Source organism: Bacillus rossius, chromosome 8, assembly GCF_032445375.1.
Source record: "Bacillus rossius redtenbacheri isolate Brsri chromosome 8, Brsri_v3, whole genome shotgun sequence".
NCBI lineage: Eukaryota > Metazoa > Arthropoda > Insecta > Phasmatodea > Bacillidae > Bacillus > Bacillus rossius.
This window is the reverse complement of record NC_086336.1, coordinates 32917845-32989933: the sequence shown is the minus strand read 5'-3', so window position 1 is coordinate 32989933 and position 72089 is coordinate 32917845. Positions and strand designations below refer to the sequence as shown.

Below are 72089 nucleotides of genomic sequence, written 5' to 3'. Positions count from 1 at the left end.
AGGTTACAGTTTTTGTGTATGGTATCTGTAAGTACTATGTGGATTTTGTATGTTTCTTATGTGTGATTAAATAATCCAAAGAGCCCAAGTCGTCTGTTTAGACGAGAAGAGTATCAAAGGGCATGTACAAGTAGAACTACACATTAATTTTAGCATTGTAAAATGTACCTAGTTTTGTTTCAATATGTTGATACAAAAGCTCCAGTTCTGCCCTCCCCAAGGACATCTCTTGGTGTCCTGCTGATCTATGTTTTAGTAAATTTAATCTTTATGCAAAGCTGAATTAATTTCGAAAATTCATGTGAATTTGTCTGTTTTTGTAACAGATATCACTTCCTGGAGACAGCAGTGAGTTTCTGAAACGGCAGTTGGATGGAACAACAGTGAAGTACCCCCCTGAGTTGAGGACATTTGCACTCACACTGCACTTCTACTCACCAAAAGCCTACATGTATGTTCGGAAAACATTCAACACCACACTACCACATCCAAAGACCTTGAAAAAATGGTGTCGCATTGTTGATGGATCACCTGGGTTCACATCTCATTCATTGTCCGTGTTGAAAACTAAAGTTGAAGAAAGTCAAAAGCAGGGAAAGAAAGTGGTTTGTGCTCTGTTAGTGGATGAAATGAGTATACGCAAGCATGTCGAGTGGGATGGAAGTAAGTTTAGGGGATATGTTGATTTTGGAACTGGTCTCGATAATGATGAATTGCCTGTAGCCAAAGATGCTCTTACTTTCATACTTGTTGCAATTAATGGAAGTTGGAAGCTTCCAATTGGCTACTTTTTGACCAATGGTCTTGAAGCAGGACAACGTGCAAATTTAATTAAAACATCCCTAGAACATGTTCATGACACAGGTGTGGAAGTTGTATCATTAACTTTTGATGACACAGCAACAAACATTTCATCAGGAAACATTTTGGGTGCAAATTTAAATCATGTAAATCTTGAAACTTGCTTCAAACATCCGGTGACAAACTCTGATGTGTTCATTTTCCTCGATGCCTGTCACATGTTAAAACTTGTGCGAAACAGCCTTGCTTCCAAAAATGTTTTATGTGATGGAAATGGGGATTTTATAAAGTGGGAATACATTGTCAAACTTGAAGAGTTTCAGAAAAATCAAGGCTTACATGCAGCAACGAAGCTGAGAAAAAGGCACATAGAGTGGCAAAGAGAAAAAATGAAAGTAAAGGTGGCAGTGCAAACACTAAGCAAGAGTGTTGCTGATGCACTTTTTTACCTTGATGAGGGTTTGAAAATTCCTGAATTTAAAGGGAGCAGAGCAACCTTGAATTCATTAGAATAATTAACAATCTTTTCTATGTGCTAAACAGTAGAAATTTGTTGAGTAAAGGTTACAAAGCTCCTATTAAACCTCAAAATAAAGACATCATTTTTTCTCGACTTGCTGAGGCAAAAAATTACATTTTGCAGCTCAAAACTGTTGATGGTCAATCAGTTTTAAGTACTAACAGGAGGACTGGGTTTTTAGGTTTTTTGGTTTGCATAGAGAGTGTTTGTCGATTGTACACTGAACTCACCGAGTTGTGAGATACAGGAATGAAATTCCTTCTAACCTACAAACTAAGTAAAGACCACCTTGAAACATTTTTCAGTAGTATTAGGAGTAAGGGTGGTTTCAACAACAACCCTACAGCACAACAGTTTGAGTCAGCATACAAAGATTTGTTAATACATCATCAAGTCACTGCACCAAATTCATCCAACTGTTTTCCACAAGACGAAACATCTGTGCTTACTGTTTCTAGCAGCAGGAACTACAACTTCATAGCTGACATTAATCATGAGGTGGCTAGAACTGCAGGAGACAGTGTTATTGGCTGTGTTAATGATTTCATTAATGTCAGTAGTGATCATTCATATAGTTCTTTGATTCCGGTTAATGCACTTAACCCTTATATTTCAAGCATTGTTGAGTACATTTCTGGATTTGTACAAAGGAAACTGGTAAATGTTATTAAATGTGAAAGTTGTTTGGCAGCAATTAATAACACTGTTGTTGATGATAACAAGTTTATCAAGACAAAGAATATGGGAGGTTTAACTTCACCTTCATCCAATATTGTTAAACTTTGTAAAATTGCAGAACAAACATTCAGAATTGTCCAAGCTATGGGGAAACTTAATCACAAACAGGTAATGAAAATCCTCGTTACTCGTGCTGTGGGAGAAGTGTCAGCAGACATTTTCAGTATGTTGCAGGATCACATCACAGAACAGTACCACTAAAAAATCATAGAATTTTGTTGTAGAAGAGTGTATTAGTAGAGTATTTCAGGATTCGTTTGTTTCATCACGGAAAAACCATAACTGAAGAAGTACAAAAATATAAAAGCAGGAGTATTAACACAAAACTTACATTATTCTTGGGACATTAACGTTTTTGCAGGTTGGTTAAAAGGCTGGCTGCAGGTACTGTATTTACTGGAACATACCTTGCTCTTGGATAAGCATTGTATTTAGTGTAATTGTTTTTTTTTTTATATATAGAGACACAATTTTATTAATAAGTTTCATAACCAGCTTGTAAATATGTGAATTTTATGTTAAGATATTGGTTTCAACTATATTATGCAAATTTTTGTCTGTTTTCACAATTTTTTTGGTCGAAATGTAAACTAATGTTTTTGTGGAGCATTTTAGTGTATCAGTATCCTGACTTACAGTACTGACATAATTAATTGAATGCAGCATTGCTATACATTGTTATACATTGATATAAATAGTACAACACAATGTTGTAACCTAGTTATTCTATTTTAGTAAGTTCTAGGCCTACAGTAGCACATATTAACTAGCACTAATTAACTGAGTGTATGCAATACAATATTAAAAACTATAACACATTAAGCACTACAATAATACTTCACAATCGGCTTTGAGTCTACAATACCATCATTACAATGGTTCAATACGTTAAGCCACCAAACAGTACAGTAATATATTGCAATCAGCATTAAAATAGCCTGTGGTAAGTATTACTTACAATGCAATAAGAGCAATAGTAAGTTAGTACAAAACCACTACGAAATTGCAATGCATTAAGCACTAGCCTTTACATTAATCAATAAGTTCGGTCTAAAGTCATAATATAACTTTTGCATCACAGTAATGCAACAGTTACACAAAGCAATATTATTTTATTTATTTTTATTACTTTCCATAATAATATTTGCAGTACAAGTCTCATTGGATGTAGAATAAGTCAATTATAAAAATATGCACAATTCATACAAAACTAATTCACAGATTCACAAACACAATACAAGGCATAAACAAAACGTGCACGTGGAAATGGTGAACTGCGTCATCACATCTATTCAAGGGCGCCCATAGGAAAGAGAATGGGGGGGGGGGGGGTCAGACCTTCAAAAAGTGCCAAACATTTGCCAAAAATCCTCAAAAACACCTAAATTTTTTCTTTCTGAAAGCTAGAGTGAGGGGGGCATGGCCCTCCCCTGACCATGGGTATGAGCACCCTTGTATTTATTACCTGTGCATTTTAAAGGAGCAAAATTATTCAATAATCTACCGCAGTATATTAAGGAAATAAAAGTTTTTCAACAATTTAAAAAAAGTGTTTTTAACTTGCTACTTCAAGAATGCTACTACTCCACAGCAGACTATCTATATAGAACAATCTTAACTTCCACTTTATACCTACTTTTATTTTTGATTAGGCCTATTTATAAATATAATTTCAATGTTTACGAGATAAACTAGTAATTAAAATATCTTGTACAATATTTATCTTTACTGTATTACTACTTTATCTTTATGCATGTAGTTAAGTTACGATATGTTTTAATTGTATTGTAAAATATATAATTGTAACTGTATACAATTGTATTATTTTATAAAGCCTATACTTGTACTAATGTTTCTGCAACCATTTTGTGTTAAACTTGTGTTAACTGTCAAAATTTAAATTTTATCTTTAGAGGCTGTATATGTACCTGTAATACCAGTTTTATTTTTTTTTTCCCATGTCTTGATTTTTGGTATATTTAACTTTTACTGTTTGTATGTTAAATTATATTTCTTGACGTGTCCTATACCATTTGTGCAAATGTCTGTATGTTAAGATGGACGAAAATAAATAAATAAATTATATATATACACACACACAAATTAGGTACGAGTACGACAGAGGTTCATTTGTATATGAAAAAAGTATATGTTTAAGATCTTACTATATTCCACACAGTCTTGATTTTATTTGAAGAGTTGTTAATAATGTTTATACTTTTTGATTTTACATTTTTTTAAATTTTTACTATATTTTTTATAATAAATTTTATCTTCAAGAAGACCCGTATTTCCGGATTTTAGATATGTCTCTTTTAAGGGGATTGGTGCAGGACAAAAAACAGTCATTCGTCAGAATTTGTTGGAAATGAGCTTAAGTGTTTTATAAATGCTTGTTTATTACTACTGTACGGCCAGCCAGCATGTATATAAGCTAGCGGGTGAGATTTGGCAAGTTAGTGGCGAGAGAGCTTCCGTGAGGGGAGGTTGTCGAAGATTGCAGCTCTGAGGCCTGCCATCTAAGCGGGAATCTTTCGAAGGTCTTCCACAATATCGCCTCTCTCTCTCTCTCTCTCTCTCTCTCTCTCTCTCTCTCTCTCTCTCTCTCTCTTCCTCTCCCTCCCTCTCCCCCTCTCCCCCTCTCCCTCTCCCTCTCTCCCTCACCATCTCCCTCTCCCTCTCCCTCTCTCTCTCTCCAACATGGACACCCAACCAGCTCTTATCTTCGCTTCCCATCTCACCCTATCCTTCATTCTCGGATCAGGTAGCCGCCCTTCCCCGCGTAGACTTTCGTGTTACTCCAGGAAACCAAGACAACCTGTGAAAAATTGTCCAAAGCTGAATTTTTGTACTGTGGTAGAGTTGACTATGCTTAATAACATACCAAAAGTTTACCGCTGTAGACCTTGTGCGTTATCACCGAAAATTTGCATTTAAGTCCTAGTTGACAGCAACTTACATCAGTCCATTAAAATGCTACCCATTTATACAGTTTTTAATTTTGACTGTCCGTAAACTTACCAAAATAATCTAGAAACTGTAATACACCCATTAATGTTAGAAAAAATTTAAATTTTTAACATTTAAGATATGATATAAAGCGATTAATTCACGACATATATTTTTTTATCTTTTCCACCCAGATAAATACGATTTACACCGATTTGAAGAGCCCAATGCGAAAAAATGTCTAAATAAATGTTTTTAATTATACTTTTAGCCTTAAGATAGTATATTTATAAAGAGTCTAGCATAATTAGTTGCCTCATTAAAGCTGCCCGAGCGTTGCAGTGTACTGCGGCCGTACTGATCTTTCACGGCCGACGGGCTTTGAAACACGCTGCGTACTGCGACACTCAATAAACTTGGTCTTATTTAGGGATTACTTAAAATATATTTAATGCATATTATAGGGTGTATTCATGTTACATCTATTGAGATATACATATTCTTTTTTCTTATATGAATGATATTTGATACAATAAAATTAACAATAAACAATTTCTGCTTGGCACTTGTAAATCAAAATTCTAGAGGACCTCTGGTTTTATATATGTGTGTTCGTATTTTGTTACAAAAATTTTATTATTAAAAATTATTTTAATACCAAAAAATATAATTATTTTTCATTTCTAATACATTAAGTATATTATTTTAGATCAGAACTGTGCAAAATTTTAATGTAGCCTATATTATAAAATATATATATTTAATTGTATTAAATTAGTTTACTACATAAAAATTGAAGAAAACGATACACCGTAAATGTGTTTATTGAGTTTTGTCACTTTTATAACATAATTCGTATGATAATATTATTTTTTTCCAGAAAATAAATAAAACATAAGTTGTGTTGTAAAATGTATTGATAGAATTACATATTTAGTAATTTTTTTTCTAAGTTAATTCATGGGAGTGCTGCGCCTAGCTTACTTCGTTGAATTGCTAGTGGCAAAGAGCGGTGGTGGATGTTTTTGCAATAGTTTGACCGTATTTTATGACCCCAGCTGTGAGAGGGTGTTCGTCCCAGAAATCCTAACGGTCAAGGAAAATAGCCTTTCTCTGTAGTCACGTACAGGTCTGCTACTCGCGTAATATCGTCAGTTTATCACAACTTTCCGGGAAGTTCTATTGTTGTTATTTATTTATAATTTAGAAATTAAAGAGTCGATCATACTAATATTTTTACCTAAGCAAATCACATCCTGGAAGATTTTTATCTACGTTTGCAGCAAAAATCACTTGCAGTTAGGAAACTTTTATTCTTTCAGAGTAAAATTCAGTCTGGAATTACCATACATTAAAAACCTTAGTTTTCTGGAGCAAAAAACGTCCCAGCACGAGCGACTTTAACACTGCTGCACACACACTACGCAGCTTGAAATACATCAGTGGTCAGACTATTGTACCAGACACTCAAAATATACACATTTAAATCTTACAAAAAAAAACACAGACAATATTTATGAAGTAATTTTGACGCTACGCTCAACATATTTATGTAACATGTAGTCAAATTTCTATAAAAAAAAATATATATTTCTTACCTTTTATGATTAAAATTACCAATTTAATAAAAGGACGTTCAAACTTTGAGGTGTTTATCACAGTTACCATGTAGGACATTCTTTTATATATTACTTTGGTGCCATAATGAGAACCGGCTAAAAAAAGTATTAAAGTTATTAAATTTACAAAACATTTTTGTGGATCATTGTAGAAATTATCATTAAGGACTCAACTGCTCATTATTGGTGTGATCACAAGGTTTCATCGGTAAACTTTTGACGTGTTACTAAGAAATGTCATTCTACTACTGTACAAAATTTTTGCTTTGGGATAATTTTCCATGTATTAAAAATTTTTGTTTCTTAACAGCGAAATTCGTCCCGACCCGAGCCTACTTCGACAACCTCGCAGTAGTATACACTACGCAGCTCGGATCGCTTTAGTGGTCAGACTAATTGTATAAGACACTTAAAAAATATACCAATTTAAAGATGAATAAATATGCAACAACGTTTACTTTAAGCGATTTCCACGTTGGGCTCTTTGAGTTTATGTAAGATTTATTTATATTTCCTTAAAATTGAATGAAAGTGAATTTGTTAACGTTAATGATTTAAAAGGTCTATTTTATAGAAACATGTTTAAACTTTGTGCTTTTTATCACTATCCTCAGATGGGGCAATGTTTCTAGATTATTTTGGGTTCCATACTGACGGTCTACTCCATAAACTGCATTTGCAATATCCATTATTGTGGATCATTTCAAAAAATTGTCATTTTGGACTTAACTGCTCGTTTTTGGTGTGACGCACAAGGTTTGCGGCAGTACTTAAACTTTTGACGTGTTACTAAGAAATGTTCATTCTACTACTGTACAAATTTTCGGCTTTGGGATAATTTTCCATGTATTAAAAACATTTGTTTCTTCACAGCGAAATTCGTCCCGACCCGAGCCTACTTCGGCAACCTCGCAGTAGTATACACTACGCGGCTCGGATCGCTTTAGTGGTCAGACACATTGTACCAGGCTCTCAACAAATAAACTAATTTAAAATTTAAGAACTAAATCGTGATTGTAAAATGGCCGCCATGGTGATTTGCGAATTTATGGAGAAATAAAAGCAGTTAAAATCTTATGTAGTTTCCAAGAGACATTATTACATCACCAATCATCTAAACTAACAGGTTTATAAAATTTCAACATATTCAGTAACTAGTCAGTTTTTTCAAATGTGTTAGTATTAACAATCTGGACCATATCTAGTCGAGGTCTGTATTGTTACAGACTATCTGTATTCTGGTATTTGGATTTTGAAGCTACATAATGATTCGCTTTCAATGTCTATTAAAATATACCTAATGCTAATTGCAGGAATATTTCTACTCAATTTCAAAATTATAATTCCTGAACATTTGTAGCGGACACATTTCAATGTAACACTTATTGATTTTTGAGTTGTGTTGAGGTTTCACATGCCACTTCGTGTACACGAGATGGCCCCTGCTCTGGTAACAATGAGTCATCACAACCGGTGCCGTCTGTACGAGCGTCTTCACAAGTTATCCTGAAATATGGTCTTAAATAATAATTCAAGTGAATTATTAAAATCCACACCTTATCTTAAGTGTCGTAAATGAATCGTTATATTTTGTAAATCCATATAATATAGGAGCCAACATGGCGCAAAGCGATGGACGCGATACGAATAATATTTTTTTTACCAACCACTACATCAGTAAATATTTGTGGTTTCCATTCTCTATGAATTCAAGCATGTAACATGTTGTTATGATTCAACCTTAAGATGATCTCAATTATTTACTATTCTAAGACAGGGTGATAGGGGGCTCAAGACTAACAATGAAAGACAGTTCAATATAGAGACTTGATTTAATGTCACGTACTATTATAGAGTTAGCGGTCACCAAATTAGACAATTATCGGGGAGCCTCGCTACCACACCTCGGCAGGTTCCTTACCCACGCTGTGCTGGGTCGCGCTCGCGGCAGGAATTCGACGACGGACTGCGGCGGCCGAGGACACGGCGCTCCGTGGTTCCGGCGTCACGACTTCAGCCGTCCAGTCGCCGGTGACCAGAAGAAGTTCCTTCTCGACGGTGGCTGTCGTTTTTATTCTTCCGTCCGCGTCCGTGTTGATGTTCCGTGTTGTCCTCTTTTCTCTCGCAGCGGCGGTCGGCCTTCGGCGACTCGCGTCGCTGTTTCGCTGGCGGTGTTGAAACTGCTGACACCTCGTGTTTGACTCAGGGCGAGCCTCGAAGCCGCTTGCCAGAGTGCTCAGAGCGAGTCATAACACTCTCCCCCTGGTTGGATTAAGAGGCTGTCCTCAGCCTAGTTCAAGAGGACACTGGAACTGCATCTTGGAGCGGGAACGTAGGTGTCGTGATGCATCGGCCGCGGACCCGATCTTCCTGTAGGTGCCGTCATGCTCGGAGCGCCGCGTGTCCTTTCTTCTCTCGCGGTCGGTTACGCGGATCGATTCGCTTTCCTGACGTGGTGTGACAGCGAGACTTTCTATAGTTGTTATAACATTTCTATTTAGTACCTTTCACTATTTTTGCTTCGAAGTCGAACTCAGCAATTGATGTGGCAAATTTTTGTATTCGCGTATTGTGTTCCGCCATGCTTCTTAAGTATCTCAAGCTAGCATGGTCTGTCTCAATAATAAAATGTCTGCCATATAAATATTGCTTAAACAGATGGCAGAAATATTTTATGGCGCCTAATTCTCGTTCTGTTGTTGACCAACGAGTTTCATTGGATGTCAGTTTCCTTGATGCGTAAGCTATAATGTGACGGTTTCCGCGTTCATCCTTTTGCATTAAGGTTGCACCTATTGCCGTTTGTGATGCGTCACATGCTAAAATTGTTTCTCGGTTTTCAACCAATTTTTCTAGTAGTGGTACTTCCGAGACTGCCTGTTTTAACTGTTGGAAAGCAGTTTGCTGTTTTACCCCCCAATGAAGGTTCGTTTGTTTTTTTGTAAGCTCTATTAATGGTTCTGCCACTGTTGCGTAGTTTTTTATGTATCTCCTTAAGTATGAAGTCATGCCCAGAAATGACCGTAACTGCTTAATGTTTTTTGGTTGTGTCATACGGTTTATGGCTTCCACCTTGTCTGTATCTGGTTTTATTCCATTCGGTGTTATACAATGTCCCAATATTTTTATTTCATCCTGTGCAAATTTGCACTTTGCAGGGTTGACTTTTACGTGAAACTGCCGTAACCTGTTAAATACATCCTGTAAATTTTGTAGATGTTCCTCGAATGAGTCTCCCATAACAAAAATGTTGTCCGCGTATGCTATCACAGAGTGCCACCTCAGTGGTCCTAATAAAATATCAATAAACTCTTGAAAATAACCTGGTGAGTTTGAAAGTCCCATTGGCATTCTGTTGTAGTGGTATAACCCTATTTTGTCAATAGTGAAAGCTAACTTATGTCTGTCTTCCTTCCTTACGGGTATAGCGTAAAATCCTGAAAATAGGTCCAGTGATGTTATGTATCGCGAGTTCTGTAACGTCTGTAATATATCGTCCGTTCGTGGTGAAGGATATGACATTCTCTTGACGTAGTTATTTAAGAGACGAAAGTCTGTTAAGAAGCGTATTCCTCCGTTCTTCTTCTGTATCACCAGTGATGGTGCTGCGTACGCACTGTCCGACCTCTCGATAATTCCGGCTGCCTCCATTTGCTGCACCTGTGCCATCAAAGCTTCTCTAACTTTTGGCGCGATTCTGTATGGTCTTGTGTGGATCGGTTTGTCTGTTGTCAGTTCGATTTTTATGTGATAATTTTTAGTTTCTGTGATATCTTGTATTTTAAATGCAAAGCGATCTTCGTTTTCTTTAATAAGTCGTCGTAACTTTGCTTGTTCCTGCTGAGATAACTTTTTATTTATTCCTTCATATGGTGACTTCGCTTGTTCGTCCTGCATTTCCTCTACTTTACGAGTACATTCTTGAATCGAACCTGCATATGTTTGGAAGTTTTCATTTATCATTTCTATTTGAATCATTTTCTGGGATTTTGCTGTTTCCATGACAATTATACCTTCTTTCATAAATGGGACCACGTTGTAATTTTGTAGAAAGTCACACCCAAGTATTATATCTAAACTTAAATGTTCGATTACCAGGAATGTATGTGTGTATGAATATCCTTGTATACTAAATTTTAATTTCACCTGGTGTGTCGGAGTCGGGAGTGATTCTGTGGCTCCCACAAGTGTGATTTTTTCCTTCAATGGTTCTAGTGGTTGGTTGGTGATAATAGTAGACGCAATGCAACTGCGCGTACTTCCTGTGTCTATTAACGCAATTCTAGTGGCCTCTCCTATCTTGACAGCGACCTTGGGCGTTCTTCGTGTCTTGTTATTTTTTTCCCGCATGTGGTCAGCTGATTCTCTTCCTTCCTCGTCACAACCTTGTTTGTCAGCTACGTCGCCTCCCCGCTTACTCTGCATTTGTAGCGGTGCACGCGCGCCTGCTGTCGCCGCGTCATCAAGTTTGCTGCGATACTTCCTGTGTGTATTGTTCTCTCTCCACGGCAAGTTGGGTTGTTTATTTTGCAAACCAAACTTACGTTGAAATTCCTTGAACCTTTCTGACACATTTGTGTGCCACTCAAAATCTTGATTGGTAAATAATGGGCATTTATCTAAATGATGTCCTGTGTAAAAACACATTGCGCATGTATCCTGGAATTTGTTTGGTCCTCTTACCTGTGCTACTTTCTTAAATCTGTCGTTCTCTGTTACATTTATTCCGACTTCTTGTTCTGTGTCTCGGTTATAAGATCCTATTTGCGCTTGACCATTAATTTCTTGACCTTCCTTATCCTTTGACTTTCTCCTTGTTGCACGTTCACAGTGTTGTTTCTCTTGTGCTATTGACGTTCTTGAAATTTTTATTTCACACCTTGGCTCTTCGTGTTCTTTTCTTTTAGGCATCTTTTTAATAATTGCTCTATATTGGTTTCTATACAGCGAAATGCATTTATTATCAGGCATAGCATTTCGCTTGCTAACTTCGGCGTAACTACTTTTTATTCTTGATTGATTTCCGTTTATTTTTTTCTGCTTTGGGAGCGCGGGAATCACTGTTTTCACTCCCTGCAATATTCGTTTTTTGAATGTTGCTCATACGACCTGTTCTTATTTCTGTATTGCCAGTTATCCCTGTTTATGTCTCTGCTCTTGCTCCTATCATCTTCATTGTTATTCCTCCATTGTCTGTCTTCGTACTGTCTTCGTTCATTGAACGTTCTCCCATTCAAACCTTCATGTCTCTTTTCAGTTCTTCGTATATTCTCAGCTTTGTCATAATTCGCACGCTGCTCTCTTCTATGACTGTTATTTTGGCTCGGCGACTGCCTGTAATGTGTCTGTCGCATAAAGTTTTGAGCATGCTGACACTGTGCGCAACTATTACTAAGAGCATACTGTGGAGGTTTGCTTCTATATCCCGATCTATTGTTTATAAATGTCCTGTCCCTGTATCTTACTTCCGTTGGCCTGTACTGTGGTTTTCTTGTTTTTTCGTGGGTGTCTTGTTGCTGTATGTTTTGTTTCGTGCTAGCTTTGTTGACTGTTAAATTATGTATTTCTTCTCTTAAATTACTTATTTCCTTTTCTAATGATTCTGTATTAAGTGTTGTGTTTTCAATGTTGGCTTTGTACCTACTATTTCCTATTTCTATTTTTCTCAAGCATGATTTCATGTCATCTAACGTATGAATGTTTTGCAAAATCAACTTGTCCACGACAGATGGTAAAAGTGACTTCCACAAAATGTCCAAAATCTCTTCATCCTTCATATCTGCCTTATAGCGTTTTGCTAGGTACACTATATTTTCTACATGCAAGATACTGCTTTCGTCTGTCTGTTGTCTTCGAGAGAGCAATTCTTGTCTGCGTCTATTAATTTTGTCTGGCGGCGTAAACAAGTCTTTTAATCTTTCGACCGTCTGTTGCCACGTCCTGTTTGAGTCCTGTACTGTCTGTAAGTTTTCATACGCCCTCTTGGCTGTACCTCGTAGATATAGTCCTAACCGCTGTAGTCGGTCCTGGTCTGTCCATCCGTTGATTTCTCCAATTGTATTGTAATTGTGTAGGAACTCTTCTATATCTTCGAACGCTTTGCCTTCGAATGTACCTATAGGTATTTGTGACTCTAGGAAAACTTTAATTGGTTGCTGTGCCATGTTATTATCGTATGTGTGTGTTTCCACGTGTTTGTCCTTTATGTCTACAGCGATCCTACCGTTGTCTTCCCCAGTTGACTTTCCTGAATCTATCTGGTTAAGAACGTCGTCATACTCTATGTCAGTGTTTTGTGTTGGTTCTACTCCTTGTGAAACAAGTTTACTGAGGAATTCTCGAGTAATACGTCTCCCTGTGTGATCCAACTGTTGTACCACCTCTGGATTAGTGGTAACAAGCTGCTGTGCTCGTGCGACTAACGAGTTAAAATCCTGTGTGGCATTTTTGTTTGTATCCTGACTCAGCCGTACTTGCGAGGCGCTAGCCTTGGAGCCGGGGCTTGCTGACAGTGTTTCAAACAATCGCTTGGCTGCACTTTTAATAGGTCGTGGTCCCTCGTCATTCGCCATATATTAACATTACTAACAAATTACACTCTTAATACTAGAGTTAGTATAAGCAAAGCAGCATAAAAGAGGTTAGTTTGCATGCAAATTTTATATAAGCACTATGTCTATTTAATAGGTGTGATAGGTCTGGCTACACCCGAAAAACAAAATATTACAGAAAAGGGTGGGTGGTGGGATGATAAACTCGTAGCTCGCAGCAAGAGGTGGGAAACTTAAGGCGCCTCCACCATTGTTATGATTCAACCTTAAGATGATCTCAATTATTTACTATTCTAAGACAGGGTGATAGGGGGCTCAAGACTAACAATGAAAGACAGTTCAATATAGAGACTTGATTTAATGTCACGTACTATTATAGAGTTAGCGGTCACCAAATTAGACAATTATCGGGGAGCCTCGCTACCACACCTCGGCAGGTTCCTTACCCACGCTGTGCTGGGTCGCGCTCGCGGCAGGAATTCGACGACGGACTGCGGCGGCCGAGGACACGGCGCTCCGTGGTTCCGGCGTCACGACTTCAGCCGTCCAGTCGCCGGTGACCAGAAGAAGTTCCTTCTCGACGGTGGCTGTCGTTTTTATTCTTCCGTCCGCGTCCGTGTTGATGTTCCGTGTTGTCCTCTTTTCTCTCGCAGCGGCGGTCGGCCTTCGGCGACTCGCGTCGCTGTTTCGCTGGCGGTGTTGAAACTGCTGACACCTCGTGTTTGACTCAGGGCGAGCCTCGAAGCCGCTTGCCAGAGTGCTCAGAGCGAGTCATAACAATGTGTACTGCTTCTTCAATTCGGCCACAGTTAAATGGGAGGCTCTGAATCACTGAAAACTCCTCAACCAAATCAACGATGAATCACAGGCATTACAACAAACAGTTGTCACAAGTCTAGTAGCCAATGAGCAGGTGACATTTTTCGAGTCCGTAGAGGATTGTTTAGACTATCCTACAGGTCAATGGCAACGCGCTCTTACACGTATGGTTAATACCCCGCATGAGTAGAGTGTAAAGGCATAAGCATGAGACACATCTAGGTCCTCATCTAACCGCGCACACTTAGATTGAACTCAGGATAGGGTGTAAAATGTTTACTAATTTTGCAGTCCTAACAGTTACCAACGAATAGCCACCAAAAAAAATAAATAAGCTCACGAATATTGTTCGTGAATGAAGGCGAAGCTGATACTTTGGAAACGTTACCAGCAGATATTAAATAATGTTTAACTATTATTTACGTTGCTTACTTCTTAAAACTGCATTCATGTAAACTGATTTTGTGAGAGACTATGTTGAGTGTCTTCTGCTACACTTAGTTTTCTGAAAAAAGTCTATTGTGGCTTAATAAACTTGTTAACATTGATGCCTGTCATAAAAAAAAATTCAAACGTAATTATACGGATACATGTTGAGTATAGTTTATGAATGGTTCACGCATTACTGAAAAAAAAAACATGTTTACAATTTTACACATCTTTTTGTTGTCGCATCGCGTCCATCGCGTTGTACATACGCAACTCTGAAAAATAAATATATGGTAAAAAAAAGCTATTATAAAATAATCTCTTATCTTTCTTTATTCTTTTTTCTAAGCGCTCTAATGGCTTTCGATAGTTTTGTTATTTTGTGTACTCTGCTTGGTGGACGTTTCTTCTGCATTTTATTCCTGAATAAATCTACGCTTGCAACAAAAAAAACATCTAGCTAAATCACTGTGCTAAATAATAACAGAGAATAACCATTCAATTATACGCCGAGCTAAACCAAACACGTTCTGTTATCTACTGAAAATGAGTACGTTGACCTTCATATCAGTTTCCCGCGAAATCATGTCTCCCCTTTGTAAACAGCAGACAGCTGTGGCAGAGTGGGAACGAGCTGCAAAGAGTTTGGAAAACTGGTTCAAGGTGTCACTACTGTCCAGCGCGCTCCATAATTCCTCGTATCCGAGCTTGTACGCGGCTCAAATTTCTACAGCTACGTTTTTTCTTTAGGTCCGACTGCAATAAGCTAAAGACTAAAATAAAGTCAATCAATCAGCCGACATATATGTAGGCGTTTGAATTACAAATGAAAACGCGAATGTTATTAAATTCGCAAATGAATATCACGCAATTTCGTAGCAGCTCAGTTATTATAATTGAAATTGTAAATACGTTAAATTAATAATGATTACAGATAAAATAATGGTCACAGTCATATCTCCCGTGTCTGAAAATTTATCTGCGAAAGTTTTACCACTGAATTCTTTATAGTTTTTTATTAAAGCTTGAATTTAAAAAATTCCCGAAAATCAGCAATATCTTAATTCAAATAAAATAATAAAAAAATAAATTTTACACCAGAATGGTTCAAATCTTCACTAGCAGCTGAATCATTAACAAATATATTGTTTTTTTTTAATACGATGCTGGTGCACCAATCCCCTTAACTTGACAAGATTTAGCTATACCCTTTGTTAACCATGCACGGGGATGTAGCCGGGCAGGGGGGTGTACGGAAACACCCCCCCCCCCCCCTCCACCTTGCCATAAGGTTTTAAAACAGAAAGAACCAGTCAAATCAGAATATGAAAATTATATGCAATACATAAGGATACACAGGGATTAATTTGAAAGTATTATTGTAATCCTCATAGTGGCCTACAACAATGCATCCCTCCCCCCTCTTCCAAACAAATCCAAAATATAAAATGTTAAGCTCTCTTTTCTCTAGCAAAATCACTACTTTAATTTATGTGTGTAAGTAATTGACTTATAAAGGTGAAGTGTTTCCTTAGATGTTAGTGTGACAGCGTTTTATTTAACTCAATGAAAAATATCTAATCAAAACTTATTTCCCCCCCCCCCCCCCCCCCATTTTCGTGAAAAACTGGACCCCCCATATTCACAAAATCCTGGCTACGGCCCTGCCATGCATTTTGATTTATAGATTTTTGGGAGTACCACAGTATTTTATGGCGCAACAAGCATTGAAATAAAATAATACAATCTTTTGAAAATTGTTATACAAGTGTGTTAGAATCAGATTTAAACATTAAAGGCTCCCAAGATTGTGATCAAAGAAAGTTATAGTAGTTTAGGGGCCGTATTCCAAGACACAAAAATAAGGGTTTAGGTGTTGAATATGTGATACCTGTACCCTAACCATATTCCAAGTGCACGATATGACACGGCCATTATCTTATTTTTAGGGCACTGATTTTTGGTGTCCTATCTGTTGCCGTTTCGTTGCCAAAATCACGCGCATGCGCGGAGAGCCTAAGTTTCACCCCCATAGATCGACATGCACGAACAGTTCCGAAGTATGTCGCTCTATCGGGTAACTTCGGTAGTAGAAAAGCGCGGGCTATAGCTACAGCTTTTGAACGTGAACAATGATATCGTTTTTTGATCTAGCAAGAGATAAATTGCAAAATTGTACCAAAAGTGATAAAGATAACACTATTCCGGGATATGTAGACAGTGAAATCGGTTATAACAATTTCTTTGATGCCTTAAAAAGTGCAGGTTACTTGTTCTGTTAGAAGTAGTGCAGCACAGGAGCAATTCAAAATATTAGATTTAAATTTTCTATAGAAGACGAAGCAAGCAACATTAAAATGTTTATCTTGCTTGCTTCAAATCCTCAACCCTTATATCTGTCAATTAAGGAAATTAATTGAGCTTTCAGCTTGGTGACCTCTAGATCATTACAAAAAAATGAATGGCTATAAAATGCTAATGATATGACAGAATTGATGGGTGAAGTAACGTAAGAACTCTGAGAAAACCAACTAACCACTGCAATGTTTGCTATGTTCCCCACTATCAAAAGATCCATTAATGACCCTGTTGAGAATCAAACCCAGATCACTTTGGTGACAGAAAAGTGAGCACTTAAAAACAGAGACCTAATGTTTGCCTCTAATGACCACATTTATAAGACCACAAACCTAATGCTTATTACCTTTTCCACCATTAATTTAATTACCTTACCTTTACAGATCTTAAGCAGCAGGTAATGACCAGTATACTGAATGAAGTCTTTGAGATTAAGGGCTTATGTGTAGGAATGTTTGCAATTTTTGAAACAGCCCTTTTCGGAATTTTATTATTCTACTACTGTTAAAAGTCTCTTCTCTACAAATTTGCTTTGTTCTCTGTTACTAATTATTATTAATGTAGGGCATCCTCCATCCATTGCATACCTTTAGTGAACATATTAACATATTATATTTTTATTCTCCTCGCTGGTTCTGTACGTTCAACTACAGCTGATTCAGTTGTCTCTTTATATTTTTAATTATTTATTTGTTTATTTATTTCCATAGTTTTCCATGGCAAACAATGCAAAACTTCAATGCCGTTTATCCAAAAATTGGAAGTATATCATATTTTGAAGGTTTGCTATGTAACAAATCATTAGGTATTTAAAAAATTATTGTAATGTTTAAATTCAAGAAAAGTTTTCTGATGTATGTTCTGAGAAAAAGAAACATTTATGGAAGCTTACTGTAACACCAAAAATGAAGTATGATGTTACTGATATCATTTGTGTTTGATTTAATTAATTATTAGTGTTAAAAGTGCATTTGCAGTGCTAATTTCTGATCCCGTTCACATACAAGCATAAGTGTGATAACTAAAATGAAGTATGGCAATTTAAGAGTTAAATGTTATGTTTAATCTCTTTCCCTAACGGTTTGATGAATATTTTAAGTGCAAATTTGCAGTTTGTAGTTCTTATGTTAGATCTAATTCATATTATACAGGCTAATGTGCATTGTTTTATGAAGAATAGTGTTGTAACAAACTGTCAGATTAAATTGTTTTGTTCCAAAATAGAGCAATGCTCTTTGGAACATTGCAGAAAATAAAATTTTAAGAATTACAAAGTCTAGCACAAATATTAATGTAAATCAGCTCCAAGACTTAAGTTGTAAATGTGAAATTAGGCCTATGTGATTACAATCTTATGGCATTAAAGGTCTAGTAAGCCTACCTACATTTGTATTTTAAATAATCCAAGTTCATAAACATTTAAAGAAATTGCTGCAAATATTTCAGTTCAATGAACTGATTCAAATAATAAATTATAGGTTGAAAGATAATCTAGTAATGAAGCCAATAGTATTATTAATTAAAATCTTGTCTGTAATCTCAGAAGTCAGAGAAGTTGAACCTTCATGCAAAACCCAGAGCTGGTAGGCAATAATTTTTTTAATTTACTAATCATTTTCGGGATTTTTTATTATCAAAGATTGATTAATTTACATTGATTGATACCAAACATATACAAGAACTTCAGAATACAGATTTTCCTTCATATCGAAATATTGTTATTTAAAAAAAATTATTTTCTTTTATTGATAATACACTTATTGGAATTGGCTCTAGAATATAATAGTGAATAATCTGTACTTGTCTATGATTTGTTTTTTTTTTATGTAAGTGTATAGTGTTTTTTTTTAATGGTTGTTGGCTAGTGTTATGTATGTATGTGCACTATATGCAAATGGTAGTTCTGATAGTATATGTTCATAATAACTAATATACTGATATCAGACTAGCTCAAAATTGGTCTTATTGTACATATATGAATACTTTATAAGATATGTATTGAAATATTATTTGAGTTAAGGAAAATTGTTACTGTAGAGTGTAGATGATTGATTGATTATTGAAAAAAAAATTCCTTCTGACAACCATTAATAATTTTTACTGCTTTTTATTAATCTTCATAAAAATTCACAAGTCACCATGGTTACCATCTTCCAGCCACAAAACAAATATTATCAGTAATTTTAAAATACATCAATAAATATTATCAGTGATTTTAAAATACATCAATAAATATTATCAGTGATTTTAAAATACATCAATAAATATTATCAGTGATTTTAAAATACATCAAATAAACTCGCTGCATTCATGAAATCATTGTTTATTTACATTGGCCAGCCAAACAGTAGATAAAAAAAAAGCTGTTCTCCACAAGCCTGAAACAAAAAAGAAATCAAAGTTAAATGATAGATATTGTACTAAAGAGAAATGAAACTGATAAATAAATGTATCAAAGAAAAAAGTTATGCATACGAGAATGATAAATTAATTTCAAAACCATTTTAGTTAGAAATTTGATACTTTCAATATTTTGGTAAATTCTCATTTATGTACTACAATTAACATTTTTCTTTGTCCTTTCAAACAGATATTTTTTTCCAAATACTTTTTGACAAAAACTCATTTATGTGAAAAAAATTATATGAAAAACATAATTCTATTGCTCTTGTGCCCATTATTGCAGAAAAACTAGGTATTTAACAATCCAAGTAACTACACAATTTCAGAAGTATGTTTCTCAGGGCCTCAAGTGATGTAATTGCTTGTTATTAGCTTAAGCAAATCTAGGCTTTGACTCAAGCAAAATGTTTACAAGTTGAATTAATTTCACGTAATGCATGTCACATAAGCAGTTTTTTTTTTTAAGTATCTAACCAAAGTCTTCGGGGAGAGTATTAGTAGGTAGGTTATCAAAATTTGTAAGATTCTATATATATATCCTATATGGTCATATTTTAGTCGTATCAACAAAATGCCTACACGAGAATAGATGTCAGCATGTTATTTTGCAGCAGTCGATGGCATTACTTCATAGTACAGTTGTGAAATCACTACAAAATGTGTCGGATGTATATTGCAATGATTTACAATTATTATCGGTAATCGCATAACTGCAGAGTTCAGAGGGTGTTAGAAAATTAAAATATACCACACATTGTTTTTTTTTGTTTCTAATAATATTAGTTTATATTCCTACAAAGATGGATTCAGAAATTTCCTAGAGTAACAACTTTTCCACACAAACCAAATTTGATAAATAGTAATTCTTAGTACTATGTACTTCGCCAAATAAATTATTTTTAAAGTCTAGGTAAAACTTACCTAAAGAATAATTGCTTACACCATTTTACAGTAGTTATGAAGAAGTTACCTTTCCCTAACCATTTTCATGATTTAACAGCACTTATGTAACTAACCTAACCAAGTATTGCAACTGTGAACTACAGTATAACCCTGTAATTGTTTTCAAGTGAGCATGCGGAAAAAAACATAAGCAGTCGATGGAAATTTAGCCATTCCAGTGTTTTAACGTTTTACCAATGGACTCATTAAGAAAATATAATGTTAAAAACCATTGATCAGTACCCTTGATGCTTGAATTTGCTTAACCAATCCAACAATTATACAACTTCGTTGTGCATCAATAAAGTAAATCAATCATCAATACAGTAAACGTCTTCGATTATACTGCGCTAATTCCCAAAGATATTTTTAAAAAATTGAAATAAATTGTTTAACAGTAGTTTAATGTTAAAGCAGGTAAGTATAAACAATACAAAATTTGTAAAATCATGTGAATGGTTGGTTAGCTAAATTTAAAAAAAGGTAATTTTCTTTTGTTGCTGCTTATCCATAAATTAAATTATAAAATTTTGAAAATACCTTTTCAGACACTAAAAACCTTCCTCTATTAAAACTGTAAACAGTTTTTCTTAATTCCTACTGGTTTTCAAGAAATCACATTTTGCAGGTCACACTAGATAGCTTATGCAGTGAAGCAGCTGTCGCCATTTTTCCCTCTGATTGCATTGCAGATCCTGTGGTTTTCCATATATATAAGAATGTATTTATTTTTTATTTGAATATTATAACCTAATGAAACATAAATAATAGTTTTAAAAAAGTTACGAGTCTCTAATGTGTATCCAAACCAAAACGCCAACCCTTGACAGGGATTTTTTATAGCAGTATGGAGGCGCAAAGCGCAGATTAGTTACCTGCAATAGCACGTAACCTGACATATAAAAGGAATCATTTGTTACAAAATGAAAATTTATTTTATATGTCAGGTTATGTGTTGTCTCACGTAAAAAATCAGAATTTTGCACCTATAAACTGCTAAAAAATATCGCTCTCAAGGACTGATGCTTTGGGTTTGGAATGCACAATAAGGAGTCACATAACTTTTTTAATGTGTTAATTTACGTTTCTGCATTGCAATATCCAAATAAAAAATATACAATTTGTGTATAAAAAAAAACAGGATCTGCAACTCAATTAAAGAACAACATGGTGACAGGCCCTTTACTGCACAGGTAATGTAATGTAACCTATAAACAGTGATTTCTCAAAACCCAGTCTGAATTTAGAAAAACTTTTTTCAGAGTAAATACAGGTACATATTTAAAGTTTAAAAAAAAGTGTCCAAAGTTTATTTTGCATACAAAAAGCAGCAACGTGAGATGATAAATTAAAAAATCACTGTAAAATGTATATTGGTTGGTTAGATTAAGTTAGTAACATCCAACCGTTCAATTTATTTTACAGAATTTTTAATTGGCGCTATCCGAAGCTAACCAAATGTAAATTCCACTGTACTTAGAATCACTGTACGTATAATGTTACTAACCTAACAAATTTCACTGTATTTTTAATCCTGCTAACCCAAGGGCAGTATCTCAATATTACAGATTTGTAATAAATAATCCTAACCTATCCACATGTTAAACATGATAAACTACTTGCAGTATCAAACAACCCTCATAGAGAATAATAATTTTAAACATGTCAGGAAGAAAAAACACTTTAGGAATTTATAATTTTTCCTGCAATACCCCAAATTATATTAAGTGCACTCACCTGAATGTAATTCAGCTCTGGTAAAAATTATTTTAAAATATTTTTACTTAAATGCGGTTAACTGCTACACACCAACAGAAAACATTTCTTATGATTTTATACGTTGTGCGCTCATGAACATAAGATGAAATCTCCACACGCTACCTAAAATTTAAAAAGATAAGCCTATAGTGTACAAAAATTTATATAAGAAATGATTACTTGCCAAAAATAACACAAGCAATGTTAACTTGTAAACGGACAAAACTAATTTCCTAACAAATCAAACAGAAATAGCTCAATAACTTACCTGAAAATCTCATAATTAGTAACAAGGAAATATTTGTGTACATTTGGTTTACTCTTAAAAAAATATAAAATAACATTGGTCAACAATTTTTTGATCAATAATGCAATGTTTGTTTTGAACGTACAGATAAAAAAAAATAAAAAACAAACCCGAACATGTACGAACCAGCCCGAAGGGCATGTCGATCTATGGGGGTGAAACTTAGGCTGTCCCGCATTGCGCCGAGCTCACTTTTTCGTTGATTTCTCCAAGATGGCTGAATAGCATCTGGTGCCGTTAACTTATATATAGTCATTTTAATTATAATCGGGGGATGTATAATGTGTTTTAGTGTGTCAAATAAAACTTTATAATAGCAAAAACTATTCTGAAATATATTTGATTACTTTAATGGTGATAAAAACAAATAATCAACAACTTTAAAATTACCTAGTGTGTCAAATAAAACTTTATAATAGCAAAACTATTCTGGAATATATTTGAATAGTTTAATGGTCATAAAAACAAATAATCAACATCTTTAATATTACCTGAGAAAATTAAAATTACGCCAATTAATTCGTACGATAGTGCTGCTATCTGTAGGATTTTGGCGTAGCAAATCCATCGATGGTTGCCAAACACCCGCTAGAATGCATTGAAATCAGTTTCTATCCTCGTACAGGGCACAGTTTATTAAAACAGTTGCTTTTTCATTTCCTAACAGAAATTGGATTGGGACGCGTTCTGGAATACAGTCTGCGAGATAGGTTACAGTTGTATCCCAACAAGGTATTGCTTATTTGCTACCTTACCTGAATGTTTTGGAATACCGCCCTAAGAGAGCTGTAAGATATTTGTTTATATCTAACTTTTGTTATTTACATTATTTAAATTATAATTTATGCTCATAATCTGTGCATCATGGTCAGACTGACCATTTAAAATAGCTCCTATACTAAATGAATGATAATTTTTAGTTATTCTTAAATATATAACCAATAGTTGTTGCTGTCGAGAATGTTATATTCTATTTGGAAAATCTACCACATTGATCATACTATATGTTAAGAAAAGAAAATTTAAAATTTTTTGTGAATATTTTCCACCATATAATTCACATTTAAATCACCTCTCAAAATAAAATCAATGTTAACTGAAAATAATATTACATCTATTTGTTAGTAACCATGCTAGGTGCTCCCTGCTATCCCTCACAGAGAGGTGTGTGACAGCACCTCTAACATTTTAATTAATTAGTAAATTAAGAGTAATATTATTTAACTTATTTTAGAAACTATTTATTTTAATCATAATTTCAAAATTATTATCAAAAGTGGCTTCTATTTGCATTTTTTGTAGAATAAACCCAGATACCATTGAATATATATAATGTATAGAAGTCGCGAGCCCAGGTTAAATTTTCTGTCCGGTTTCTTAGAAGAATTGTTGTAGTTCCAAGCTCCGCCGCTGCGATCGCTTTCATCGCTGGGTATCGGCCGTATACACCCCTGGCGGTATTTGGCAGAACTAGGTTAACCAGCCCAGTCGTGGCATCATCCGTCACCCCCCCCCCCCCCCCCCCCCACAAGCTCTAAGAAAATCCCAGACCAACGATTCAAATTACCCGCCAGGTCTTATCAGCATCGTTAGGCGACCTTGAAGAGGAGCTTCCCCTAACCGTCGTTTGAGAATGATGAAATCCCAAAAGAAGCTAGCCACGGAAATCACTGAATGATGGAATTCTGTTCCCGAGTGAAGTGAAAATTAGCTATTAAAACTTTGTATTGGGCCAATAGTCAGTGTTACGTTCAAAATATGGTTTTATTTTAAAAGTAAAATACTTATTTAAACTATATTTCGCGTTTGTACAAATTTACTTTTAGATATTGGCAAGGAAAATCAACATACCTTAAAACAACCTTCTCTTATTCAAAGTTATCTATTAAGTAGTAAAATGGGTAGATATTATTTTTAAAAATAAAAAAAAATGTAACCCACTAAATCAGTATTGGCAAGATATATATAAATTCAATATTAAAATACGCACATTATTTTTTTTTTGTAATTAACTTTTTTCGGTAATAAAAATTCAGGATGATTTTGGTTTAATTGGTTTACGTATATTACTATATTTTCTAAATCACATAGAAAAGGGAAAACAGTGCATCAGTGAAAATTCAAAAATTTAGTTTAAGTAATACTAGCCATAAAGTTCAATATGCGAGATAAGAAATTTGGTAACTGCTCTACATTTCAAATAAAAATGCATTGGTTTCATGAATACTGAAATGTATGCGTAATAAGGCATATTATGTTATTATACTAAGCATGACTATAACTAAAAAAATTACAGTAATTTAAAACGATGGCAGTCTTAACATACAATAAGTGCGCGAGTCTTAGTTTATTTTTTAATTGGCTTCTTTGTCAGATGGAAAAGAGTTAAGATTTCATCAAGGAAAAATATATTCTCAAAGTCACTAAACCGGGAGATAGAAAATAAGGTAGGTACTTAATTTTAAATAAAAGTTAAAATAGACTTACGCTAAACCAATTAAAAATAAGTCGTAAAAATATTTTTATTTATTAAATATGTTCTATACTTGACAGTTCTTTGTGTATAATTCTTCAAAAATCTTTGAAATTTAATACATATTTTCTTAAAATGGTAGAATATCAGCAATACCTGGAAATTACGTGAGCAAAGCCACGGGTTATTAGATACACTTTTATTATAAAATAAAAACAATTATGCATTTGTAGTTCACGAATGTGATATTTTGTTTATTGCTTCACAACATTCATTTGCCAGTCTCAAATTTCATCGTATGTACCACTTGTCAGAAATGTCACTAAAAATGAAAGATAGTTTTTTTTTACGAATTTCAATTACAAGGAAACCTTTCGCAAGACTTTTTTCTTCGCAGTAGTCACTGGGACACCATTAATTTAAATCCACTAAGATAATAAAATTGTATGTATAATGATTTGTTTTTGTATATTTATATAACTTCCCAACCAATTTTTAATGATTTTCATGTGAATAAAAACTTGTAAAGCAATTTAATTAACTGTGTCATAATACTTCTGATTAGATGGAAATACAAACTTTTCATCAGTAATATACGATGATAAAAATATTTATTATTGCAAAATAAAATTCACTGTTCAAATGCAAATTTAAATAGATTATTCGTACATGTTTCCTGCTAATTAATGGTTTAAAATAATATTTTTTTAGTATAAAATCATTTTTCTCTTTTGTTAAAATGGGTTGCTAAAATGAGGAATTATATGTCACTTACTAAGTCCGTGCACAGATTTACACAAAACAGCAATGTAAATAATCTTTTTTGGTAGTTTCTAATTTTGTGCCCTGGATAACATGAATTTGGTTTAATTCATACCAAAGTGAATTTTTTGAACAACTTAAATTGATGTCATAAATAAATATTTATTTTATATTAAAAATCCACAGTTTTTAAAATATAATATTTATCACGCCAGATGGAATAATAAACAAAAAATAGCTCTTCTATGTTGTCTGTGTTAAAGAATTGTATTATATTTCATGGAAATAATATTAACCTTTCGGTTATTAAAAGACAATATATTTGTATTCAAAATACTTGCGCATCGTTTTTACGAGCATAAAGGCCGGGATACATTCGCAATAGCACGCAAACAGCACACAGATAGCACACACGCACAGAGATAGCACAGAGCATGATGCTACATTCACGCACAACACAACACAAAATAATACCGGAAGCATTCAAAAAAGTTTTTTAAACGTAAAACTCCCGTTCACAATTTTGGTCACTGAAGTTGGCATACGTGACGTTTGTTTAGATTCGTGTGTTGTTATTGTGGTACGGTTTTCGTTAAACCCAGAAATATTTTAAATATTTCAAAGTTTACGTACAAAACACAATGAGCATTCAAAAATATATATCACTGTTTATTTCAAATCCGGCTTCTTTAACACATTCAGACACAGACTTCCAAGCATTTAATTTAGCTTCTTCATTTTTGTATCCTGCGGATCCCCTGTCATACAAAATATTTTTACTTTCTATTACAGCTATCAAAAAGCTATCAAATGTGCCTTCCATTTTTATGTTATCGCGTGTTTGAAAACTATAACAAACTACTCAAGTCAAGAGCACCAATACTTTCGTGACAATTGTTCTTTTATAAGCCCACTAGAGTAGTACTTAAACTGTTTGCTGATTGGCTACCACCATGGTCGCGCACAGAAAATAACCTAAAAGTTAAAAGTTAATGAACTTTCTGTGCGCCGATCCTGTGCTATTTTTCTGTGCGCGTGCTATTTGCCAATGTGGCAGCTCATATCTAAAAGTGTGTGTTGAACTTCTGTGCGTCTGTGCTATTTGCGTGCTATTGCGAATGTAGCCCGGGCTTAACTTGTGTATCTAACCTCAAAGCAAGGAATATAAAGAGTGGGAACTCAATGCTATAACAAACACTCTTATTTTCTTTGGAGATCCGGGAAATGTGCGTTATTTATAAGCAACTTAACATAGTAAATCGTTAACTTTTCAGATCTATGTTGGCAAAAGTGATTTTTTTTTGTGGTCATTCGCTACTGGGAATATTCACCATATAACGTTTAAGATTATTTATTTTGAGTTACGAAACAACCAAAACATTATGTAAAAATGCTTCATCTTATGTTAAAAAAAATTATAAACTGCATAGCCACAAAGTATGACATCATACCATTAGTTTCAGTTACTAAAAACAACACGTGCACGCGTTTGAACAGTCATCGCAGCCATAGTTGTTTCATAGCTACCAAAATCATTTAACGTTGTCAAGAATTATTCCAAATTATGTTTTGCCATTTTACTCAATGCGCCACTCTGTTAACACAACATTTTATAAATTCTGAACTACGAATGTCAGTGGGAATGTACACTATACTGTACATTCCAATCTGATACGCTTTAAGAAATTTCTGTAGTTTTCTTATTATTAAAACTTAATTTTTTATGTTGCCATCTTTTAACCGCACTGTTTTTTTTGTTTTTTTTTTTCGGTGGCCGTACTCCTCCAATTCAGTTGCGCCCGCCGGTATCTAAGCGCTCGGATTTCAACAAAAGGCACCGCCTCTCGATAGAGTGAAACAGAGAATTACGCGCACGACCTTGAAAAAAGCGACGCTACAGCGCTCTGGCGTGGAAGCTGGTAACTACGAGTACCCTCTTGTGGAAAGAAGAGCTGTCTAGCGGCGGAGCTAACAACTACCTCAGTTTTGGATCCGAAAATTGGAATAATAAATCCTATCCCCTCGCGACTTCTATAAGTTATATATATTCAATGCAGATACTGACTAACCTATTTAAAAGTTATAGTATTTTTTGTATACTATGGTTACAATTTAAGAACAACGAACATATGTATGTTAACACGTTTTTTTGGAACAATAATTAAATTTTTAAATAAAGAGACACATCATCTTCCTTCTTAAGTAACTGTTTAACTACTTTGCTGAATTTTTCTCTCAACAATTTTTTTCCAGCCTTATTTAGATGAAACCAATGGTTGGTAAAATATTTCCTCTGAATAGCACATCTTTACTCCCAAAGGTATAAATACTCTCATTTGATGATCAGCGAACGCCTACAGAATCGATACGTTCCTGCTTTTGTAATAACGAATCTGAAACAAACTTTGAATTCCCGCTCAAATTATCCTTAAGTCACGTGATAGGTGTTGACCACACAGTTATACATGTCATGGTATAGCGAACGCTCCCTCTACCTATTATATCTCTATGGTACACACACTTTTCATGATCTTGAATGCTTCTTCCTCTCTGGTCACCGTACTCTCGTTCGTTCATTTGGAACTCGTAGTGCTGACAACTTTACACGTTCCTTCTGACATTTGAGATGAGAAGTAAGAAGCACATTGTCCTCTGCATTTGTTTCTTCGTTTACTTCCGAAACCTATTATAAACACAACACATTCATGCGGAAATTTGCTAATGTGTTGACGTCGAACCAAGTGCCTACCTAGCTCCCTACAGGCCGTTATGACGTGGCAACGCCCCTCCTGCCAGTTATGCGTGTGTGGTGCAGTGTAGCTATGGTGGGGGGGGGAAGACGTGTCAGGAGGGGTAGCGCCGCGCGCGGACGGCGGCACGCAGCAGTCGCGAGCGAGTCACGGGCCCGGTCGGTCACGGGAGTGGAGAGGTCGCGGTTTATTTCCCAGCGTGGGTAAGCACCAGGTTAGCTTTCCCCGGAGGCCACGAGGCCGGAACCCCCCCTCTACCTCGAGCAGTCGGGCAGCTGCACCTTTCCCGGGGAATAGCCTGGACGACGACAAGTGGCGCTCAACTTGTGTGGCTACGAACTTTACACGGGGCAACGAACAGTAGTGAGTAATTTCAGTGACGTGCAGAGTCGTAGGACGGGCCGTGAAAGTACGCAGGGAAGCAAGAGACACGGGGAGCGGAAGCAGCGCGCCAGTGCGGCGCGACAGCGGGCGAAAGCACGTCGCGTCTCACGCCGGGATCAGATCGCGCGGCGAGATAGCGAGCTGCGGACGATAGCACGTCGCGTCTCACGCAGGGATCAGATCGCGCGGCAAGATAGCGAGCTGCGAGTGAAGTGTCGCACGGCAGTGTTGAGTGTCGGCGCGTATTCGCTTACAAAGCTTATCGCGCGAGCGATAATGGACGGGCCTGCCGGTTCAGCCGGGTCGGAGGGACGCAGTGGCGGCATGGACTCCGACGCAACAAAGATGGAAGGGGGAGATAGGTGCGCGTGGTGCGGGCTAGTTTTTACCGCGAAACTGGGCGGCGTAAAAACGGAGGACAGTGAAGTGTGCACCTGTCCGTGGAACAAGACAGGGAATCCGGGAGTGACGCGGGAGAGTGACGGACAGAATCACGGACATTCACCTATAGTGATGCAAGTGACAGAGGTCGCCTACGTGTTGCCGGAGTTTTCGGGAGAATTACACGAATGTCCGCGGGCCTTCCTAGCCGCATGCCGGGACAGATTGGCGAGTGTGCCCAGGGACAGTTGGGTGCCCAAGGTCAGCGGGCAGCTACGGGGCCGTGCACGAACCTGGTGGACGGACACCGGCGATTACCTCACAGGGTGGGAGGAGTTTGTGCGGACATTCGAGAGGCGCTTCAACGGGCCACAGGCGCGGGCCAGCTGTCATCGGCAGCTGTACTGCACGACGCAGGCGGACAGTGAAAGCGTCGAGGCATTTGTGCACATGAAAATGCGACTCTATCGCCGTTTGGACACTGGGAGGCCGACGAGCGAGATCCTCCCACTCATCTGCGAGCAGCTGTCACCGGACTTGAGACCATTCATGCGGGGCGCGACCGATTTGGAGCTGTCCGAGTTTGTCGAGCGGGCAAGGGAGGTGGAAGGCGACTTGCGTGCCAACCGGGAGGAGAGGACGCCGTTGCGCCCGAGGCGCGAGACTCGTGTTCAGGGACAGGTGGCGCCAGGGGACGCTATGGCCTTGGTGCCCTATGGGGCCCAGCCTCCCCCACGTCACTCAAGACCGCAACTCGAGACTAGACCGGAACAAGCAGCCAGGCGGGACAGGCGGTATGCGGACAGAAGGGCGAGTGACAGCAGGCCACCGCAGTGTCAATATTGCACCTCTGAGCAATACCACTGGCACGTGGACTGTCCGACACGGGAACAAGTGTGGCGGAAGATGGAGGCCGAGGGATGCCGGCCGGGAAACTTCCAGTAGGGGGCAGCGATTTAGTCGGCCACTGTCCCCAACGCACCCGCCCGACGATCACGAATCAGTCACTGCCGGCGGACAGAGAGAGGGGTCGCCGACAGGAATCTTCAGCCAGATTCACGGGGAACAGGACGAACGGGCAAACGTCATCAGAGGTCGCGACGTCATCCGCAGCACATCAGGGTGTACCAGCACAGCTGGCACCACCAGAGGACGTCAGCGACGTACCGGTACCAGCAGCCGCTGGCATCACGTCACTGGCCAGCACGGCCGAACCCACCTGGCCGTCAGGCGCACCGGCAGCCCCTGCAGCGAGCTGGGCCGCACCTGCCTGCCTAGGACGGCTGGGGGACGACGAGGCTACTCTGCTCCATGTCCTGGTGCTCCTGAACGGGCACCCCGTCCTTGCTCTGGTGGACACGGCGGCGAGCCACTCGTACATCGCTGCCCACCTGGTGCTGGAGGGGGACCTGGAGCAGTACGAGGGGACCGTCCTACTGGCCACCGAGGGGACCAGCGCGCCCACCTCTGGGCGCACCCAGGTAACCATCGGCATACGTGACCAGTCTAGTCAGACGAGCGCCCTGGTCGTCCAAGGACTCCGAGATGACCTGATCCTGGGCCTACCCTGGTTGGTCCAGGAGGACGCCACCATCGACATCAGACAAGGTAGGCTGCACGTGGGTCAACGGGGCCGTCGCACGGTGTACGGCGTGGGTCGAGCAGTTCCCGCCCCTCCAGCCAACCCAGTCCGACTGGCGGACATTACCAATGACGTGCCCCCTGAGTATGTCACCCTATTCGAGGACGTGTTGTCACAGCACCCTCAAGTCTTCGCAGCCACAGACATGCTAAGACGCACGACAATGGCGGAGCATTCAATACCTACCCGGCCGCACCAACCCATTTTTTAAAGCCCCATGGTTTTGGACCAGTCGAGCGGGTGGCCATACAGGAGCAGATTACAGAGATGCTCAGGGACGGGGTGATCGAGCCAAGCGAGTCCCCTTACATCAGCCAAGTGGTTATGGCAACCAAGAAGGACGGGTCTCTTCGTTTTTGTGTGAATTTTAAGCCGGTGAACTCAGTAACAATCCCTGCACCCCCACCCCTCATAAACATTGCAGATTCCCTCGCGGGGCTGGGGGACGCCACTATATTCACATCACTAGACCTAAAGAGCGGGTACTAGCAGGTCCCTGTTAAACCTGAGGACCGCCCCAACACAGCCTTCACCGCCCCGGATGGCCGCCGATTCCAGTTCTGCGCCATGCCGTTCGGGCTGATGGACGCCCCCACGACGTTTCAGACCATGATGGTCCGCGTCCTGGATGGGTTCGTAAGCGAATTCGTCACGGCCTATCTGGACGACGTGATCGTCTGGTCCAGGTCGTGGGAGGACCATGTACAACACCTTGCCTTGGTCCTCGAACGGGTGGCCAGGCACGGCCTCACATGTGCGCCACGTAAGTGTCACATCGGGGCAGCGGAGCTCGAATACCTGGGGCATATTGTTGATGCCGAGGGCTGCCGACCGCTGCCAAAGCACTTAGACTTGATCGAAACCAAGCCAGCACCACGCACGAGGAAGGAGTTGCAGCGCCTAATGGGCCTCTTGAATTGGTAACGCTCCTTCATCCCGGATTTCGCGACGGTGACTGCTCCTATCACAGACTTGCTCTCGCCCAAGACGAAGTATAGGTGGACAGCCGAGGCAGACGGCGCCCTGGCTGCCGTCAAGCGCCTGTTCCGGAGAAGTCATGTTCTCGCCCGCATGGCACCAGGGGAGCCTCTGTACCTCCAGACGGATGCCAGCAAGGTGGGTATGGGGGCGGTGCTATACCAGGTTGGCCCTGACGGCGAGCGGAGAGTGTTGGAGTATGCTAGCTCCAAATTCGGGCCAGCCGCGAGGAACTATGACGTAAATGAGCAGGAGTGCTTGGCGGTAGTGTGGGCGGTCAGTCGCTACCGGCACTACCTTGAGGGCAAAGAGTTCACCCTGAGGACAGATAGTCAATGCCTCAAATGGCTAAACACGATGCAGGGCCGCAAGTCTAAGTTTACCAGGTGGGCCATGACGCTCCAGAACTATGCCTTCCAAGTCGAGCATGTGCCGGGGAAGGTGAACCAGCTCGCGGACGAGCTTTCCCGGCACCCTGACCCGACAAACGTCTACGAGGACGGAGGATCCTGGGAGGACCTGGTTCCTCCACAAGGCCACTCCTCTGCCATAGGGGAGTCATCCAGGCGTGCCCGCCTGTACACTGTGACCCACCAGCCCCAGAGCACCAGTCCCGAGTCGGTAGACACTCTAGCCGACCTCATCAGTGCTGTCAAGCAGGTACAGCTGGGAGATGCCGCCACCAGGGCTGTTGTTGAGGCCTGTGGCACCCAGGTAACACCGTACCAGAGGGTGGTAGATGGAGTCCTGCAGGGTAGGGCACCTGGGGATATGGCTTCATGGCGAATCTACGCCCCGGAGGGAGCTCGAGCCGCCATCCTCGCCTACTTCCATGACCACCAGCTCGCGGGCCACCCCGGCGCAGAGCAGACGGCGGAGGCGCTGCGCACCACATTTCACTGGCCGGGGGTGACCAGGGACGTCCGGGAATATGTGAGGAATTGTCTCCGCTGTTAACACTGCAAGGCGAGGAGGGCAGATGGCGAGGAGCAGCAGCGACCCAGGCGGCCCCAGTACCCCTTCCACACCATAGCGCTGGACATCATGGGCCCTTATCCCCGGAGCAGCAGGGGGAAAAGGTTTCTCGTGGTAGTAACGGACCTGTTCACCAGGTGGGTGGAGGCCTACCCTGTCTCCAATGTCCGTTCGGGTACACTAGTCGCCCTGTTGGACGGGGAGGTTTTTCCCCGATTTGGATACCCGGCAGTGGTCTTAAGTGATAATGGATGCCAGTTCACGGGGGCCAGGTGGAAGCAGGCATGTCGGAGGTGGGGGGTGGACCATCATACTACCCCCACATACCACCAAAGGGCCAACCCAACCGAGAGACGGAACCAGGAAATCAAGGCGCAGCTCCGTCTCTGGTTGGGCAAGGACCATAGCAAGTGGGACATGCATATTCCGGCCCTCCTGTACAGTCTGAGACGAAGGACGAGCGCGGTCACGGGGTACACACCAGTAGAACTAGTCCAGTGGCAGAACTTGGCGCTGCCAGGCGAGTGTCGCGTGGTGGCGGCCGCTACAGCGGGTGAGTGGGGCGAGTCGCTGCGGGCGGAGTTATCAGAGAAGCGGGAGCAGGCCAGGCAACATCAAGAAACCTACCTCCGCAAGCACACGCCACAGACAGACAGACCGCCGCCGCCGCTGGCACCCGGAGAGCAGGTGTTTGTGCGCCAACATCACCTGTCATCCGGAGCCAAGAAGTTCTGCGCTGGGTTAGCGCTGAAATGGGCAGGGCCCCGGCTAATTCTGCGTCAGGCTGCACCAACGTCTTACATAGTACGGACGCCCAATGGAGGACTAGCCAAAATTCACAGGGATGACCTCAGACGTGCAACAGACGTGGAGACGGACACAGGGCAGCACAGGAGTCGGGATGGGCCGCCAGCATATCCGGCGACTACGCCCCCAGGAGCATCCCGGACGTCAGAGCCACATGGTCCAGTACGCCCACAGGCCCCAGGGGAAGCAAGGGGCAATGTGTCAGAAGCTACACCCACAGAAGTTACTCCAGCACCAACGTCCATGGACATAACAGACACGAGGCTGACAGACGCGACAGAGGACGTGGCACCCCGGGGTGACGCAGCACGAGACGTGACTCCAGCGGCTGTGGGAGAGAGAACACCAGGCAGGGCCGAATGGGAGGAGGCAGAGCAGTGGCCTTATAGCCGGGAGCTGTGGCAGTATTTGGAGACAACATTGGACTCTCTGGAGAAGGGATGGAAGGGGTGGCCCGCCCTGGACACGGGACGGCAGGTGTACCTGGAGCAGTCAGTGGCAGTGCCCAACGACAGGAAGTGGGAGGGTCAGAAGGGGCGGGTAGCTCAAGCACCTCTTCGACCTGGGAGCCCCAGGCCGGGGGCGGACGGGTCACGGGAAATCGTCACGGAACCGGATTAAGAGGATGAAGGGGAGGTCAGTGAGGAGCAGGGCCTTCCCCGCCAGATCTCTGCGGTCGGTTGCAACATCTCTGAGTGTCTTGGGTCTGATGTCGAGGCGGACACAGGGGACGAGGAGGAGCGCTGCCCGCGCCAACAGAGGTGGTTGACCGGGAGTGAGTGCTGTTCGGACGACCCAACCCCCACACTGTTCGACATATTCTCACAGGCGGCATCCACACCTAAGGCGAGTCCGCCCATAGCTACCCCCCCTCAGGCAGACCCCGCAGCACTCGTGGTGAGCGAACCCGCTACCCCAATTCGCCCCTCCAGGACTCGCAGGGCCCCTGAGTATCTGAACGACTATGTGTGCCCCACCCTGACCATGCCAGTGCGCCGCGACGTGCCCAGACCCAGGTGCAGCGTGATGAGCCTGTTACCCTCCTGGGAGCAGCGCAAGGTTGGCTCCCCAGATTTGACCACACAGTGTTCGACTTGTCCCCAAGTGCGTCGAGTGGTGCCTAACTGAGTGACGATGCCGCGCATAACGGCCTCGTGGGAGGGGGGGCATTTGACGTCGAACCAAGTGCCTACCTAGCTCCCTACAGGCCGTTATGACGTGGCAACGCCCCTCCTGCCAGTTATGCGTGTGTGGTGCAGTGTAGCTAGGGTGGGGGGGGGGAGACGTGTCAGGAGGGGTAGCGCCGCGCGCGGACGGCGGCAGGCAGCAGTCGCGAGCGAGTCACAGGCCTGGTCGGTCACGGGAGTGGAGAGGTCGCTGTTTATTTCCCAGCGCGGGTAAGCACCAGGTTAGCTTTCCCCGGAGGCCACGAGGCCGGAACCCCCCTCTACCTCGAGCAGTCGGGCAGCTGCACCTTTCCCGGGGAATAGCCTGGACGACGACAGTGTATAGTTTTAACTAGTATTGCTAACAGATTTGCAATATGTGTATCTTTATAGCATAAATAGTATAAATTTATTTCAGATGCCATCAAGTGAAGAAGAGTGGAATGAAATTGTGAATACTTTTGAAGCAAAATGGAACCATCCTAACTGCTGTGGTGCTGTTGACAGAAAGCATGTTGTGATACAGTTTCCAGATGTTAGTGCAACCGACTACTAAAACTACAAAGGATGTTATAGTATAGTACTGTTAGGAATTGTGAATGCAGACTACAACTTTATATATTGTAATGTAGGATTCCAAGGGAAAATTTCAGACAATGGCGTGTTCAAGCATTCGGAATTCGCAAATTAATTACCGATTTTCTAGGGCACGCCGTACTGTTGAGAATGCTTTCGGGTTGCTGCCATCAGTTTTCAGAATTTTTAGGAAACCATGACGCCGTCGTCGGTGCTCCCTCTGAGAGCACAGGCTGTTATGTGTCCTCAACACCTGATCAGTGCTGTGCCACGAACACGCCCGTGCGTGCAACGTAGTGCAGTGACCCGAACGGCATGACGTCAGTCACGGCCTCCTTTGTGTGCAAGGCGCCCGGCCTGGGTGTGGCATTGCGCAACTGGGTAGCCTGTGTACATGCATTTGATAAAACAATCAAAAACTATAACTTTTAAAACAGCCAATAATTATTGTTAATTAACTAATCATTTTGTAAACCAATATCGTTCACAAAACTGGCCGGAATCACCTTCCCACGGATTTTTCCCCCTCCCTGGCCCGGTTGCCAGGGAGAAGAGGCAGTAGCGAACTAGCTCCTACCTGGGCCGGCAGCCCCGCACACGGGGAGCATTCATCTTTCGCGCCATCTCCACGTTAACAGCAATAGGTAACTATCTTCAAATCTTTATCAACAGCTCCCCGGTCGGCTCTAAGCGGCCGTACGATATCTCGTGCGGTCTTTCGTTACGATGTGTGACTCGCCACCGAGTCTTTCCAGTGCTATGTAAGTGTAATATTGCTTTGTTAAGTGTACTTGTATAACCGGCCGTTAATGTACCCCATGTTACGTCGCACACAAACAACCACGTGTGCAGAAACGGGCTTGCCGCTCACCCGAGCCTTCGTCCCCGTAACTCGCCGGGTTAACTACCTCCCTGAAAGTACTAGCCGCCGGGCTACCGAACGACCGTAAAAAGTACCGCCAGTTGAGGGTGGTGTAGGCTGAATGGAGGTCGACGATGATGCGGCCAGTCGCGTGAGAGTGCCATATGTGACGTAGAGAAGTGTAACGTGTGCGGCGTAATAAATCTGTTAAACGGACGTGTGTGTGTTTTCTCTAATACGGCGTCCTGGGAGGCCATAACAGCCCGGGGGGCCCTTTTCTGATGCGTCCCTGCCTGCAGCCACGAGGCCAGGAACCCCGCCCTTGAGATCAAAATTCTTTAAACCTTTTCAATTAACATAACTTCAAAACAGGCAGCGGGGATGGCGTCAACCAATAGAAAGGAAAATTATTTCAAATGTTGCAGACGTACTTTGCTGTGTGTATCTGCATAATTTTCTGCGAAAACAGAAGTCTTCCCGGACTTTGTATGTGCCATTCGGATCCCTGGATAGTGAGGATGCTAGTACTGGCAATGTTGTTGATGGTTTGTGGAGGCAAACAGTGGCATCTGATACCGATATTTTGCCCCTGCAGGCTTGGGCACGTAAAGCTTCTGCGAGGGCTCATGACTTCAGGAACGAATTTTGCGAAAACTTTATGTCAAGAGTGGAGTCTGTTCCTTGGCAACACCAGTATTTGTAATCGTTGTAAAGTAATTGTGTCGTTTCCAGTCGTGATCTGTAATGCTTCAGCAAATTGTCTTGGATTATGTTTTCATCCATAGTGATATACGTTGACGTCCCTCGGCTTCTGGTCCCTATTTCCCCGTTTACTATAAATTCCTGTTGTGCCCGTACTGCTCTCGTCGGAGAGGTAAGGGTCCAGGCCAACGTGGCCGGGACCGGGGAATACGGGACCTGGAGGGTGGGAGAGGAGGTGAGGAAGAATGATAGGCAGTTTTCTTAAAGTACCACTCGATGTTAACAGTTCCACGAGCCTCTTTATTGCAATCCTGAGAGCTTGCCGCGGCCTGGCGGATCCGTTTGCGGGGTGTGCGCCCCTCCCACGAAGACCCGGACTCCCGAAGACCGTCTCGTGCAACCCACTCGTCTCGTTACGAACTAGAAATCCTGCCAAGTTACAAAGTTCCCGATTGCTAATTGCTCCACAAAGGCGCGTGACACGTGTGCGGTTCTTTACGGATAGACTCGTAACGACAATGACAGTTCGGCGGTGCGTAACTATGCTTACGCGTCCTACAAGGTCCGACTCATGACGTAACTCGTAACTCGTAACTCGTACGCTCAATCGTGTGAGCGGCACAACGAGGGCAGCTCAGCTGCCGCAAAACCCGTACAGTGACGCTGTCGCCGGACCGCGAGCTCGGTAGGCGCGCCTCGCGATCAACGCGGAGCGGCGTGCACATCCGCAGCTGAACGAGTCCTGAGTACTACTGCCCTTCCCCGCCCGCGCGCGGGCTGCGGGGGAGGGGAGGAGAAATCGGCCAGCGTGGGAGAGCGCCACCCCTCGCGACGCGGACGAGCGGCAGCCCGCGATTACATATTGACACTGCGAGACATTTGCGAAAATTACAAGATTATTTACACAATAATTAATACATTCTTTATACACTTATTAAAAAGTCACGGTCATTTGGAAAAAATATATACAACACAGAATCATTTACACACTAACAATGGCCCACTGGCATGCTAGGGCGCACGCGGGTGCGTCCCTGGCCGATGCACTACACTGATAGTTCACTGGGGAAAAACAGACTCCCTCAGGCCCGCGTCGGTGGCCAGGTACGGCCTCTGTATCTGGGAGGGGACGACGACTGTCGTCAACGTATAAACATTCTTTCAACAAAGAACAGAAATGAGACTAGAAGGTAATGATATATCAGAATTGAATAGGTATTAAGGGCTCTGATTACCGCTTTCTGTATTTAAATTAGTAATCATACTTAGCTACAGTAGATAAATTCTGGATGTACAGTTACTGACGATAACTTTTATCATCCCCGAAGCGAATTATGTGTAACATTTCATATAACAATTTTGCGATACAATGATTCACGATGTTGCTCGTTTAGTTTTGTGAAATACCAATCGGTATGTTACATTTTAAAATGAAGTATGATTAATGAGAATTTAAATATCTATTGTACGGCAATATGTTTACAGACAGGACAGGACAAGTGGGATACTTTTTGTTTGATAATCTTTAATTAGATACATTGAGAAATAATTAATTGCAACTTTGAGGCCCCTATTACACTCTGTGGCTGCAAGCTCAGTAGACAGAGTCCTTAACTTACAAACATTCTCACATCATGCAGTAAGTAGATGCAATGTAAAAGTGTATATTTGTGCAGATACATATTTGTCAGCAATCACAAATATAATATCATATATCACAACACAAATACATGATATTATACTTACATTCATCTCATTGTTGTCATCATTGTTGGTGCTGTCATCAATGCTGTCCACAGTCTGAAACGGTACGGCTGTGTCTTTCAAAAACAACAGTGCTTTGTATGCAAACCATGACGGCACTTCCTTTGCATTCGCTAACATGCCACTTTTTGCACTATGGACTTTATCATGCTCCTTGATAAAATAACAACATAAGCTTTTGATCTTATTTTTCACAGCTTTTTCATTTAGTCCATACTTTTGTCCTAGTTCAATGATGGCATCCCTTCAAAGTTGTTTGTTTTTGTATTTTTTTATGCTAGTGTTCCACAGGAGTTCATGTTTACTTCAGTCTTCTATGAACTGCAATGTGCTTTCCTGGCTATCAGACATTAGTTATTCACTATGCACAATCACAGTAACAATTAACTGAACTCTGACAACTCTCAACTTCAAAAACATGCACACTTGTGTAGACAAACACGGCGTAGCGCACGGAAATGACCGATGATACCCACTGACGACGGGAACACGTGCGCTACCAGACGCGCTACTGATTTCCAGGTAAACGTGCATGCGCTCAACGCACAGGCTGCTTGCGCTTGCCATGCATTTTGCATGCGCGCAGCGCACAGCGCAAGTTGCACGAAAAATCGCATCGTCTGGACGTGGCTTTAGCGCGATTAGGCTTAGAGCATGGCCTGAATTACTCTTTTGCATAATGCACATTTTCATGGGAATGGAGCTGGGGAGCCGCGCAGAATCTACAACCTCGGCAGTTGACCATCACCCTTGAAGTATACACCAGGTGCATATCGCCCCGCGGGACCCATCATCCTTAGTTCTCTGAATTCACCACTGCAATAGCAGAAGTTGCAAATCCATCTGCATCTGGCCCTATGGGCAGTCTGCATGGCCGGCCGAAATTCAACGGCCGCGTAACTTAAATACATGTTCTCCCATGTGGAACATTTAAAATTTAATGTTATTATTTAGCATTTTTGTCTGCGTGTTTATCACGACCAAGACTTCAACGATTAGAACTCAGTCATTGAGTCGTTCTTAGTTTCGTCCATGCAGGGCTGCCATGACAGTTAAGTGAAACACAGTATCTACTCTTTTCAATTCATATGGCTTGAGGACTTTCAGGGTCCGCATTTAGTTCCGCCCACGTGGCATAGTTCTTAGCTTACGGTATTATTCCATAGCAATCTTTCTGATTAATACATAATTCTAATAACCCATGTGTCAAATGGTCTTTACTATGTTATTAGTGTTCAGAGTTTTTGTATTTGTTGTAGCGTGACCAGTAGTGGATCCAGAGGGTGGGCTAAGGGGCTCAAGCCCCCTCCAAAAGCATCTGGGTCCACTATTGTTTTATTGTTTGCCTTGATAAAGCCTAGCCTCAGCTGGGTCAAGCCCCTCCCAAACCAAAATCCTGGATCCGCCACTGAGCGTGACCATTGGGGGGATGGCAGCTACATGTTACTTATAGTGTTTTTTGCAATTGTCTCGTTAGTTATGTGTAGTTTTACAGAGACGTGCCTTGTGTGTGGACATTTACGTTTCAAGTCAATGCAGGATGCCAAGCGTGCCTGTCCAATCAATTTGTAGATGAAGGCTAGAGAGCCTGTTAATAAACATTCATAGATTATAATGTAACTTTGTGTAATTACGTTAATGAGACTGAATCAAGTGTGTTGGGTCGAGCTCCACCTCTCGAATTAACCAGGCCATGCACTTGACGCTGTCCACGCTGCCTGTCTTAAAATACAGAATTTAAATTACGTGAACAAGGATTTTGACTCGAGGGCGGGGTTCTTTGCCTCGTGGCTGCAGGCAGGGATGCGTCGACAAAGGATTTCCCGGGCTGTTTAGGCCACCCAGGATGCAGTAACTATTATAAACACACGTAAACGTAACTGGTTTTATTGACACGTCACACGATATATAGTACTTCACCTGGTACAGTACATCTTCATGTAACTGGCTGTATCACTGTCTACCTTCTCATCTCCGCACACACGGCCCTCGATTGGCGGTACTGATTCACGTCTAGCGGAATTCACGAGGACGACCCCACCGAGGGTCGCAGGCTATCCTCAGATTGATAGTGACGACGATGAAGGCACGTGGCGAATCTTGCTGTTAAGGAGAGTGGTAGTCCGGACGGTGAGATACAAGGATAGCTTACTAGTCACTTATTAAATGGCTTAGACAAAACACTGAAATTATACACTACACATGGCTGATGGCGGAAACTAATACATTACACTAAATTGACACTGGGCGCTCTGACGCGCCGTCACTAATATTAAGTCTTCACGCCAGTCGGGTTGAGGGGGGTAGTTCGATTGGAGTAGGCCAATCCCGAAAATTGCGAACCGCTACGCCCGGGCCCACCTACGTGGGCCGTGGCTCGCTATGAAATTCGTTAAAAGTCTTTTAAGTCGCTGTGGTCGGTGCCTGTGCACTCGGCGATTACCCAAAAGTCTGTGATTGCGGGAGTCGGCCCGCACCGTATGCTACACTGCCCCGCATAATGCTTTGTGCGGGGAGTTTATGTTTAAGCGTCACTTGTTGACTGCTTCAGTGGCGAATGATACACAAAAATTGGGGAGGTTATAATTAAATCACACTCTACTTTATTTAATTTAGGCTGAAGGCCGCAAGGGGAGCACTCACAAATGTATTAATAAAAATCCACACGTGAGTGACCCGGGCACTCCTACGTCGCACTTCCCTTTCACGGGGTTTTAAATTAAAAGTGATGTTATCATTAAATTATGTTTAATTTATAATGCACAGGGATCGCGGTGGCTGGTTCATTCGGGCATGGTCTTTAATTCTACCTTTTGTTCTGGTGCTCGCCTGACTCGGGTGGGCCATGGCTAGGGGTGCGTTTCGTTAGTGTGGTCGGATACTGGTGGTTGCAGGTCGGGCTTTAGGGTGGCCTTCGGTCGGACGACGTCAACCTAATAACATGCTATGTTATGTCAGAACATCGCATCGAATCGTATTACCTACACGTACAGTATGACGTCGCGGCGTCGCAACATTCGTAATTTGTAGAAAACATACTTATACATTACTTACCAAACTGTGAAAGTTGCATTTTTTCACTTTACAGTATTTAGATCCAGACATGTGTTTAAGTCATTCTAAATTTAATTTGATTTAATAGGTAAATTGTAGAACTACAAGTGAACTGTTGACAGAATCTGCTAAATTTGCAATGGATTTACTATTTTGAACATTTAAACATGAGCTTATGTTACATCACACACAATAACATCGCAATCCATTATGCGTCGATTATATTTAAAGAGCAACAAATAGGTGTGAGAATTATTTATTGGCAATAAAATTTAAACAACATTCTAACGATAAATCACATACTACGAAATATGCGAGTAACGAAATGTATTCGTGTGTAACGTTTCGTTACTCGGCACTAGATGGCGTACCCGTTACTCAGTACCGAATACATAATATGGTTTGCTACAGCTGTACATACTAATGGCCGCTTCTTATATTTAAGTCCATGTGTGGCAGTAAGGGACTAATGAAAAATATAAAGATGAGGAAAATGCTAAGGTGAAGATAATATATGTAAAAGAATTAGGAGGTAACAGAATAGTAAATGTGAGTAGGTTGCTGTTAATATTTACCGTTTCTTACTCATACCTCTAGCTCTAGCATCCAGGAAACTCTATTTATGAACAAAGAGTGGGTTTCGAATTGGAGAATCGATTTTTCATGCTTTGGAAAATTGTTATTTTCTTCTCAAAAATTTTAATGTTCACAGTTTTCTATGTATAAAACATTTCCTACTCTCGTAAGACATTAACTTCACATTTTAACATTTTTTTTTTTAAAGATAATAGTATGTTTTGTGCAATTACTTCTCAAACTATGTGCAGGGGTAAACACTTGAATAATTATGATTAATTATTTTATAAATAAATATTGGTTCTCTGAATGTAAAAACAAACTCCATCTGTTAAAAATATTAATCGGAATATTTTATTTCGACGGATGTGAGAATATTCCGTTATTCTTTTTTTGCACAAAGAGTACTCTTTCAACACTCAATACACTAGAAAGAAACTGAGTCGCTTTAACCGAAGGCTGTAATCAGCTGTAGTGTGCACAGCTGTATCATGGAGTAATTGTTTTTGGAAATTCGGAAAAAAGTAGTAATAGGTAGAAATATAAAATAAATATAATTTTAATCATATAAACATAAAATACCAGACATTTAAGTGAAATATTGCGTACAAATATGTAATTATATTTTTTTGTGTCTATTGTGTAATGTGTAGGTAAAATGCAAAATGGATATTGTGTAACGTGCAGATAAATTGCAATATGGACGGGGTGATGGGTGTCGGAGATATGATGGTGTGAATTTTGACTTTGGTGACGACAAATTTTGCAATGTGAACTTGAAAAGTCACCGACTAGTTCTGCGTTAATTGTTGCTAGCTTTAATCAATGGCAATCGTTTGAATAATCTTTTATTTTACGTGATGGACGATATACATTATTGTTTAAACTCAGATTTTGTTTTGCCATTAGAATCTCAAATTTTTCCCCGTGTCTTGAAACAAAATTTTGGAGTAATTGTTGAAGGAAACGATGTTAAGTACTGTAAGGGAGATAAGAATTATAATATAGAAATTATGCCTATCCACAATACTGCGGCTGTAACGGACAATGATTCTTCAGTATCGCAAGTAACTGCACACTTAAAAGATAGGTTAACTGTAAAAAGTGGAAGTGGTGTCAACGGAATCGTGAACGGCCTGAGCGTCAGCGTTGATATCCCGCAAGCTCGGAAACAGGATCATTTTTCAAATTGTGAAATATTGGGCAAAAGTTCTAGTCAGTGTCATAAGCGTGATGTTTGTAGCGGATGTGATAACTCAACCCAGATATTCAATTCTGTCTCGAACTGTGCTGAGAATGTTGAACAAAATGAGTGCGTTAAAGATGCTGCATGCTGTGATGATACCAGGTTGTCAGGTCACAATCTGGACAGAAGCAGTGAAGATGAGATACAGTATGTTTCCTATAAATCTGAGCTGCAAATGCCAGATATAATGAGACTTATTCAGAAAGACCTGTCAGAACCTTACTCGATCTATACATACAGGTACTTCATACACAATTGGCCAAAATTATGTTTCTTGGTAAGCAGTTCAATTTTTACTTAAATTGTAAATCAAAATGGATCAAAACCTTTAGTTTCAGTAGGCGTTAAATAGGCCTAGTTACATTGAATTGTTTTGTAGGTTATTGTTAATAAATAATTGTTTCGTATTAGGTATCCTGAACCTGATGGCATGAACCTGTAAAAATTGATCCTGTGGTACATGATGCTGTTTTGATGGAATACATTGAGAGATCTTGCACACAACAAAATACTTGTGATATAAAAATACTATGTTAAGTTGAATAAATAAGAAAATTTATTTTATATTCAACTTGCGATCATATTCACTGTTCTATCATAAGATTTGGTTGTGTCCAGGTACATCATACTAAATAAAAAAAAAGCATGTACCACAGGATCAAAGTATACAGGATCTTGTCATCAGTATCAAGGGATGAAATTAGATATGTGGTAATTATTCTGTATCACATATCCAAGTTTATCCCTTGATCCTGATGGCATGATCCTGTCTACATTGATCCTTTGGCACATGTTGCTTGCTGTTTTAATTTAGTACGCCAAAAGATTCTTGACAATAAAAACTTGATTATAACAATACAAACAAATAATGTCAGATCTTGTGGAATTTTTTCTTTCGTATGCATTTTACAATCATAATTTAAGTTTCATAACAAGTTTTTCATTATGTTTAGGATCTTTCGACGTACTCAAGTAAAGCAGCAAGCAACATGTACCACATGACCAGTGTATACAGGATCATGCCATCAGGATCAGAGGATAAACTTGGATACATGATATGGAACATTTACCTTAGAAAAATGAGCAGCAACTAACACTAACATTTTAAGAATAATAATAAATACTATCTTAATTCCTGAATAATTGTTCAACATTCGTTGCCAAAACATATTTCATGTTCAAATTTTGTAACTTATTACTCCCTCATCTTTCTTACTGTTTACAATATCTTAAGTACGTATACTCTCAGGTTTTATCATTTCTTCTTTGTCTCAGCATCTTCCTTTACAGCCCCTGTTAATTCCATGTACTCAATTTTATGAATATTACCATTTTACTTTTCATCTTCATTCAACAATTAGTTAACAATCTGTATGTCTTTTATTTGTTGTGAAGACTTATTTACTATTAGTTAAGTATTAAACAATGACTTGTAGCAAAGCAGTCTAAATTTGTTTCATTTGTGCTGAGGCAAATTTCAGAATTCTAACTTGTTTTGAACAAGTGAACTGAAAATTAAATTAGTGATGCTTATAAATTACATCACTTTTGAATGAAATTATTTACTAGAATCTTGTAAAAATGAAATTTGTAATTTGATAAGTTCTCAGTTTTAATTTGCAAAAGATAAAATAAAAGGAATATTTTTTTGGCAATGATAGGTTATGCAGCAGAGGTCACTTTTGGGTAAATGGTTTACTATGGAGAAGAAAATGAAGCAAGTTTGTGAGTTTATCTTCTCTGATCACTCCAAATGTGTCTTTTTCTTAAGGTGTGTTCCAATTTAGCAGCGTGATCACACTGCACTCTCCCTGTGACACACACTAGTAAATTCTGGAATGAATTGAGACATTCACCCATGAACTACATTATACATTAATACAAACTATCTTTTTGATATAATTTAGTTCTAGCTGACCATTGTTAAAATGATTCTCAGATTTCTAAAATATATATGTAGCCTACATTATGTTTTTTTTATTGTCCAGTCGTTCAATTTTATTGCAATTTTATTTACTTAAACTGAAAGCAGTTTAGGTCATTCATTTATGGGTAGTTAGGAGCATCTGGAAAAAATTTAATAAAAAAATATTAATTTTGTTTCCTGAAATTTTTTCTTATAATTGCAAAGCTGTAATAATTGTGTTATTTTATTACCTGATAATTATTTTCTAGTAACATGTTAATGGAAGTATATGATTTCTGCTATGTTGAATACGTGAAACTAGACATTCAAATGTTGTAATAAGTTATTATGAAGGTGAGTTATTTAATGTTTCTTAATATTTGGTAGTATTGGTGATTGTTTGATTTCATATTGGGTTTCAAGGTTAGAATTTTACATCTACTTATTGCTGAGTCATGCAAAAAATATTGGTTTGGAGGGGGGGGGGGGATGTCATTTACATTAATAAAACACTCACAATAAGTAACCAGCCATCAACACAATTTTACAATATTTTTAATGTAGCCTACCTTATTTAACTGCCCGTTCACACATTTTTATAGTATTTTTAATTTAGCTAACCTAACCAACTATTAAAACAGTAAATTACCACTAGACTACTTGAAATATTGCAATAGTGTTTTTTATAATTGTTAGTAAAAATGTCAAGATCATTAAGAGTTACTGGATTTTTTTTTTTTCAATTGCACCTTTTTTCTAGAATATTACCCATTTACGTATTTCACGTTAATATAGTACCTGTTAAATTCACTCTTTTTAAGGGTCATATATCATTTTTGAAACTACTCCCAAGGCCAGACACACATGAATAAATATATTTTTTTAATGTCTTATTATTCAGTAGGATAACTGTTTAATACAATAGTTGGCATGTGATGTAGTATCAAGAAATAATTCTCTTAAAAATAGTATTTATGAAATAACAAAAAAAAAATTTTTAATGGTAGAAGAATTACATTGAAACAAATATATAAATCATATTTTTCAAAGTTTCTGTTAGAATATCATGGTTTCATAACTGCGTCTGTTGTCAACTTACTTTACAAAAGACTGATTATACATGACAGTTTACCTGATATAGCTTTAATGTAAGATTCTTTAGGCTGGCTGTATGATAAATCTGGTCCACGGGCCACCAGTTGGCCATCACTGACTTAAGAGATGGTTTCTGCTTCATAAACCAAGTTTGCTACCAAAAAAGTAACTGATTGTGCAGCAAATAAACACTTTCATTCACTCTCCCTTTGCCTTCTTTGAGTTGGGGCATGGCCTTGATACAGTTTAGAAGAGACATTTGTACTCAGAAGTGCTGATGGTGTCCTATTTATATTATGCCAGATTTATTTAGGAAAAATTAAGTGGTAGGAAATATTGGGGAAATGAAATATTTTAAGGATTTTTTTTTATTCATTGGTTATGGATCAAAATGACATTTCTTAGTTTGGCTGTATACCGAAGTATAATTCCTGTGAGGATTTTGCATTATTGTAGAATTTAGATCTTCCTGTGGTCAACTTAGTGCTAACTGTTGAATGTATTGTAAGCGACTTACATCTTAAGTTGTTGACGGCTTAATTGCTTATAATGTATCAAAATGTTTCATAGGTTACTTAAATATGAGGGTTTTTTTTTTTCACTTCAAAGATAATTACTTAGTTTATTGGTGAGTGGGAGAACTTAATCAGTGTAATGCTGCTATGTATTTTGGGAGTGTTTATGGTAGTTTACTAATGTTAATTTTTTCTTAAGTCGTAGCCTGTAAAATTTAAATTAGAAATAGTTATGAATGAACATCAGTTTTACTATAAAAGATTATGTAATTTCTATTGCATTCAGGAAATATTCATTTCAATTTGCAGGCCATGGACGGGACTCAGTGTGTCGGTGCCATTGTTTGCAAACTGGATGTTCATAGGAAAGTTGTAAAAAGAGGTTACATTGCAATGCTGGCCGTTGATGAGCGTTATAGGAAAAGAAAAATAGGTAAGTGTATTTTAGTATCTGCCAATATTATTTTGCAAAAGTACATTAAATGCATGATAGAGTCTTCTGCTGAAGAGGATGTTAGATGTTTACAAATTCATTGATTTTTTCATAGTGATGGTTCTAGGGGCGTGAAGGGGCACCGGAAGACTCAATGGCCTCTCCCCGATAAAATTGGGCGACTTGATCAAATATGTCTAGTTAATACTATAATACTAATAACATAGTCTATATATTAGCTTATAGTCATACAAATGTCTTTGATAAGTATTTAATATAAAATAGCACAAAATTCACTTAAGAATTTTTTTTATCCATTGTTATTTTACTCTTCTCAGAGGTGCCTGTGTTCCCCCTCTGGATCTGCCTCTAGATGGGTCAAATTCTTATTTTCTTGAAGCTGAATCTCGAATTCGAATCCCAAACAGTACCGAAAATCCAAATCTAGGTGTCAAGAGACAAAAATAAAGTAATTTACAAGAAATGAAAAATGTTAACTCTTCAAATGTTTTTGTGAATAAGTGTTAGAATGAATAAATATTGTAATTTTATTATGTAATTACATATCAATGTACAATATCCTAAGGAATGGTAATGGGTGGATGTAAAGAAAAAATTTGACATAGTAAACTGAGGACTGAATTTTAGAATTGACAGCATTTCCTCCATTATTTTTCTAAGAAACTTTTCCTTGAATCTCATATCTTTTAAACATTGTGTATTTGAGGAGCCATCGCTAGTACATGATCAGGATGTAAACCATTTCTTTTTTTTCATTAATGTTTCTTGAAGTGCTAAACATTCTCATTTCATTGTAGCTGGAGGTGGACAAAAACATTTCTTCGGCAGCTTTTGTAGGGATTAATAATGTTATGAGTGGGGAAATGGGTTCATAAAGATAACTCAATCAATTTTATATGGTTTTATTTGCTACTAATATTTACAGTACTAATTAAATCACCACACTAAGTATCTGTCATGTTAATAGTTCACACTCCTCACTGGAGCTAGGCTCAACAATGGTTCGCCACTCACCTCGCACTTTGCACCTGTCCACACACTCAGTCACTCGGCCACTCGGTCACACATGGAGGGTCCTGTCGCTCTGTGCCAGCGCCGCTCGCCGAACCCGCACTTCACTCGACTCGCCTGTTGCTGAGGCCAGCGTCGCTGCTTTTATACCAGTGGCCGTCTTTCTAGAACTGACTGGAGTGGTTGTGACGTGTCGTATTATCCTGGGCCATCCAGAATGTCTGTGCTTATTCACGCCACTCCCCATGGCGGCCTCTGTAAGCCAGCGGAATTCCCAGGCCACTCGGGGATATATAACAGCGTAGAGGAAGAAGGGCAGGGAGGTGGTGAGGCCAGAACGTTCTAATCGCAGAAAGTATGCATGAGTGACGTCGGTGACTGTGCGGGGTAAAGTACCTGGCGCCTGTCACTGCTTTGTCACCCGCATTTGTAACAATAATATAGTACTTTTCAACTGCACAGGTATTAGTGTTTCAATTTCTGAATTTTCCTTCAAGTATTTTTGTCACAATTATTTTCCTCGGATATTAAATATTTCAAAAACTGAGTATTTGGTTGGCCGATTCCTAATTTTTCAAGTTTCTGATGCAGTTCACTTACTTCACCACGAAGCTATCCCAGTTTGTTTGGCAGTAGGGTTGAATTTTTATTTTTCACTGGTTTGAGTGATGTTGACATTGCCATTAGCCGGTAGGTTTTTTGGGGGGTGCTACTGGTTTCCCCACAAATTCATTTCATCAATGCTGTATCCTTATTTCATCTGTACCTGTACAATGTGTAGACAACATCCCTCTATATAGGATGGTATATTCTCTGCACGATTGGTGGCCAAACTAGGTCTCGAATCAATCACGGTCATTCTGGTTGTACGGTGAAACAAAATATGTACAGGTGTTGGAGTGTGTGTGATACTAGGTTTGTTATACTCTTCACCCCTGTTGCTCCCTAGGGCTGTAATGCTGTGTTTGTTAACTTCTCAAGGAACATGATGATGCAAAACACAACCAAAGTGAGAAAAATCACAGTCTTTTATAAAGCATTCAAGTTGTCACTAACCCTGTAACTTAACATTGTAAAACAGTAGAAGACAAATTTCTATCTCAGGCTTCTTTTGATAATTCATATTTATCCTGGGAATAAAAAACAAAATTTCAATATTTGATTTAAAATGTTTTATTTCCATGTTTGGAAGTTTAACAAATAATGTAAAATGCTTTATGTTATGAAAAGAACATTGTGTAATTCTATGCAGATAATTTTTGCGTCTTCAAATGTTTTCGGAACTCTTCTCTTCAAATATGGCAGTCGAAAATGCTTGCCAAAACACAGAAAATTGGAAATTGAACAATACTTGCGTTGTATTATTGCATCATGCATAGTTTATGAACTGGCATTCTAAAATGTGGTTCCTGAAAATTTTTCATCTTGCATTCTTGCATAGTTTATAAACCAGGCCTAAGAGTTATGAGCAACTGAATCCAGGACAGAAAAAGGTGGTAACTCATACCGGCAAAGAGAATTACTTGATAATTTTTAAACATGACACAAAAGCAGACATGTTAGAAAATACAATTATGAATTAAGTCTCATCTCAAACTGCTTTTGCAATACCTAATATCGTACCACAAATTATGAGAGCTTAATTAAATAAGTTTTATGTATTTAATCATAATATCATAAATAAAGATACATATGCTTTACATAAGGGTTGACTGATTTAAATTACAATGGTTTAATTCAAGTTGTTTAATCAACCAAATTAAAAAAAAAAGTATTTAAAAGACCTGGTTTTTTCAACCCTGCATTACATAGTCTTTATTAATTAAATATTAAATGCACGTTAACAAAAATACTTTTCTATAAATAACACATAATTATACGATCATAATTGTGTGTAATTTTGATAAATAATTTATTCATAGATGCAAGATTTTATGGTTCTAATTTTTAATCTCATTTTGTTTTTAGATCAAAATATATTGTTAGTATATTTATTAATTCTTTTTGTAATACTTATTCCACCAAAGTAGTGTTATGTTAAAATGCTTCATTTTTAAGATAAAATAATTTGTAATAAGTTTGTATAAAATAAATACCTTAAGATAAATAAAACTAAATTGGCGAGTATATGTAGTTAGATAGCGATTTAATAAGCGACACTATACAACAAATTAAATGAAATTTTTTTGAGCTATGCACTTTGGTGTGAACTCAGTACAGTAATAATTAATTTTCTTGAATTGTAAACATCAAAAGATATCTTTCTTTGTGATTTGAATTAAGTTTAGGTTAAATGCTGCTTAGTTTCATGATTTAACTTTTATTGTGGGGATATATAGTGTATTAACATGCATTTTGGCCCTATATGGTCTATAGACGTGGTTTTTTTGGTGTTATTTAGGGTTCAATAGCAATTCACCATATAAACTTGTCCCGAGTTACTCATTGTCCTAAATATCACAATACACTGAACATTAAGATCAACGCAGAAGTTTACGATCGCACCGAAACACCCAGCAGATGAATAGCCCTCACACCTCTTGCTTGAGAGAAGCAGTATCGAGGACACAACCTGACTGACCTGAGAGCATTTTGCCCGCCAGGCTGTCTCTGGCAAGTGAAATGTGCAGAGGCGCACCAAGGGGCTGCAGTTTGGTAAAACGATCCTACTGTTAAAACGAACCTGGGATTCTTGAGAGGGTTGGCCAGTCCGTGCTTGCTTTGCCACACAGTAGTGTGACTGGAGCATCAGTTGTGAGGGATGATGGTAGGTCTGTCACACTGAATGTCCAAAGGTATTGTGGGGTTTGATCAAATTTTCATTACTCACTAGTCATTACTAGAGATCGGAAAAATTTGTGGATTCATTTCGTGGTATGCTACAATTGAAATACGTACATCATTGTCCTGAGTCTGCTATTGGATCTCAGTTTATGCAGAGTACTGTGGGAAAATAAGAAACCCTTGACCAGAGTATTGTCTAATTAGAGACTAACCGGCGAAGAGGTCTGATAAGTCACCAGCCAGTGAACAGAGTACATTTGTCTGAGCATGCAGAGGACTCATCCTGGAGGTCATTGAACCTGCAATTGTTTCCAGTCCCTATCCATTACTCATATTTAAAACCTGTGATCCCCAGCAATCGCTCCACCCCCCCACCCTCCCTCCCTCTCCATGAAGTTTCTGAACTGACATGTGTATGTATGTAGTTGTGTTTGGGGACGTGTACATGTAGTTTTCGTGCTACATACATGTTGAGTCAGAATTTGACAGACTAACTTTGGCTGCAGGTCATCCCAAAAGAAAAAAAAATAAGTTGAAAACTTAATACCATTTATGTTCTAAAGTGACTCCCAATGCTGGTACACACCTTGAAGTTGGAGCTGAGCAAGTTTTTTTTATTGCAAATAAAGTATTTTAAGCTGGAAAACAGAGCAGCTGGGTAATGTTCTACAACCACCGTAAAACTTGTGGCTGTCGAAAAATCATTTCTTTAAAATAGTTAAGGCACCACACCAGAAAAATGTATGAAAAATAATGGTATTTCACTCAAATAGTATTTCACTCAATTATTTCAATGAAATAGTTTTACAGCAGCTACAGCGGTGGTTTTGAGAACTTTGTTTGATTTAACAAAGTTTATTATTCCATCCTGATAGTTTTGAAATAGTATTTTGTATTGTTGTTAAATTGACTTGAAAATTCTTTTTATGCATATTTTGTCTATAAACTTGTATAGCTCACATATGAAAGTTCGTCTGTGGAAATAAATAAAAAAATCTAATATTTTATAGTTGAAATAAAAGTGAATTTGTTTAAAATTTTATGAGTCAAGTTTGATACAATTTTCCAGTTGTTGTTATGATAGAGCTGTGTCTTTCACACACAAAAATTTAGCTGATTTTGTTGAATACCAGAGACTTTAGGATAATTCTGAATTTATTGTTTTCAGGTTCAAATCTTGTTTTAAAAGCAATCCGAGCCATGGTAGCGGATGATGCTGATGAGGTAAATATATAGCAGACAGTGAACTATTAATTTTAGGAAAGCGTATGACTATAGTATAGAGTATTTCTTTGTTAAAGGTTAGGGGTGATAGGAGGGTGGGGTTATGTGTGTAACATTTGTAGTGTTAGATTTTCATCTCTTTTACATTCAGCAAGCAATCTTACATCAGTATCTCAAATAAAAATATTCATTTCCGAGAAAATGTACTATACTCAAAACATGCACGAAAGTTGAGGTGGCGTAAGAGTTGATTTGGCTCACTATATTGTGTTTCACTAATCACATCTGTGGAAGAGGGAATCACGCATTGACAAAGAGGTGATTATATCAACTCAAGACTCCTGAAATGTTTGGAGAGTGTAATTGTTGCTGTCACAGCTATCTTATTTGCAAGTGACTAGATTTGGAAAATTTGGCCCATCGGGATATTTATTTTTGTCAGCCATATAGTTGTACACCAATCCCTCACTTAGCATGTCTTCAGATCGCGCGAATTCATTTAGCGGGATGTTAATTGTACTGCCCCAGTCTGAATAGCACGTCTGTAAATTTCAGTTCGCGCGAAATCTCCGCAGGCAAAAAACAACAGATGTACCGTGGCATACAGTTAGCCATATAAGGGGGGAAGAGATGCGCACGCAGGTCTGTTGTACAAACATCTCAGCTATGGTAAGTTAAGTTGCGGCTATGGAGTGTAAAGGACCGAATGTTTTTACCTCCGCGCGTATGCCGTCTTGCCGTACCGTTGTTGGCCGGCCTCAGACCGGGCCATGATGAACTTGTCTAGCCAGTGGCAGGGAACTCGGACAAACACAAGTAATGTCTGCCCATTCGTCTGCTGGTAACTATTTGCGCAAGCACCTGCAGTGGGAATTATTGTGGAATCATGACTTCCAAGTGAAGCATAATGCATCGTGTTCAAGCATTTGAGACAAAATTAGAAGTATTATGGCATGCAGATTTTCATAAAGGCCACACTTATGTTGGTCGCACTTTAGTTTTAAGCAAGTAAACTGTGCGCACAATCGTACGAAATAAGAACTTTATCAAACATTTATATAAGTCTGTTGCTGTTGGTTGTACTAGTGGGAATATATTTTACGTTAGATACCGGAACAGAAATGAACAGATGATTCTCATGGAAAAGGTTCTTAAATGAATGGTGCAATGAAAAAAAAATTACGGGCCTGACAGGATTGATGTGAACCAAGCGGTGATACACAAATAAGCACTTTAATTTTTTAAAAATTAAAATGTAAACACCTAGACACTAATATCATTTTCATTGCCAGTAAAGGATGGTTTGGAAAGTTTGCGGAAAGGTACGTGACGTGAGTTGGTCATGCTCGGGCGGGCAAGTCAACCAGCTGATTGATGATAACTATCTCTCGTTACATGGTGTCGAATTTGTCATACAAAGTATTCAATGGTAGGCTTATAAAGTTAAATGGTGTGACTTATTTATCATTGAGTGTTATTCTACGCATTTATATTATGTGAAGAATATTTCCCTACACATTTTGGGACACACAAGTAAATTAGCCTTGCTATTTATGGAGACAAATGCTTCAGATTAACGCAATTTTGGATAACACGGACATTTTTAGAAACGTATTAGTTGTGATAAGTGAGGGATTGGTGTACAGAAAAAAAAAGATGGACAGATAAATGCTGATTTGAAAATTAAAATTATGTTGCCAACTTTAATAGTGTGACATGATTTGATACATATTTGAGGTACCTGTACAAATTTATTTCATGGAGAAAATTGGAAGTCATTTACTACCTGTCCAACTGTATTGTCAAATATAGTTGAGGCAAATATTTTACAGTGTGGTGGGGCTTTTAGTGTAATATCATGGGTGTAAAAAGTCGTGCAAATGATAATAATTACAAAGACTTGTACAACCTCTTACAGCCACGACATTACACTAAGTGAATATCTGTTGAAAAATATTTGTGACAGAACAACAAATTCAAGGGATTTATCTAGGTGAAAATTTAAAAAAAGCTTATGGTAAAGAAAAAAGAAAAAAAATCAACATGGCATGTGAGACCAAGTCGTAAGGTGGGTATGGATCGGTGGCAGAATGCATTGGTGTATGGGAGGGGTTGGCAGGGAATACCCCTAGAAAACCCACACGTTCATGGAATCTGCTGGACAGTGTGAGACCCCACTGGGAATCGAACCCACATTCCGCGTGTGAGAGGCGAGTGATCGGTTCACTGGATCACCGCTGTGGCTTCAAGTGGTGGGCGGGCATATATATAAAATAATTTGGCCACATATTTTGCAATTGAGAATTATTGTCTACAAAATTTTTTAGGTTGTCCTGGAAACTGAGATAACCAACCAACCAGCCTTACGCCTGTATGAAAACTTGGGGTTTGTTCGAGACAAGAGATTATTTCGTTACTACCTGAATGGTGTGGACGCTCTGCGGCTGAAGCTTTGGCTTCGGTGAAGTTGCAAACTTCGAGTTACTTAGAAATTCTGTATTAACTGGAATACAAAAAAAAAAAACCATAGGCAACTTGTAAACAGTTGAATAACAGAATGGTTAAGTTGTATTTTGAAACTGGTGAAACTAAAACTAATAAAAGTGAGGTTTTGAGTATAAAACTTGTTTTTCATTTGTAGTATTTAATATAGTTTTTGAAATGTACATAATTTATTTTGATGATGTGATTTGTATTTGAGTTAATACAGAGTTGCGTGTGAATAGTAGTGCTGTTTTATTGCAATATTTTGTACATAGTGCTTGATAATTGTACTAAAAAAAAACACATGGTGATAGAAATCAAAGAATAATGTCTTGCTTAACATGTGGGTATTGTTTTTCTGTGTGCAAAGTAAAATCCTCCAAAGAAATCTATTATAGTATGTTTTATGTATTATATAAGAAAATAAAAAATAAGATTGTAAAATGTATTTATTTTTAAAAGTTGTAATGGAATTTAGCTGAAACATTTTTGCAAGGTTCATTACACAAGGAATGACGACTTGTTGGCAATGTCACTTTAAATAATTTCTTTTTAGCTCCCTCCATTTTAAAATTAATTTATCACTTATGTTTCGGAAATAATTGCCATGATTTTATGAACATGCTACATTGATATTAATGATATATTTTAATAGTTATTTTTTGTACCATACACGTCTTCTTGCATTTTATTAAAAGGTATTATGAAATTCTTTTAAAAAAAATTGAATTTTATGAACTTTTTGAGCGAGATAGATTACATACAACTCAAAATACGTGTAGTGTTCGTTACGTACGTTCAATTGAAATTTCATTTGATATTAACAAGGTTAAAGCATATTTTTTATGTACAAGAAGATAGATGTTTGCACCAAAGTGTTCATTGCATAACTGATGCAGTTATTTTGTGTGTGCCAACATTATGTAGAATCACCTCGCAGTTAATAAATCTTTGTTGCAGGTTTAATAGTAACTCTTGTCATATAAATCATTTGTTAATACAACATAAATTATGCAATTGTCTTAAGTACCAAGTCACAGAAAAACCTGAGGATATATATGTTTTTGAATTGCATCTTCCAGATTGTTGGAAAAGTGTAACATTTTTCATTCCTGTACAATGTTGCCTCCTTAATAAAATTATTTAAAGTTGTTGAATTCTTGTGAATTTTTATTTATTGTAGCCAGGTTCATTTTTACTAATGTGAAAATTATTTGTAGGGGCACTGAGATTACGAAAATGTGAAATAAATTCAGTTTATAACAAAACAGCGAGATGGTTTAGGTTCATGAAATGGAACAGAAATTATCCTATAAAAATGTGCAAAACAAAGTAAATAGGAAGCTATCACAATTTACCCAACTGTTTTATAACATGATTTTTTAACTGTATTAAAATAGAAGATTTAGGAATTACGTAAAATTATAGTGACAACAGTTAATTTTGTTCTGAAAAAATGTCTACCAACTGCTCAACTGGCACCTTTATCAGTGTGACTCAAAAACATATGCTCCATTGTTACAGGGAAACTGCGTAATTATTATTTTTCCATGTGCCACCATCACTGTGTTTTTATTTAGTATTTTATTGCGGGTATCTTTATTTGCAAGCCACATGCCCGAATAAGATTTTCAGAACTATTTGCTAATGAGAGGATCATTTTAAATTGCATATGTTGATCATTGGTGGAATATGTGAAGTTTGTTCACCATTTCCCCATCAAATATTTCAGATTCATTAAAAGATCATTGCCATGCCAAGTGCCTTTTTGCACTTTATCAAACACAATTATGTTAATCTTGTTTATGAAATATTTTTACCTAAAAGTGTATTTTGTAAACAGTAGACTTATTTAACTAATTTTGTAAGCATCTTTGAAAACAAGTTTTGGTTTTTAACAGGAATATTTGGTATGAATTTGTGAGTATGTTTTATATTTTTCATCTCAAATTTTAGTAATTGAAGTTACGTACATTGTGGTCATTTTGTAGTCTGCTTAATGTGTTAACGTTACGCCTGTGCGAATATTTGAATATGAATAATAAATTGTTCACATTCAAATCGACTTTGAATACTAACTCTTATAAATAATTAATATTTGTTTGTTTACGAGTACTTGGCATAGCATACTTGCCATACTTCATCAGTTTGTCATATCCCAACGTTCACTACTGAGATTAAGTCATTTGTGCAATATAAATACCCCTTTTTTTATTTATGTTTAATGGAACTTCATAATCAAAAACATGAACAATAAGCAACAATTTTAACATGCAACAAGTATTTAAAGTTTTTTTTTTGCTATTGTCTTGCTAAACTGTAATGTAAAAAATTGTGTGAATTCAAAACATGGCATATTTGTCATTTCAAACTTGAGAATAAAATATTATTTGTGTTTTCATTACATGTACCAGAAGTGGAAAAAAATAAATGTCAACAACCACAGACTAAAACACAAAACATGGACACACCGTTGAGATGGGCATTAAAAGAAGTAATTGTCATAGTTTCAATGGTGTCTAAATCGAGTTACAAGTAATGTCATGTGATACAGTACCAGCTTACTTGGTTTATATGAGGTGATTAACAAAAAGAGTTTAGTCACATGTATAGCAATTTTTGGTATAAAAGAAAAACTGCTACGCAATAATGCAAAAATATTTGAACTCTTATTTCATTTTATAAAGTTGTAATAAGCTTGGTAAATCATGTAAACATCTACTTTGGTGATAAAAACTTTACACTTTTCTCAGAAATAAGTTGAAATTACTGGAGTAAACTTTTTTGTTGGTTACTTATGAATTAAATCTTTTTGATTGTACATTTTAATACTGACAAGAATAGACAGATAACTAGATTCCTAAGGCCTTTGTCAACATTATTCGTTTCTCCAAACATCAGCTCCGAAGGTTCTTTCACATCATTTTTCTTGGCTTTGATATTATAAATCAAAGGTAGCATGGCTAGCTCAAAGCTTTTGCATCTTGCAACATTCTAATTTTTCTTTCTAAGAGTTACCCAAGGTTTTGCCTCATATTCAAACTGGAATTATTGCAGGTCTGTTACTTCAAGAAAAGGTACTATTCTTCCTTTAAACTCTTTGTTGCCCTTGTTAAGATTCTTTTCATTTCTAATATTCCTTCCATGTGCCTGAAGCAATCATCTTTGAAAGAAAGTGTTTTTGTGTCATAAGAACCCGTCTACTCCTAAAATGTTTACATCTCCAACAGACTTGTAGATATCAATGTACTCGTCTTTTCCAACAACAGGTTTCTTCCTAAGTAACATTTAAACACTGCCAAAAACTCTGTCTGCTGGAAAGCTGTGTCCAAGCACCGGGTAGGTGATCTGAAATGCTTCTAAACCAGATTCGGATTTTAGTAAGTAATGCATTAGGGTGTGCAAAATATAGTGGTTTTTGTTATTAGACCTACAACCATCACAAAACAGCTTCATAGTTTTCGTATTTTTATCTAGCTGCAAGTTCTGCAAGTGATGGAACAATGCTGAATTTATTTCCACAGCGCCTATTCCTGCCTGTTCTGACCAGACATAAAAAGTTGGTTTTGATTCAAGTAATTCATCAACACACGGTGTAAAACCCAAATTGACGGGAGTAGTATGCCTCTTGAATGGATGATTTTGGCAGAAACTAGATCTGCTGCATACAAAACAAAGTGTTACTCTATCATGCCCACATTGTTTCATGATTTTATAAAAAGCATTAGCACAAAGTTTGTGCATCCTGGGCAGTTTTTGTTTAGTTTATGTATATGTATGTATGTGTGTGTATATATATAGTGTGTTTGTTTATGATAATGCTGAATTAAAATACTTTTACCTGGCTGCAGTTAACAACTAAAACACATGAATAACACACGAGCTTAATCACTAATTTGGGAATACAGCATTAAAAAAATAATCCACTTTTTCATAAAATAGATTGCAATTGATTTTACGTTATTTTGTGGTTTGTGAAAATTTTCTGGATCAACATGCAGAGTTGTAGGTTCTGGAAAATAAGGCAAATATGAACTGAAATTAAAAAAATAATTGTTTTTAGTTAGGTTAAGTTACGTTAGCTGCATAATTTAAAAAAATATTTTATCATTTATATATTTTAACAAAATTTCCATAAAATTATTGTAGTTAACTAAACTTTCACTTTAGTATTATTTGTCTAATTTTACAGAAGTTGTTACCCATGAAAAAAAATTTTTTAGTGGGATTCTTATTCTCATTCTTACTGTTCACACAGGTCTAGTTAACGTGTTTGATACTTTTCATACCATTTTGATTTTAAACTTTCTTATAATCATTTAATTCAAAATGAATATCAGAAATCTTGTGTCCCCCCCCCCCCCCCCCCCCAATTTTATGCAATGTAAAAAAACTACTAATTATCATTTGACTACTTAAAATGATATGTTCTATTTCACAAGGCCATGATTTTTTACATTATTAACCACCTTACAGAAATAGTATAAATTAAAATTGACTACAAAACAAAGTTTTTTTGATGAAAAATTATATTTTCCATTCAAATTTCATATCCAGAAACATCTAAGTGGAAAAGTGCACTGCCACAAGGATAAAAGTATGGGAATTGTAGCGACCAGGTACCATACTAGAGATAGTGACACACTCGCTCCAAAAGTGTTTTTTTTTTTTTTTTTTCCAGTTTCTCAAAGGGGTATTTTTTTTGTGAGAAATATAAACTGTGATAATTTTAGATTGGTGTATGTTGGAGATGTACTTTCCACAATTATGAGAACATTCTGAAGATTTCATTTTCCAACAGGCTCTACACTGGCAACTGCACGTCAGAGAATATCTCAACAGTGAGGTTTCAGAGCAATGGATCAGCAGTCATAGACGTAATGATAGTTCATTCCACTGGCCAGGTCACCTAACAGTGAATATGTGTGTTTGTGTGGTGTGTGTATGCAAATGAGTATAAAATATATAAATGACTAGTTATAACCTAGAAAACCTTTTTAAAATTTTTAGCCTTATGAATGTTCTATGTAACAAAAATATAAAATAAAAAGATTATTTTGGCAATGAAATAACTGGTCAGCAATAATATTTGTTAGTATCTTTCAAGAATTGTTTGATATGCATCTGTAAAGTAGGGAAATCACTTTCACTTGATTAAACAAACACAAAAACTAAGTCACTGTCTGAACTTTCCTGAAGTATACAGGCACTTAGAAATTTAGACTTAACAGGAAACATTTATTAAAATGTACGTATTAGTAGGTCAGATTCTAAGTTTTTAAACTTATTATGCAGGAAGTTTTTGTAAGAGGATTTTATCATAACAGCATGCCTACATTCTGTTAAGTCACAGAATTTACTTGATTTCCTGGAAAAGTAATTAATATTCCCCAGTGACAAAAATTTGAGGTAAAAATATTATGCTACAGTCTGCCATGACCTAGACAGAAAACATTTCTTTTCGAAAAGTGTTTTAACACATTATAAAAAGGCATATGCAAGTTATGTTCGAACCACGCCAGCCAAGGGGATGGTGGAGACTGGCTGTTAGGTAATTTTCATTCAGAAAATTACAAAATACGTAGGAACATAAATTATTTTTAAAAAAATTAGTCAGGGAAATCTGTAATTATAGTCGTGGAAAAGTCAGGCAACTTTTGTATGGACACACTGCATACGTGGTGTGTTCAAAAAGAAATCACACTTTTGCTATAACATCTTTATTGCTCATTAGTCATTGTACATGATTTTATGCACTGTTACCTTCAAAGTTGTTCCTCCACTTGCAATACACTGTTCCCAATGTTCCTTCCATTTTTGAAAAAGCCTCCTGGAATGTACTTTCTGGGATGGCGCCCAAATCTCTTGTCGCATTGCACTGAATCTCATCTATGGTTTGGAAATGACATCCTTTCAATGTGGTTTCAAGTTTGGGAAATGGGAAAACATCTGCTGGGAATATGTCCAGAGAATACGGTGGATGGGGTACAACGAGAGGATGACATTTTGCAGCTGCGGACAAGGAGTGAAGCGTAAGCCAGTGCATTGTCATGATGCAACATCCAAGTCTGGTTTCCCCACAATTCAGGACTCTTCCTGTGCACAGCATCCCTCAAATGCACTAGAATTCCCTGATAGACTTCCTTGTTTACCATCTGACCACATGGTACAAATTCCTGATGGACAATGCCTTTGCAGTCAAAAAACACAACCAACATCACCTATATCTTTGACCGACTTGTGCATGCCTTTTTTGGACAAAGGGACCCTTTACCTACCCACTGCGATGACTGCACACCTTCGTTTCAACATCATAGGCTTAAACTCGTGTCTTATCGCCTGTTTTTATCAGTGTCAAGCAGTTCCTGGCTGATTTTAACTTAGGTCTGTTTCTAATTGTCGGTTAACAAACGCGACACAAATTTTGCACTGACAAACGCATCTCAAGTTGGTCACTCCAAATTTTGATGGCAGGATCCTACGCTGATGCCCACTCGTACGCAAATTCTTGAACAGATAAAGGACGAGTTCACGAATCGCAGCTTGAACTCTCAAGAACTCTCTTGACAGGGTCATCATCTGTTAAGGGGGAAGGTCATCCAGGCTTGGAATGTGCGACTCAGGTTTGGAGGTTTGGCTATGCAATTGAAACGTCTCTGTAAAGGTTTTAACAAGTTTCTCTCACACACAGAGAGAGAGAAAGAGTTCTTCACGCTCTTTCCTTGTCACTTTGGCACTCATCCGACAAATGACTTGTGCACGTGTTTACTTCAGCGGCTGTAATTCGCCATTTGACGGTCCTAGCGAAATGTGGAAAATAGCAGTTTGTGTCTCAACCTACCCCTAGGTGCACTAAGTAGCCGCAGTGTGGTTCCTTTGCAGTTTTGTCGCTATTTCAAAAGTACGTTTTTTTTTTAACACACCTTGTACTTTCTCCCTGGAAGAGACCTTATGACAACTGTCCAAACTGGAAGTGAAGTATACTGGTACGCAAGAAAACTAATCAGAGGAGTCTCAATAATCCAAAATCATCGGGACCAGACTCTTTTAGGATTAAGCAAATTTATTCTTATTATTCTTAAATCATTGTCATTTATGACAAGATTATGTGGTTTTATTTATAGGCTAATTACGTTGTTTAAAAAGGAGAATTCAGTGTTATTTTTATTTTTTATGAATTTTGTTTATTCATAGATAGCATATTATTAAACAAATATGGCACTTGAAATTTCATTATATTTATTTAACTAAAACAGTTTTATTTGGACTTATATATGAAGCACTTTTAATAAATAATATATTGTAATAAGTATGTCTAACTACTCGGAACAGAACAAATAAACTGCTTATTTGAAAAAATGTACCGCTGTAATGTAAAAATGAGTTGCTAATAACAATTCCAAGATCAAAAGAGTAAAAAAATTTTCCAATCTATTCACTAAATACATTCTGGTTCAATCTTCCTGCTACATAAATTAAATTAATTAAATTTACTATAGTAAAATATTATAAGTTTGTGATTAGAGTAATTTTTGATTAAAAATGCTTATTAATTACATGATTTTGGTGCTATATGGTGCATTCACAAGCTTTTAGGTGTTATTTGGTTTTGATCACAATTCACCATATAATATTTTCCTTAGTGATTATATAAATAAGTATCATTATGTGTGAGTACACAGTTTATTTTATAAGGTCTGTTTAAACATAACCAAATCTCTCAACGAAATGGGTGATAAAGAGGGGGAACGCTACCTAGTACAGTAGTGCAATTGTTCAAACAATAGGTCACAGTGCTCGACAGTTGGAGAGATGTGGCCTGGTGGAGGAAAGGCGTTTAACTGACCATAGTTCTTTTTGACTTTCGGATTACCGAAGATCGGATTATCGTGACTCCACTGTATTTCCATAATTTTTAAACATGTTTTGTAGTTTATATTTGATAAATTTTACAAGGATTAAGATTTGGCCTGTGTTAATATTATAATTTTTGAATACAAATAAAAAACTATTCATATTCGATTAGGCCTAGAATACTAACACTTTGAAACATCAAATATTATTTTGCTTACGAATACTTGTAAAAGCATACTTCATGAGTTTGTCATATGCCAATGTTCAATACTAAGTTTAAGTCATTTGTGCAATATAAATACCCTTTTTTGATGTTTATTAGGACTTCATAATCAAAAACATGAACAAAAAGCAACGTTGCAAACATGCAAAAAGTATTCAAAGTTTTTTTTTTCTGCCACTGTCTCACTAAACAGTAACAGAAAAATCACGAAAACAATTCAAAACACGGAGTATTTGTAATTTAAACCTTTAAGATAAAATATTATTTGTATTCTTTTAGTCATGCGCAGAATAATTGAAGGGAAGGGGGGGGGGGGGGTAGGAACCAACATCAACAACCATGGACTACAACACCACAAAACAAAGTCACTCCTGTGAGTTGGGCATTTAAAAGACGTAATCTTCGGAGTTTCAACGGCGTATAAATCAATAGTCACAATCAATCTAAAACCATGTGATAAGCAACTTACTTGCTGTGTATATCTATGACGAAACAGACGCTGCGACTCAAAAATATATATTGAAAAATCCTAAACAATAGTTTAAGATTCCAGATGAAATTAGCAAAAATTGTGTTTAAAATATTGCCGTTCTACAATACAATTTACCTGGCTGCCGTTAACAACAAAAACTCGTGAATAACTAGAGTTTGAAAATATGTAAATCAGCTCATTCAATCACCAATATGGGAATACAGCATAAAAAAAAGATTCACGTTTTTCGTAAAATAGATTTCAATGTATATCATGGTATTTTACAGTTTGCGAAAATTTTCTGGATCAATATGTAGAGTAGCAGGTTGTGGAAAATAAAGCAAATAGGAACTGAAATTGAAAGTTCGTTTATGGTTAGCTTAAGTTAGGTTAGCTGCATAACTATTATTTCATAATTTAAATAATTGAACAAACATTTTTCATATATTTATTGTAGATGACTTAACTTAACCAACCTTTCACTTAAGTATTATTTGTGCAATTTTCCAGAAGTTGTTACATGACTAGAAAATTTTTTTTGTGGAATTCTAATTCTCATTATTACTATTCAAATTCAATATTTGTATTCGCGAATAATTTGATTTTTGTATTCGATTCAAACTAAACTGATATTCGCACAGGCCTGACTAAGACAATGAAAGGTCTTTAAAAACAAGTTCGAGACCAAGGCTAGGTATTTCACTGAATTATCGCATGATGTAATTTTAATGGAAATACCAAGGAAAAGGAATATAATACACAATGGTATTTAATATAAAATGTAATAAGCTGGTGTATCGAAAGGAAAATTACAGAAGAGCATTGGTCTCTTCAAAAATAATTACGAAAATGTACAGTATCAGTAAAACATCACTCACTAGAAAACAGGAAAAAACTCCACTGAAATGACAACTGACTATAACGATACTCTCAGCAAAATAAAAATGGTGTCAGTGCAGTTGCCACCCACCTGGCTGACAAAAAATCTGAAAGTGGACGGCTCGTTCAGTGCCGGCACAGAATATGTCAAACCACCAAATGCCCGGTCAGACTTTTCACTATATTTTTTAATAAAAAAAACCAGGCTTATGACATTTCAACAAATACATGCACATAAACCAATCACATCTTACGAAACTAAGGTGACTATGGGTACATGAGTGTTTCATAACTTGAGCAGATTGCCCGAAATTCGTGTTCATATTAAAAATTTTGTTTAAAAATATGTATACTGTTTATTTTTTTTAGGATTAAATTTCTCTATTAAAACAAGTAAACCTAATTAGCTTTGTATGAGGCCAAAAATTATGTGCATCTAATGTGTCCTAGAACACCATAACCCATAAGGGTAAGTACAGTATGATAACTTGCCTTGATGTAGGCTTTTGGACATACACCATTGCTTAGCACATGTATGTCTGCAGAAGAAAACTACAAAAAAAAAAAAAAAAATACAAATGACAAAAAACACAAATTAAGCAAAAATTGCTGTTGTCAGGATTTAACGCCACACAATATTCCACAATAGGAATATGGTCAACAAACAAAGAAAAAACAAAGAGTCGCACCTGTGTTTCCGTACCATGTGCGTCTCTGCCTGAGGACGGGAGCAGATAGCAGTTCCCGAAACGTCGCTTGTTTCTGTTTTATAAAACTGCTGTGTTTGTTTCGTCTTTTCGTTTTGCTGTGTTTTTTGTCTCGTTTCAACTGTTGTGTTGAATTTTTTTGGGTTCGGAATTTTTGTGCTGTCATCATTTGTGGTTTTTTTTTCGTTCTGTTAGTCCATTTTTCTTTGTTTTTTCCTTGTTTGTTGACCATATTCCTATTGTGGAATATTGTGTGGTGTTAAATCCTGACAACAGCAATTTTTGCTTAATTTGTGTTTTTTGTCATTTGTATTTTTTTTGTAGTTTTCTTCTGCAGACATACATGTGCTAAGCAATGGTGTATGTCCAAAAGCCTACATCAAGTCATGCACTCCCATTGCACAAATCTTTCAAAGATAATGTGATAGCTTGCCAAGTACATACATAACTGTATACTGTACTTGAATGCTGACATGGCCTATGCATTATTTTTTAAGTCTGTGGTAAATAGCCCTTTATGCCCCCTGCTCCAAACTTGTTAAAAGAGTGGTGCTGAGGAAACAAACCACCAAGCACTTAACTAACGAAAATTCACTTTTTTTTTGTCAAGGAGAAACTCCCAAACTCATGACAGAGAGATAGGTACCGTTCAAAATCATTTGTATGGTAAAATAAATAATGTGCGTATTATTTACACATGACCTTTATTAAAAAAAAAAGATGATATTGGAAGTTAATGTACATTAATGCTCCAATAATAAAAAAAAATATAAATACAAAATTCACATATTTCATTCAAAAAAGCATGAAAGATATCTATCACAACATATCACAGACTACAAAAGCTCAAACACATTAAATTAAATGAGGAAAAATGCTTACCTAAGTAAAAAAAATACTAAAAATAAGGTGAAAATACATTTATATGCATTACAATAAATACAATGTACTCAAATTTAATTTTTTATCCTTCAACAAAATTTTTTTTTTTAATTTCACTTTCATAAATATTTATTATAAAAAACTGCATCTTATTTTGTTACTGACCCTCATAAAAATTGCACCTAGCTTTAGTTACTGACCAATACATTCCATAATGTAAAAAAGGGAAAAAATTCTGTTAAAATTAATTCAATACTAAATAAAGTTATAAACAGACATTCAAACTCATATTGCTCACAGGAACATACAACACTATATATTTACGATGAAATGAGTATTCCATTCCTCACATCAGTTGCAGAGCGACATATTTCAAAACTGGCTATAAAACTTCTCTACCGACTTTTTAGCAGGGGTGGGTCCGACACTGCAATTCTCAAATCTGAATCTCAAACCCAAATTTTTTTGTGGATGAAATTATTAAAATATTTTGTTCTAATTTACTGATCAGGAAGCCAAACTGTCTAGAATTAAATTCCTGACCAGCTCTAAAATTTCTCACCCATGAATCATTTGCTCCTCAAAATGAAAATACATACTACTACAAATCTGGAACCCTAACTTATAAACCAAGCAGAGGAAATGACAATAATATGTGATGAATATACGGCATGATGCCAGGAGGTTAAAATTTAGCTTTGCCCCAGAATACAGTACTTACAAATATAAAGAGAAACCTAAGTAACAGTAGGAAGAAAAATGGTGACATGTTGCCACCTGCCTTCAACCTTACAAATGAATTTCCATGAAATTACTAAGCACATCTGAGCTATTTAAACTAAATAATTAGACTTCTTGTTTCTGATTAAATAATAAAAAAAAACTTCTGAGAGGAAAAAAAAATCAGCCTTGGCTTATTAAAGCTCTGTCTCGCATGCTATGTTGATTTTTTTTTCAACCACTTTTTTTTTAAGGGCTATTTCCAAAATTTTAACTTGATACCTCCATTGCATTGTTCGGCCACAAATATTTTCAAAAGATATTAACTTAGAGGTGATAGCAACCTTCCAAGCATACTTATCAGTCTGAAAAATGAAGAAAAAAATAACTATCTTCATGTTCTTTTCAACACTCTTACTAATTATCGCCTGTTAACAACCACACCATTGCATGTTTTTGCTTATTCAATTTACTTGGGAGTAAATGTGTTTTTATAGCACACTTCTTTGAATAAACTGCATTTACTTTGTGCACCATTAGAGCGCTCAAAGTTGCTGTACATAAAGATAATGTGAATTCAGTTTGGTTGTGACAAACACTGCCGAGAATAGACGTAGAGGTGCCAGCTCTCTGACGTCACTGCGTCACGTGACACACAAGGAGAGGGGAGAAACTGTGGGACACAAAGCAGTCGCTTTGCTTCCTAATGGTGCGTATGGCCGCAAGCAAGGAAGCATTTAATATTTTTCCATTCTTCTCGCGTTGAAATAATGGTACAATTTTATTTCGTCCCTCACTGTAAGAGGTCATGTTTTACACCTTATATAGCATTTCACACTTTTATTATTTAAAAAAAAAAAAAGAATGTTTAAAATAATGAAAATTAAAGTTTGCCGGGATGAACGCACAACTCCAATTCTCAGCGCACGTGCGTGTGTGTCGCTGCAGATTACAGATAAAGTTAATTGCCGTGTTAAATTACTAAAGAAAAATAACATTTCCAGAGTACTTTTACATTCACATTGCCTAGGAAACTAAGGTACCCCCCCGCCCCCCTCCAAGCAGAAAATGTCATTACAGATCAAATGTAAGCAGGCCTAGAACATGAAAACAAAATCTCAGAAAGCTATTTACTAAACAAAGACAGTTTCACATTTTTATTGGATATTCAAAATTAAATCAATGAAAATTAAACGCAAGATTAAAACCGTGTGTTTATACGGACAGTATTAAGGGGATTGGTGCAGGACAAAAAACAGTCATTCGTCAGAATTTGTTGGAAATGAGCTTAAGTGTTTCATAAATGCTTGTTTATTACTACTGTAAGGCCAGCCAGCACGTATATAAGCTAGCGGGTTAGATTTGGCAAGTTAGTGGCGAGTGAGCTTCTGTGAGGGGAGGTTGTCGAAGGTTGCAGCTCTGAGGCCTGCCATCTAGCGGGAATCTTTCGAAGGTCTTCCACAATATCGCCTTTCTCTATCTCTCTCCCTCTCTCTCCAACACGGACGGAAAGCGAACCGCGATAACCAGCTCTTATCTTCGCTTCCCATCTCGCCCTATCCTTCATTCTCGGATCAGGTAGCCGCCCTTCCCCGTGTAGACTTTCGTGTTACTCCAGATTTTTGTACTCTGGTAGAGTTGACTGTGCTTAATAACATACCGAAAGTTTACCGCTGTATACCTTGTGCGTTATAACCGAAAATTTGCATTTAAGTCCTAGGTGACAGCAAATTCAAAACATTAAAATGCTACCCATTTATACAGTTTTTAATTTTGACTGTCCGTAAACTTACCAAAATAATCGAGAAACTGTAATTCACCCATTAATGTAAGAAAAAATTAAATTTTTAATATTTAAGATTAATTCACGACATATTTTTTTAATCTTTGCCACCCAGATAAAAATACGATTTACACCGATTTGAAGAGCCCAATGCGATAAAATGTCTAAATAAATGTTTATATTTATACTTTTAGCTTTAAGATAGTATATTTATAAGGAGTCTAGCATAATTAGCTGCCTCATTAAAGCTGCCCGAGCGTTGCAGTGTACTGCGGCCGTACTGATCTTTCACGGCCGGCGGGCTTTGAAACACGCTGCGTACTGCGACACTCAATAAACTTGGTCTTATTTAAGGATTACTTAAAATATATTTAAAGCATATGATAGGGTGTATTCATTTTACATCTATTGAGATATACATATTCTTTTTTCTTATATGAATGATTTTTGAGACAATAAAATTAACAATAGCTAAACCATTTCTGCTTGGAACTTGTAAATAAAAATTCTAGAGGACCTCTAGTTTCATATATATGTGTGTTCGTATTTTGTTACAAAAATTTTATTATTAAAAATTATTTTAATACCAAAAAATATATTTATTTTTTATTTCTAATACAGTATATTATTTTCGATCAGAACTATGCAAAATTTTAATGTAGCCTATATTATAAAAAATATATTTTTAATTGTATAAAATTAGTTTACTACATAACAATTGAAGAAAACTATACACCGTAAATTTACTTATTGAGTTTTGTCACTTTTATAACATAATTCGTATGATAATATTATTTTTTCCAGAAAATAAATAAAACATAAGTTGTGTTGTAAAATGTATTGATAGAATTACATATTTAGTATTTTTTTCTAAGTTAATTTATTGGAGTGCTGCGCCTAGCTGACTTCGTTAAATTGCTAGTGGCAAAGAGCGGTGGTGGATGTTTTTGCAAGAGTTTGACCGTATTTTATGACCCTAGCTGTGAGAGGGTGTTCGTCCCAGAAATCTTAATGGTCAAGGAAAATAGCCTTTCTCTGTAGTCACGTACGGGTCTGCTACTCGCGCAATATCGTCAGTTTTATCACAACTTTCTGGGAAGTTCTATTGTTGTTTTTTATTTATAATTTAGAAATTAAAGAGTTGATCATACTAAAATTTTTACCTAAGCAAATCGCATCATGGAAGATTTTTATCTACGTTTGCAGCAAAAATCACTTGTAGTTAGGAAACTTTTATTATTTCAGAGTAAACTTCAGTCTGGAATTACCATACATTAAAAACCTTAGTTTTCTGGAGCAAAAAACGTCCCAGCACGAGCGACTTTAACACTGCTGCACACACACTACGCAGCTTGAAATACATCAGTGGTCAGACTATTGTACCAGACACTCAAAATATACACATTTAAACCTTGAAAAAAAAAAAAAAAAAAACAGACAATATTTATGAAGTAATTTTGACGCTACGCTCAACATATTTATGTAACATGTAGTGAAATTTCTATAAAAAAAAAAATTTTTTTCTTACCTTTTATGATTAAAATTACCAATTTAATAATAGGACGTTTAAACTTTGAGGTGTTTATCACAATTACCATGTAAGACATTATTTTATATTACTTTGGTACCATAATGAGAACCGACTTAAAAAAGTATTAAAGTTATTACATTTACGAAACATTTTTGTGGATCATTGTAGAAATTATCATTAAGGACTCAACTTCTCATTATTGGTGTGATCACAAGGTTTCATCGGTAAGCTTATGACGTGTTACTAAGAAATGTTCATTCTACTAGTGTACAAAATTTTTGCTTTGGGATAATTTTCCATGTATTAAATTTTTTTGTTTCTTAACAGCGAAATTCGTCCCAACCCGAGCCTACTTCCACAACCTCGCAGTAGTATACACTACGCGGTTCGGATCGCTTTAGTGGTCAGACTAATTGTATGAGACACTTAAAAAATATACCAATTTAAAGATGAATAAATATGCAACAACGTTTACTTTAAGCGATTTCCACGTTGGGCTCTTTAAGTTTATGTAAGATGTATTTATATTTCCTTAAAATTGAATGAAAGTGAATTCGTTAACTTTAATGATTTAAATGGTCTATTTTATAGAAACATGTTTAAACTTTGTGCTTTTTATCACTATCCTCAGATAGGGCAATGTTTCTAGATTATTTTGGGTTCCATACTGACTGTCTACTCCATAAACTGCATTTGCAATATCCATTATTGTGGATCGTTGCAAAAAATTGTCATTTTGGATTTAACTGCTCGTTTTTGGTGTGACGCACAAGGTTTGCGTGTTACTAAGAAATGTTCATTCTACCACTGTACAAATTTTCGGCTTTGGAATAATTTTCCATGTATTAAAACCCTTTGTTTCTTCACAGCTAAATTCGTCCCGACCCGAGCCTACTTTGGCAACCACGCAGTAGTATACACTACGCGGCTCGGATCGCTTTAGTGGTCAGACAAATTGTACCAGGCTCTCAAAAAATAAACTAATTTAAAATTTAAGAACTAAATCGTGATCGTAAAATGGCCGCCATGGTGATTTGCGATTTATGGAGAAATAACAGCAGTTAAAATCTTATGTACTTTCCAAGAGACATTATTACATCACCAATCATCTAAAGTAACAGGTTTACAAAATTTCAACATATTCAGTAACTAGTCAATTTTTTCATATGTGTTAGTATTAACAATCTGGACCATATCTAGTCGGTGAGGTCTGTATTGTTACAGACTATCTGTATTCTGGTATTTGGATTTTGAAGCTACTTAATGATTCTCTTTCAATGTCTATTAAAATATACCTAATGCTAATTGCAGGAATATTTCTACTCGATTTCAAAATTATAATTCCTGAACATTTGTAGCGGACACATTTCAATGTAACACATACCGTAAACCGGGGTAACTTTGGGACACTTTTTCCAGTTTTTTACTACTCCTGTTAGCTGACATTAATATAGATTGATGAAGCTATGATATTATAAGTATTTAACCTTCCTCTTACAAAATATTGTCATAATTTTATTCTAGGACCAAAAATATTCTAATAAACAGCCTACATTGTTGTCCCAATCTTACCCCATTAATTGGGGTAAGATTGGGACAATACACTTTTTCGCTTACCTATAAACACTAGTAAAAATAATTTTGTCCCAATGTTACACTTAAGTTTCTTATTTCAGAAATGAAGCTTGGTATTGAAATCATATTACAAAAGGTTTTAGCACATTAAATTGTAAATTAAAGTAATATTTACAAAATAATTAGTAAAAATAAGCGTAACAAATAGTTTACAATATATTCTTATATCATATTAGGAAAGTTCTTTGACTTTAAAAATTTCCAGTCGGCCTATTTGTACAGGTTGGTAATTTTTTGGACTATTTCATCCTTTGAATAGAAAACTTTGTCGGGCTTTGCTGGCCATTTCCAGTTTAAGGCAGACTTCTTAATAGCTGATACAAGTATATCATCATTTTTAAATTCGACAATACGCCCCGGGTACAGTTCGTCTTCGTACCTCACCAAAATGTAGTCTCTCACCGCCAGGTTCTCAAGAAAACTTTAAGGTTGTAGGCTTGGCATTAATGGAGCACATTGCTCTTCCAAGTCACTGAAAGTTACGCTGTCTTCAGAGTCTCTTAGCGAAAACTTAGCATAACCATCATCACTGCTGCTCTCAGTGCTGCTCTCTCTTCTTCGTTTTTTCTGGTGTGGTACATGCAGTAGTGCTTCCGCACATTTGGAAGTAGATGGTTGGGGATCAGGTGCAGATTGGT

General features: G+C 37.7%; 2 protein-coding genes across 3 annotated transcripts in view; one reads left to right on the top strand and one right to left on the bottom strand.

Moving 5' to 3' along the window:
* The first annotated feature begins 42492 nt into the window (after nucleotides 1–42492).
* Nucleotides 42493–57357, top strand: LOC134534720 (N-alpha-acetyltransferase 30). Its single transcript, XM_063373206.1, has 4 exons — nucleotides 42493–43569; nucleotides 47118–47241; nucleotides 52226–52281; nucleotides 54609–57357. Exons 1-4 carry the CDS (start codon nucleotides 42907–42909, stop codon nucleotides 54744–54746), a joined length of 981 nt encoding a protein of 326 aa, XP_063229276.1. The 5' UTR covers nucleotides 42493–42906; the 3' UTR covers nucleotides 54747–57357.
* A 3115-nt stretch (nucleotides 57358–60472) lies between these two features.
* Nucleotides 60473–72089, bottom strand: part of LOC134534719 (jmjC domain-containing histone demethylation protein 1-like) — a 64749-nt gene continuing 53132 nt past the window's right edge. The window contains exon 14 of one of the 2 annotated variants that reach the window (XM_063373204.1): nucleotides 60473–60654. In XM_063373204.1, the coding sequence (XP_063229274.1) occupies nucleotides 60515–60654 (140 nt within the window). In that variant the 3' untranslated portion in view covers nucleotides 60473–60514. Of the gene's footprint in view, nucleotides 60655–65587 lie in introns of those variants that run through there. The other variant, XM_063373205.1, reaches the window with a different exon arrangement.

What these genes read in the sequence shown, in the direction of transcription:
- LOC134534720 (XM_063373206.1), top strand. Translation starts at nt 42,907, where the DNA reads ATGGACGATATACATTATTGTTTAAACTCAGATTTTGTTTTGCCATTA. An exon ending in GGCCAAAATTATGTTTCTTG is followed by an intron (nt 43,570 to 47,117) that starts GTAAGCAGTTCA and finishes TTCAATTTGCAG; the next exon opens with GCCATGGACGGGACTCAGTG. An exon ending in TAGCGGATGATGCTGATGAG is followed by an intron (nt 52,282 to 54,608) that starts GTAAATATATAG and finishes AAAATTTTTTAG; the next exon opens with GTTGTCCTGGAAACTGAGAT.